Source organism: Patagioenas fasciata, chromosome 9 (assembly GCF_037038585.1).
Source record: "Patagioenas fasciata isolate bPatFas1 chromosome 9, bPatFas1.hap1, whole genome shotgun sequence".
Classification (NCBI taxonomy): Eukaryota; Metazoa; Chordata; class Aves; order Columbiformes; family Columbidae; genus Patagioenas; species Patagioenas fasciata.
This window is the reverse complement of record NC_092528.1, coordinates 13541911-13612299: the sequence shown is the minus strand read 5'-3', so window position 1 is coordinate 13612299 and position 70389 is coordinate 13541911. Positions and strand designations below refer to the sequence as shown.

The following is a 70389-nucleotide window of genomic DNA, read 5'->3' as shown; positions in this document are numbered from 1 at the left end:
CTCAACTAATATTAGTAGATTTGTGTTAAACAGCTGTAACTTTCTCTCCCAAACCTCTCCCAAACGCACGTATTAGAGCAGATGTAATTATTTTGAGATAACTGCTGAAAGTGTGAGAGGGGGAGGTGGGCAAGCCTACTGCAGTATATACTGCTTATCTGTGGAGTTTGAAAGAAGTTCATAACTTAAGATGGGCTTTATCGAGACTATTTTAAAGGCTCTTGACTTTTGATTTGGATACTGGTTAAACTCCATTATGCTGACCTATGTTTAAGCTAGAAAAGCTATTAAGGCTAGAAAGGAACAAGAGAAATAGTGCCAAGTTGAGACTGGTTTTAGGTTGGATATCTCTGGGTATCCTAACACCGGGTTTCTTTCTTATTTATGCTTGCAGAGTGTTTTTTAGAAGTTTAAATTTCTTAAGCATCTTAAATTCCATCAGTTGACTGAAGATGAACTCCCCTCCTGTTTGATATACCTCAGTAGTGGTGATAGTAGCACTTCACTGTTGGACAGTTTACTTCTTGTTACTGTCCTATAGTCAACTGATGCAACCAGTATTTTGATCGGTAGGTCATAGTCTGAAACTACTGTCTTAGTGAAATAGCTGCCAAGATTGACACAATTTGTGCAAAATAAGTGCAATACTACCAGTTTTCAAGCAATACAAGCTCAGTCAAGGCAGGTTGCATGGCCCTGGCAACGAGAGTAAATTTCTAATGAAGATGTTGACTTTCAGCTTGGGCTGACAAGCGCAGACTTACATAAAGAAAGGGGAAAGATAATAAGATCTTACTGCTATCCAAAAGCTTTCCCAGAAACCCTGTCTGTAGTTAAACTGACAAGTTTTCACTTGAAACTCCTGTAAAAATCATTTGCTTCCCGGTCACGTGCCAGAAATCCCACAGTAACCAAAGGGAACTTGGAGGAGAGGGTTGCTCAAAGACAGTGTTCCTGGCATTCGCCGTAACTCTCGGAGCGTTGCTATCTCGCTCCTTCTCATCTAGTTGGCCTCCTGCGCTGCCTCGGAGTGGCTGCTCTCCACTGCCTCGAAGGACTTAAGACTGATTCTTAATGAGATCCTTATTAAGCAAGAAAATTTAGTAAATGCAACAGACTACTTCAAACAAGAGCTCCTCCAATAACTCTTGGAGCAAAAAGAGCTTGTCTACAAGATCTCTTCAGTTTGGAAAGATAGTCTGTTGCTTTTCTTTGCTGCTTGTTTTTCCTTGCTCAGTCAGTTCTGGTACAGCTGAGATCTGAAGCAGAGATCCTGCTGATTCACAGACCTGGTGATTTTCAGCAGAGCTGGTTTATCACTCCAGGCTGATGAGGTTTGGAAAGCAGTATGCATATCAAATTCGAATGAGTGTTTGCTCCGTGGTATCATTCTATCTGTGGTTGGTTTGTTTTTGTCAAACTAGTATCTGTGCAGACCCCATGCCACTTTTGAAGGTTGCCTAGCAGGAAGCCTGGCAGTCCGTGACTCTTTAGAGTCACTTTTAAGATGGGGGCAAAGCTTTCCTGACAGACTCTGACAAGCAGTAGGTGTCTGAAGGTAAAACAGAGACTTAAGGCTGTAAGAATTATGGCTCATTAACTTTGCTTATTTTTTAGGCACTACAAGTACTCCAAATGAGCTGTGGTATAATATTATTGAATTGCCATACCATGGTGAAATGATAAGCATGTTGATTGCTCTGCCTACGGAAAACAAAACGCCACTCTCTGCTATCATTCCTCACATCAGCACAAAAACAATAGGAAGCTGGATGACAACCATGGTAGCAAAAAGAGTGCAGGTTATTTTACCTAAGTAAGTACTACTAATCCATTTCTCTTTCAGGGAATGTTTTGGGAGTTATATATGTATTCCTTCTCCAGTACAGGAGGAACAGAGCATTTAAGGCAACTTCCCTGCATAATACTGATGCCTTCTTTTTTTCATTTGTTCCAACTAGATTTACAGCAGTAGCAGAAACAGACTTAAAGGACCCTCTGAAAGCTCTTGGCATTACAGATATGTTTGACCAATCAAAGGCAAACTTTGCAAAAATAACAAGTAAGTTATTTTTGTGGAAGCCATGGTGGTCTTTATTAATAGTTTTTGGCACTGAATAAAGCACTGTTTTACCGATACTGTTGTCTGTTTTGTCTTGGATAGGTGTTACCATGACATTGGAGCAAAGTTCTATTTTGTAGCCAGCCAAGCATGGCTGTTTGCTTCCATTGAATGCTGCAGTGGCTTTTTTCCACTTGTCTCGCATTACAGCAGTAAATCATGTTAGTCTGCGTCTTAAGATTTGATATTACAACTGGAGGGTCTCAAGTGTTGTCTAAAATCTATGGAAGGACTTCTAAAGATACCATACCTTAGCCTGCACCAAATGCTGCAACTGCAGTATTTAACTTTTCCCTGAAGTATGTCTTCAATGACTTAAATTTTCTTGAGCTGTAGGAATGCTCAAGGACTAAATTCCCAGTTAAGGGACTGGACCACACCAGAGCTGTAAATATTAGTATTTGAAAGTGGGGTGTAGACATTTTTGAACTTATAGCTCTAAAATGTCATCTTATTTCTGTTCTCTGATTCCGTTAAACTCCTGATTAGCTTCTACAGAGAGGTCTAACAGAAAGGCCTGCATTGTGCTGGCTTAATTTGAAAATAAATTTGTATTTTGCACTGAAAGTAAAGTGTCTTGCTAAGTGTTTTTTTTTTTCCCTGTTGAGATAAATAGGAGTGTTACAAATTCAGATATATTTTTAATTTTAAATAAACAAATGACTGGAAAAAAAAAAGCTAAGTTAGCCCTTCTAACATAAACCATCAAATAAGAAAGCCTAGTAAATGGGGAGGAGGGAGGAGTAAGATAGGTTATTCCCTATTTTTTTGTAATTACAAACGTAGTGACTGTATTCAAAGTTATTACCAATAATGTTCTTCACTGCAGCTTTATGATTTCAGCAGGATTGTAGCAGCTTGTATTTTTACCCATGCTAGCGTAGCTGCCAGAAACAAGGTGCTTCAGGGCTCTTGCAGTTGGTTTTACTGAAAACACTGTTCTCCTTGGGTTTTTCAGGAACAGAAGGTCTTCATGTATCTCATGTTCTGCAAAAGACAAAAATCGAAGTTAGTGAAGATGGAACCAAAGCTTCTGCAGCAACAAGTAAGCAAGTGTACCGATAACTATCAGACTTGGGAAAACTACATTACAAGGCTGTACCACTAGGCAGTGATAGAGCCGACTTTGAGACCAGTGCAGGAATGTGCCCTGGCTTCAGATCACATCAGTTGATGGGTTTTATGTAATTTCTCAGGAAAATCCCAATTTGCCAATATTCATCGGAGCATTGGTACACTCTAAGAAATATAAACAGGTTTACTTGTAGAGATGTCTTCTAATAGCTAACGCTTTGGCCACCAGCACAGTATTGTTGGCTATCCAGATGGCAAAGAGGACTTAAGCTGCTACATCCTTTGTGTGACAACCCAAGACTTCCTTCCAGTTTTCTGTGGGTCTTGTGTTTTGTCTTTTTACTATGGTTCCTACAAGAATAACGTGACCTCTGCAGCTTTAAACATCCAAATTGTTAGGTTTTAGGTATTTCTCTCTACCTGTGCAAGCTTCTAGTATGTGCTAGGAAACTTCACTTTAATAGAGTATATAATGTGTTGTGGTACTTGCTTTGTCTAACTTGAAACCTTATTTTTCTTGCAAGCTGCAATTTTAATAGCCAGGTCATCCCCTCCCTGGTTCATAGTAGACAGGCCGTTTGTATTTTTCATCCGGCACAATCCTACAGGTAAGTAACATTTATATGTACTTTTTTGCCCAAAAGTTGAATATTAGCTATGCAGTAGAAACAAAAGAAATCTGGAACTACTGAGTAACTATCGCTTTAAAAAAAAATCCTGCAAATATATTTTATGCCTTTATATTAGATTATCTTATTTGGAGTACAACTCAAAACAGGAAAAAATATAAGTATTGGCTGCCAAGTTAACAGAAACCAGCATGACAGGTTCATGGGTACAAAAGAACAGCCTTTAATGATCATAGTTCCCCTGAGTGGAGAGCAAATAACTGTGTTAGGGACAGTGAATTGGTGAATAGGACTCATCTTTCTGATGGGCAATGAAACTCAGAGTGCTAGGGCAAAGGCTAGAATAGGGGCTTTGAGTGTTGCCCCAGCCTGCCATGAACAGAAGTGAGTGTTCCAACATAGCGATCGTGGTTTCTTGGCAGCATGGGTTGGGTCTGCTAGAACAGAGCTGCCCCAGTGACTGTGAATAACTCAATCTACTCCTTGCAGTGACATGCATATGATGGATGTGCTAGTTAGTAGGGAACAAGATGCAGCTGCCAGCAGCATGGCAGAGTCTGCCCCTGGCAGCAGTCCCCATCCCGAGGCTCCACAGAGCATCAACAGAACTGTGTGTCTCTAGAAACATGAGCTGGCCACCAATCCAAACATAGGCCTCTCTGGGCTCACAGACTTGAGGGACGCTAGACAAGCCTGTGACGAGGTGGCTTGGTTGTGCTCTGTGGACTTTGTGCTTTCATGGAAAAGTTTAACTGTTTTTACAGACTGTGGTAATCCTTGTTTTCATTTCATCCCTCAGGTACAATCTTGTTTATGGGACAAATAAACAAACCTTGAATGTGGAAAATACTTTCTTCAAGAAGTACACAGACTCGTGACACACCCCTGTTCTGTTAAATATTTTGTACACTACTCTTTGACTTCACTCAAGCTAGTTTTAACCACTGACCAGGTTTTGAAACGGGAGTCGACATAGTTCTGGCTTTGTTGGGAAAAATACAGATTGAAAACTACAGTATCTCTTCAAAATGTCTAAAAGATTCTCTAAACTACTGAATGGTTACCTATGCTAACAAACTTTTGAGCTTTTTCTGTAGCTACTAAGAGTTTTATGTATGGCTTTTGTGAGAGGATTTTAACAAGGAACGATAAACGTTTCTATTAATGTTGGTTTCTTCTTGTGTATGGAAAAGATCTAATTTTGTAGATACCACCTATCAAGATTGCTTCTGGTTCTTGAGTATCTTGGTACCTGGATATTCTTGGCAGAAATAGATTAAAAGTTTAGCAATTTTTATTTTATATAGTGCATGTATCACTGAGAGTTTTAAAACTAATGTGGTGTTAGATACACATCGCATTGTCCTGTCTTATTGTAATGTAAACTTGTCATTGCTAGTATACACTTTCTATTGGATTTAAATTTTATATTTGTTTTTGTACAAAGGAAAAAATAAAACTGCATTATGAACAGTCAGTGTTGTGGATCATGGATGTGCTGATGGGTATTTAGGTCCAGAGCCCTGTGAAATACTTTATTGAGATTTCTTTCTAAGAAAGGTGAAAGAAGGGTGGTTTTGTGATAACTTTTTTTTGTTTGTGGTGGTGTGTGTGTGTTACTGTTTTTGTTTTGTTTTATTTTTCTTAACTGCTTTCTGCTGACTACTTTTTCTGCTGAAGTCATTCTACTGTGGATGAATTATCCATTGGTTCAGTATCTGAAGAGAAAACTCTCTGTATTTGCTGTACTCAAGTTACTGCTAAAACTGCTATGTGAGGTTATCTCAGTGCACCTTTGCAACCTTTTCTTCCTGCTCCACATGCTGTAGGTTATATGCACATTTGCGTGTCTTCAGTCCCTTGCAGCAGTCTCATGAGTGCAAAGCTCTTCAAAAGATAAGCAGTAAATCTCTTTGGTTTGTAACAGATAGTTCTTTGTTTGCAAGCATGTTGTACTGCTCCTGTGGCAACCGAGGGATTTGGATAGGGAAGGTAAATCTTTGATATTAGCTGCTTCTCATCAGGGCACACCTGCAGTGAGAGGAGGCTGGCTGATGGTGGTCTATGGGGAGAAATCTCTGCAGCGTTTGACAGACTCAGTGCTGGTGTAAGTAGATGACTATTGTATGTATCCCCAAGCTGGAGGATGAGCCTCTTTGACAGGTGAAGTGAAAATGGTTCCAACAGAAAATACCTGAACGTGTCATGGGTGGCTGGTCCTAACCCAGTACAAAACCCAGGATGAGAGCTCATAAAATACTGTTGCAGGTAATGCACAGGTACCAACTTGGTAAGGGGGTCAGGAGTAACAGAACACAGGAAGGACGTCTGGCTCCCGTTGTTGCCTTCTCTTTTCCTGCTTGAGTTGATGACTCCAAATGTCAAGAATAAATCTGGCTGGCTGTTTTATGGTATGTATTAGCTGCCTACCACCAAATAATCCTTCAAGACCAGGCTGGACAGGGCTCTGAGCAACCTGATCTAGTTGAAGGTGTCCCTGCTCATTGCAGGGGAGTTGGACTAGATGAGCTTTGAAGATCCCTTCCAACCAAAAGTATTCTATGATTAGCTTGTCTCCCAACAAGTGCCCCTGCTGTGTTTTGAGGGCCAGGTCTCCTGTACTCAGCTCCAAAGAGGTGAATGGAGAAACAAGGATAAGTGAGAATGGAGAAACTCTGCCTGTCTCATTAAAGAGAAAATGAATAATGCAAGCAGAAAAGAAAAATCAACCCATTAAAACAAACAAAAAAACCCCACCACACACAAAAGATTCTCCAAGTATGTGACTGTAATTAAAGATTGTGGCACTGAGCAGGAAAACTAGTGGCTGGTCTAGCCAGGCTTGCCTTTGACTCCTCGCATCTCATTGGAGATAAGGAGCAAAAGTAACGGGATTGTTTCTGACTTTTGTACAACTGAAGTGATGCTTGTGTTGGTTGGTCTTGCATCTAGCTTGGGTATGGATTCTGCAAAAATCGATAAATGTTGCCTCACAGAAACTATATAGCTAGGACTTGAACTGGACTTCAGAAGGCATATGATGTGTGTGAGAAGTGACTACTGGGGTGCAAGGTGCTGCCTAACAGCTCTGGAGTAGTATAGGATTGTATTTTAGAGTAACAGTATTGCTATTTTACATCAAAATAAAATATAGAAACTACTGGAAAATTAACTCTTATATGATGTTCCTGGTAAGAATTCAAATATTAAGGGGTTGGCACTCAAACTGAACTCCCATAGAGCTTGTACACAGCAGCAGTGTGTATTCTGTGCAGCAGCCAGGCCTGGGATCAGATTTGGGCAAGAAAAAAAAATGCAGTGACATAAGTTTTCAGGTTTGCCTTAGCACAGTTTCTCTATAAACAACTGTTTGGTCCCTTCTATTAGTCCTGAAATTATTTGCAAAATAAGGTGATTGCTTAGAGCACTGACGAAAGTAACTGGGTGTTTTCTTTTTCCCCAGCCAGACCAAAGCTGGACAACGAAGAGCGTGGCTTGGCAAATGTGAACGGGCTTATTCAGCCTGATGGGGCCAGGACTACCTGCCCAAGCTGAGCTCTGAGCAAACTGCTAGGGAATTTCACACGTAGCAGCTACTTGGGAGCTCCAGGGTTCTGCAGTACATGGGTGAAATACGTCACCGCTCAGAATAAGGGTTTTTCAACTCTGCCACTTCTGACACTTCTAAGCAGTATTTTTTTCAGAGTTGGGAAATAAAAGTTTAACAAAAGCAGATGTGAACTAAGATGCTGATGGTATTTGGCTATAAACTGGGTGAAGGAGATCTGGATGAAGGGAAATGAGATAAAAGCCAGGGAAGGGAGAGGGTTAGGTTAGCTGCTAAAAACTTCCTTTTCAGTAAAGCTGTAAAAACACTGTCTGTGCTTCAGTCCTGGGAGTTGATTCATATCAAATTTCCAGTCCTGCTCAACAGAGTAACTAGAGTTCAGCATGGTGTTTAGTGTTAGGCCGGCACTTACTATAGTCTTCTTAACCCTTACTGTTGCAGTCTGTTAGCTGCTCTTGAAAGGCTTTGGGGAATCTGCCTGCGATCTGCAGAGGTTATCGTTTTGTTTGGTTGCTTGGTTTTTAATATTTTTCTTCATTAATACCAAACATAAGGTGAATGGGTCTGCTTCGATCTGTTCCTTCTTTACTCCCAGCTGCTTCACAGTTGAACTTTGCCTTCACGGAAAAGCCGAGGTGGTTTTGGGCTGCTGTGCCGCCGGCAGCCTGCACCCTGCTTGAGGGCAGGAGGAGGGCTGCAGAGGAATTGTCCTTGAGGAGGAACAGACACAGTGAGACTCAATGTGTAAAGCTCATAACTTAGCGATGGATTGGTAACCTCAAGCAGGAGTGTAACTCTATGCAGAATTGCAGCTCAGACAATCTCTTATCTGCTATTGGTGGCTGCTTTCCCTAGGTATGCCTCAGTTTCTTCAGTTTTAAAAATGGAAGTAATGCCTCCTTTGTAAACTTTTCTGAGATGGAAACCCCAGAGAGACTCTTGGCTCTTCAGTAATATGAGACTGAATCCCTGGGAAGGTAATGCTTGTGGAAAATGCTTGTGGTTACAATTGATTTAGCCTAGAGACTAAGTAGGGAGGAAGAGTTTGGTAAAACTCACGATATGTTTCCTGAGCCAGATCAGTAATGAAGAAAGTGCTTATTCATTAATTAATGGGAAAAATAGCAGTCTATTAATCTGATAAACTGTATCAACTTTGTTTTCATAACTCTTAAAAAGCTGATATTCTTTTACAACTTCCACATTTCATTAACACTTTGTAGTCTTCAAATCTTGTTTGACTGGATGGAGTGGGGAGGCTAGGGAGAGGCCTCTGCCCATGTGAGGGGTTAACTGCTGTTCTTCCCTCATCCCTTAGCATCACACTGAATTCCCTGCCACAGCCCTCTTCTGACAGTAACTTCTTCTTTAAAAACATGGCTGCATTGCCTCCCTGCAGCAGAGCAGGTTAAGAAGGATGAAAAAGAGAAAGAAATTCAAATATGTCTTTGTCCTTGTGCTTCAAAGAAAGAGAAAGCCTTTTAGCTTAGCACCATCAATTTAAACTGCATGTGTTTATTAGTAATGCTTCTACTACCTGTAGTGGTTGAAACCGGTCTAACACTAATAATTTCCCTTGTTAGTGTGGTGCCAGGAGGCTGTGATAGTCTCATGCGCTGGATGTGACACCCTGGAGGAGACAAACCCCTAACAAAGACAGGAGGGGAACCTGAAGGCAGGAACTCCGCAGGGTGGTGCCATGTGTGCTCCTCCCCAGGGGGCTGGTGCTGAGGCTGGTGACAGACTCTGCAGTTCTCCTTGCTCTCAGTTTGCTGGGCTTGCTGCTATGGCTAAGTGGGCACTCTTTGCTTACCAGAAGACAATTTTCTGTGAGTGCTCGACTAATGATGCTTTTTGTGTGCCGCAGGGGCATGGAGTCATGCTGGGTGGATGCTGCTAGCTCACTGTAACACAGCCATCTCCTGCTGCACTGCCTCCAGCCCCCTCTGTCCTTCAGATCATGCTGAAGTTCCCAGGGATGCTGTTGTGGCTTTCCAGGGTATTGTGGGGATAACTGTTAACAATCTGGAAGACTGGACCCTGTCTGGGATGTATGTAACATGTACATGCATTAGCATGCTGACACTTCCATAACAACATACGTCCGAAGCATGATTAGCCCTGAGCCAAGCACCATCTTCCTTGAGCCTTTCCTGGCTACTAAGCCTGCGGTATCTCCCTTGAATATTGGATCTGGGCTCCTAATGCACCAAGTTCCCTGTAATTAAGTGTACCGTCTCCTGAAGGTGTTTGTGCAATAGGGGGAGTGAACCAGATGCTTTTCCTTCAGGGCCCTGAACACCTGGAGCTTGTGGCCACCAGTTAATTATACTGGCTGTGAGCCACCCTGCCCTAGACCGAAGGGCTGGGTATGTCTCCTTGGTTCACAGGCAGCATCTGTTTCACTTCCAGACTAATCTGTGGTGGCTGGTTTGGGATCTGAACGGGTGGTTGAGAGTGAGGAAGGCAGCAATGGTTGGTGTGTGACCATGGGATGCACAGACTAGTGTCACCTCTGTCCCTTCTTGCAAAATGCCCCGTGTCCTCGCCCAGGCTGGCTGCTGGGGCTTCTGGTGGACCAGGGGCAGCATGTGTCCCTTTGAGAAGTAGTGCCACCCTCAGTGCTCCTCTTTGTACATCAAAACAATGAACAAACCAAAAGAATTCTGAGGGGAAATGGTGGAGTTTGAATAGTTTTGGTTTGATTTTCTTTTTTCTGTTACATTTCTTCTGTTGGGAGGTCTTAGGGATGCCTTCTAAGAACGAGGGTCACATAGAGGGGCCGAACGTGTGCATTTCCTGCATTGCTGGCATTTCAGCAGGAGCTGCCATATGTCACATTCCCTCTCATCAACACCTCTGCGGGGTGACCCGGCTGCTGTCCCCGCTGTCCCGTCCCCTCGGTCCCGGCGCGCCCTCGGCTGCCGTTCCCCGAGTGAACACGGCGGGGCCGCAGGACCCTCTTGCGGCCAAGGCGCGAACACATACTCGCATCTCTCCTTAATAACAGGCTGCCTGCTTAAACCAGGCTTACCGACCCTTGCGGAGCCTGAGCAGCCCCTCCGAGCTCCCCCAGGGAGCCTGCCTGCGGGAGGGGGAGGCAATGCTCCGAGGTGTTCCTTCAGCTCTCCCCAGGCCAAGAGGTTGCTTTCCCAGCGATTTTGGGAGGGCCTCTTCCTCCTCTCCACCAGCTCAGAGCAGGGCTCTGTCATCCCAAGGCAGAGAGGTTGAGCAAGCAGCCCCGCAGCAGGGTGCCCATGGCCAGGATCCCCCTGAGCGCCTTCATCTACTCGCTCTCCCTGTTCCTGCACACAGATGCACTGGGCAGCGTCGCCCTTCCCAGGTGTTCGTGGTCCCTGCTACTGCCTTTCCACCCTTGTTGGTCCCCTGCGTGGTTCCAGTGTGATGTGGCACGTGGGGGAAAAGGGGCAGTTGATTTTATAGGCTTTTTTTACTTTCCCATCTCATTTTTGGGTCTGACAGTGTGCTAATTATGCCTGATTTAACTAGGAGAGCTGTGGAGTTGTAACCTGGCTGATGGCTCTTTGCCTGTTAAAATGGGCTGGAAAGTAAAGCCTTCTCTTCTCCACAGCAGAGGCTGGTACGGAGGGTACACTGGCAAAGAATTTCCTGGGTAAAATGTGACCCTGCTAAAGGCAAAAGAGGCAAAATGTGCTGTGCTGCGTTCCTCTGGAGAGCCAGAAGCAGGAGGAGGAGCAAAGGCCAGCACAGGTAAGGAGTAGTACAAATGTGACCTGCTTAGGGAATGGCTGTTTGTTTGTTTTTGATAAAAGAACAGCTTTTGCTGGATTTCTGCTGTGGGAGAAGAGCTGACACAATCCAGCCTAAGAAACAGGGTTGCATAGTAGCTTTCTAAGTGCTGTGAACACAAATGGGAATCTTGCTGCTTCAGTGTAAGGTGCCACATGGCTGTGGCCATTACTTATCTGGAACAATATGCCTTAAAACTAGACTGACCACCATGGCATGCTATGGCATGAGTTATTTGTGGGAGCACAGGAGAAAGGGGAGAAATGACAGTGCTGTATTTTTTGCCTGTATGGGAGGCAATAAAAGGCAAGACAGAGAAAAGGAGGAGGAGAAGGAGGAAGGGCTTACCAAGGAGGATTGTGATTGTGAGTAGGTTGTGATTCTGGTGGTGGAAAACACAAGGTATTTTCCTAACCCCTGTTCCTGTAAAGGAGCTCAGAAGGAGATGGAAGAGCTGGTAGAAGGATGTACTTCTGAGCCAAATGTTTTTCCACCCCAATCCCAAGTCAAGGTCAGCAGGATGATGAGTACCAGATGATGAGGCCAGAGGAAATGTCTTGCACGATAAGAAAGGAAGGTTTAAAAAAAAAAAAAAAAGCTTATAACCACTAGTCATCAAATAAAGTCTTCAGATAGTTCTTCCTGTGAACTCTCCCTGTGAAGCCCGTATGAAGGCTTGCACCACCCTGGAATAAGCGAACATGGTCGGCCTCTTGTTACAGGGACTGTTATCTTGCCACTTCATCTTATAGCTGAGCCTCTTCAAAACTGTGGGAGATGTGACATAGTGCAGGGCTGGATTGACTTGCTGCTTGGTTTGATTGTGGTGGTGCAAATAGGGTGATGGGAAAAACAGGTTTAGAAAGGATGAGAAACTAAGAGAGAAAGTAAGTTATAAGTTTAGGTAACTGGACCAAAAGAGGCATGCTGCAGAAAGAAAAGCAGATGGCACAGGCATGAGCTGAATGAGTGGGGAGCAGGCAGAATTTAGGAGGTAAGAAGGGTGGAAGAAAGGTTGACTTTGGAAATGCAGAAGAAAGATTAGGAAACAAGCAAAAGCTGAAGGCAAATCAAAGTGTATTTACCACAGGTATTTTAAAAACTTCAAGCTGGACACATTCTTCTTAAGCGGCCCCTCCATCGGAAAGCGCTGCTGTGCTGTGTGTGCCTGCAGGCCCTGCGAACGAGATTGAAACGTGCTGCTCATTTGTGTGCGTACAAGGGCCCTGCAGCAGTGATGGGCAGAACCGAAAAAGTGAAAACGCGTTTTCCCCTGCCTGCTGTCTAGTGAACAGCTGGGAAACCCAGTGCAGCAGATAAAATTTCTCTCCTGGGGCAGGTTGGGACACATAATTGCTGTTTGCTGCCCTCCTCCAAGAGCCTAGGGAAGCCTTGTTCCGCCTGCCTGGCTGCAGGTGTGTGACACAGTCTGTGATGGTTTATGAACTGCTGCAGTCCCCACCGCTGTGCTCCAGGTAGTTTGTCCTTACCTCGTCTTGCAGCTCATATCTTTGGGCACAGTTCTGTCTGGGATGACCTGAGCAGAAATAGCTTCGTATTGTTCACAGTTAGGATTTTCAGGTAAGCTCAGTGTGTATGTTGGTGATATCCAGACACATATTTACATGTTTGCTTGACCTGGTATTAGAAACTACAGTTTGCTCACAGAGAAGGGTCCTGACCAGCTCCAGTAACCTCTCTGCCAGCCCCTGGCTAGTCCTGACAAGCAGGAGCTCTGGTTTAAGTTTGAATTCAAAGGTGGGAGCACAGCAGCTAACCAAAAAAAAAAGCAGTGAGGGAAGGAATTCTGCTGTCAATTAACCAACTATGTGGAAAATATTCCCATGCAGTGGACACAAAGACAATAACCAGCACAATCCAGCTGCTTAAGAACTTAAAGGATAAAGGCTTACAGCTGCTTCTAGTTTAGAAGACGTAAAGAAGCTAACTAATGTATTTCCTGTGACAACACATCCTTCCTCAGTCCATATCCCCCCATTAATTACTCCACTGGGAATATCCTTTTCTTTGCTGTCTTATCGTGGCCCCAGGCCAGCCGGGCATGGGCAGTGCACAGTGGGCTCCTCGGGGCTGTAGGGTAATGGCAATAACTGTGTTTTACAGCAGCACTTTTCCTGAGCAGAGCTCTGTGCTGTGTGTACAGGACAGCATAGCCAGCCCCACAGCCCAAGCCACAGAAACAGGTGCTTGAACCCAAGGCCACCTTGTCTTCCTTGGGAAGCCACATCCCTCCTGGAGATGACACTTCCCTCGCCGGGCTGGCTGCCAGAGACCCCACCAACAGCCCCGAAAAACTTTTAATTTCCCGCTCTTCTACGACATACGGCCTAACGGCTCCTCTATTCTAGAGCATACGCCTGGCGCCGGCCCCATACGTCAGAGATGACGTCAGCTTGTGGCTGGGAGTGCGCCGCTACACAGGGCACCTCGGCCCGGCGGGGCGGCGCCGCTACACGCAGCGTTACGGCGGCCGCCGGGCTTTCCCCGCGCCGTCAGCTGACGGGCGCCGGGCCGGTCCCGCGGCAACATGGCGGCCGAGATCCACTCGCGGCCGCAGAGCAGCCGGCCTGTCCTCCTCAGCAAGGTCGAGGGGCACCAGGACGTGGTGAGCGCCGCGCTCCTCATCCCCAAAGAGGACGGGGTCATCACGGCCAGCGAGGACAGGTGAGCGAAGGTCGTCGGCCACGGCCCGGCCGGCCGAGGCGCTTCACGGGGCGGTGAGGCCCCTCAGGACCCGCTCCCCGGCGGGGCTCAGCGAGGGGCTGGCGGGAGCAGGAGCGGGCGGGCAGGCAGGCAGGCCCGAGCGGCCCCTGGACGGGGGGAGGGTCTGCTCCCTGCGCTCGGCGGTCTGCTCCCTGCGCTCGGCGGTCTGCTCCCTGCGCTCGGCGGTCTGTTCTCCTGGCGAGGGGGATGAGCCCCCGGTCCGGAGTCCCCGGAGCCCAGTGGCGCGGGCCGGCCGGTCCCCGCGGAAGGTGGCGGGAGCGGCGGGAGCGGGCTGGGCCGGGGAGCGGAGAGCTGGGGCGGGGCGGGGGGAAAATGAGGGTTTAGGCTGTGAGATTGCCGGAGGCGCGGAGCAGTGGCTCTGCCTGCGGCCGTGAGGAAACAACCGAAGCTGAAGTTCGCTGGAGGAAAATAACGCGAACCGGGGGTAGTCTCGGGGGCAGCCTCGGGGCTGCGGCTCGGCCCGGCCGGCTGCGGGGAACGGACAGCGGCCCCTCCATCGGAAAGCGCTGCTGTGCTGTGTGTGCCTGCAGGCCCTGCGAACGAGATGGAAACGTGCTGCTCGTTTGTGTGCGTACAAGGGCTCTGCAGCGGTGATGGGCAGAATCGAAAAAGTGAGAACGCGTTTTCCTCTGCCTGCAGCTGTGCTGGCTAAATTGCTTGTAGGCATCTTACAGCTTCCCCTGTGTGTCCGGAGAGGTGGAGCTCCCCGAGCTGCTGCAGCCAAGACAAGCCCGTTCTGATGGTTCAAACCTGCTTCATTCTGGCTGAAACAGTTCAAGGGGTGAGGATCTGAGGTGGTGATGGGCTGCTGAGGACAATGGTTTCTGCTTGGAAGGGAAAATGTCTTCAGAGACTCATCCTGATCCTTGGCACTGGCTCACATAGCATGTGAAACATCTGTCACAGGAGTTGATAATGTCATTAAGCAGTTATTCAGAGTAAATGAAAGTGGAAATGAGGAAGCAGGTAGCACATAGGTCTATTGACTAGTAGAGAGGTGAGGGGTCTGCAGTGTGTTGGTGAGAGCTGGAAGTTCCCCCATGCCATGTGGAAATTGACTTTTAAATGTGGAGTAGGAGATGCTTCTTAAGAGGTCCCGTCCAGAAACGGCAGCAGTGTTTGAAAGGAGCATGTTAAAGTATGAAACGGTAGCTTGGTGGAGGGATAATTTTACTGTTGTAATATAAAACTTCTAAAACTTAATTTGGATTAATTTTTGCATGAATTCTGGTTTGAAAAGCCTGACCTTATGACACCTGGTAGGGTATGAGTGCTGGAAGTCAGAAGAACCTTAGTGTTAGCTGAACCAGTAAACTTTTTTTTTCCTTGCATTTATTAGTAGGTCAAAAAGAGCAAACAAACCAACTAGCAAAAGCATATGCTAACTTTATAAGCTTACTGTTAGCCAAGGCATTCAGGATTTGTAGGGGAGAGGGAACAAATCAAGTGCAAAGGATGTAAACTTATCCTGATTTAAGTGAAGTTTACCAGATATTGTTAGGTTTTAATCATCTGGCGTTAAAGCAACAAAATTTGTACAGGATGTGTAATGGAGCTCTTATGCAGATCAGGTAGAAACACTGCCAAATTTTTCAGACTTCTCAGTGACCTGGCAACTTAAATTCGATATTAAAAATGGGAAGCTATAGCTGCACTTATTGAAGGTTCTAAGAAGCGATAAGAATGTATTTTTCATTGGTATGCTAAGAATTGTTTTCAAGTGCCAGTTGAACTCTTCAGAAAATAGGCAGTAGAAGTAGTGGAATTTGTAGTAGTACTTCTTTAAAGTGGCTAATTGGATTCTGCCCTCCCACACACCTTTATTTTTTTTTTTTCCTGAAGATTAGTACACTTAATTCTTAGATGAGCTTTCAATTGTCAGGGCTGGAGTAAAAACTCATCACTAAATTCTAAAAGCCTGAAGTACACACACTATAAGTTTGGGGTAACTGAAGCCAAAGATTCCTTATGTTGTTTAAAGGCTATTCGAAAATATGTTTCTGAAGCACTTGCATTCAGGCTCCTATTCCTCAAAAATATTTTTTTCAGCCATCAGATTGAGTGCCTGTTGTAATGGACCATCAAAGTAGTGCTCTTAAGCACATTAAAATTAGTGTTTGGGTTATACTGTCAACTTCTAGCATGTGAAGATATCTTGGTCATTTTTCTCAAGCTTCCAGAATACTGGGGGTTGGGGTGCTGGAAGCATTCAGCACAGTGTTAACAGGATCAGAGGACAAATGGCATGTGTGCTTCTCAAACTGTACAGTTAGATATTGACATATTAAATGCTTTCATGCTCTTAGACTGTAGAGCATCATACTGTGCAATGTGTGCCCTGAAAGGTGACTGTTTAAGGGAAATTGAGTTTTGTGACTCCACAAAACAGTGGCTGCCTCTTCAGAACTTGATTTTACAGCTTAGTAGTACTTCTTATAGCTTAAAATGAAATTTCATGCCTGGTAAAGAGGTAGATGACTCCCTTCACTGAAGTAATGTTTATGTAAAAGCAGCAGGATTTAAATCTTGACCCTTTAAAGCGGTAGTACCTATTGCTTCTTGTTAAACCACAGCAGTAATTGTACCTAGCTGGCTGCAAGTGGTGACACTTGGATGTGTTAGGTGTGTTTTCTAGCTTTGATTGAAAGATGGTCTTTGTTGGTCTCTTCCCTTCCTGTGGAAGTGACTTTCTGTAGTACGTGTTGGATGACAAGTTGTGAATGGGTCTGAGCAGCTTCCTTTTTACTCCACTCTTACATGCAGTTCTTCTGGTGCCTTAGTACTGTGCAGGATGTAGTGGAATGCACCCGCCTTTCGGGTGCCAGTGTGGACTGAATCTTAACATGTTTGTGTTTGGTTTATTTTGATGTGCTTCTTGAAGGAGAGAAGAGGAAATAGCAGTTTTCAAGGGTTAAACCTGAGCAGAATTTCATGGGACAGGCTTGCAGAGGCTTCTCTGTAGCAGGCTATACCAACCTTTAAGTGTAAAGTTCTGACACTGGAGGTCGGCAGTCTGACCTGTGTTGATAGACTGTGTTGATAGGGGCCAAGGATGCAGATGCATCTTTATCTGGGCAAGTTTTGATGTCAGATAGAGACCTGTGCAAGGGGAGCAGAGGTGTTACCCACCTTTGATGTATGTACATTTCTAAGAGAAGCTTTGGGCCCCTGGCAGTTTAATTAGATCTTTAAACTTTCAGAAACAGTTGCACTGTATTATCTCTAATCTGGGATAATTCCTACATCAGATCAAAGCCTACTCACTCACATATCTGTCACCTAGAGTTTAACATGTTACCAAACTTCTTGCTCTCCTATTTGTTCACTAAAAATGGGGTGTAGGTGTTAATACTGCATAACTGATCATGCTGCCAGCAGCAGGCAAAGTACAGAGTTCAAGAAGCAAAAGAGCTACTGTGTGCCTTTTGAGTGGTGTACCAAAAGAGCAGAGCCAAAGTATTTTTGATTAGATCTTAATACAGCTGAGGCTGCAAAGTATTTCATAATAACCTGAGGAATGTGTGTACAAATTGAGTGAGGAAAACATTGGTGCACAGACATTCTCCAGGAATGTTGTAGGTTATCCTCTAGTTAGAGGAGTTGTAGTTCTTTCTATTTTAAATGATATTTCCTAGAATGAGAAGTAATGGTTCCAGGTTTTTTTGAGGGTACAAAAGATGCCATAGGAGATCTGTGAGTACCAATACAAATCTTTGAAGCCAAAAAGGGAAGCAAGAATATCTGCTGGAGTTAAATAGAAAAATTTCCCAATCTAATTTTTTGGCAGGAGACTTGCCATCTGTGACACTTTCTCAGAACTTAACCTAGAAAGGATGATTAACTCTGTGTCCCTACGGGCATCTTGCCTGACCATGGCTCCCAGACAATGTCTGGAATTGTTGCGGTGTGTCCCTCAGCCTGGGCAGGCAGCTCGGGTACCAGCTGTGAGTTGGATCCGCCTGCTCCAGGCTGGCGCCTGTTTTCTGGCAGCTGAGATAGTCCAGTGTGGGCTGCGCAGGTCTGTGATACCGTCACATCTCTGGACTTGGCCTTACTGTCCTTGTTCTCAGCAGACAGATAACTAAAGCAAGATGAGTGTTTCCCAGCTGAAGGTGGGGATGCTGAGGGATTGTAAAGCTAGTGTACAAGACCCTAAATGCAAAATGGTGGTATTATACTTACCACAGGCTGACAAGGTCTCTAGAGTCACTAGCACATCTGAATGCTGGTGTTCTGTGACCATCAGCAACTGCTGTTGCATTGAAACTGCTGCTTAAATTGCAGTATTATTTTTTTCAGTTATGGAACTTAACTATTGGTTAAAACTAATGCTTTTTATCAAATTTCTGTCACAAAAACATCAGCTGCAAGCTGTGTTCTTGAGCCTGCGTTGCACTGTGCTTAAACCAGATTCCTAATTCCATGTTTTGGGAACATGGTCAATAGCAGTATAAATACCTCTGCTTTATTTGACTACCAGAAAAATGCAGTCTGTTCTTGCTACAAAAGCAATTGTTTGTTAGTGGAATTTTGGCACAGGTTATTTGCAGACTACTGTGAAACAATCTCTTCAAATTTGCTCAATCAGAACTTTGTATAAAGCTGTCTTACACCTTATCTTTGCAAGCATGAGGCTAGCAAAGTCTAAATCTTAAACCAAAATAAGAAGCTTTTGGAAGTTAATTTTACTATCTCTTTCAGGTATTTGCTTAGACTTTCCACTTTAGTGGGGGACTGTATTGTTGATGATCAATGCACGAATTGTATTTCCAGGATGCTGTTTGCTTAGAAAAAGCAAATCCTTGCTTCCTTTGTATTAATTTCTGGTTTAGTATAATCAACCATAACACTGAGAGGAAACAAAGTCTACTTTGGGAAAATCAGCAATGCATGGCCACAATCACTGTGATAACTAGTAGTCTTTTTATATATAAAAAAAGTTACGTGTTTTTGGCTAGAAGTGAAAGTTGAATTAATAAGGGTGGAAGCTACCATCTGAGATGTTCAGAGTGGTTTGAGTATGACGTTGCTGCTTTAAAAAGCAGATTTAAAAACCATTAAAATGCACAGGTGCTAGCTCACACTACCACTGGCATTTGTGTAGTAAGAATGACTTGGAAGCATTGTTTCTTTTGCTTTCTTATGTTACTAAGAAATAGCAACTGCTCTTCTGAAGTCTTTACTTTCTGATCATGAGGCAGGGTGTGGGTTATTGTAAAGGGGAAGTGACAGCTTTTAAGATACAGTCTTGATGTTTAATGGACCGGAGTAATATGCGTTTGCCACTGAACTGGTGGAAAATTGACTTGATTCAAAGCTGAAAATTGTTGTTTTGAGGCAGTGTGTACTCAGCTGTATTGATTTAAAGGTTTAGAAAAAGGAAAGTACTACATTAAGGGTGGGCATTGTCGGCTTTATTTTTAAGTGGTCTTTTAAAGAAAAGCCCTTAAATGGATTACAAAATGAGAATGCTACCTGAAAAGTTCTAGTTCTGATGCAAGATACCAGTCTTCTCCTGTGCTCTTTTTGTTAAATTCTTAGCAGCAATCCTATATCATGTTTAGAAAACCTATCCTTTAGTTTTTTTCTAAAAAAAATCAAATACCAGGTCTTTTTTAGCTTAAAGTAAACAGAACAACTCATCTTAATGAAGTCTCTTGACAGTGTTTCCAGGTAAACATATTTACAGATTGTTTAGCTTTCTGTTTAGGAATAAGGAAGTTGGATTTAAACAGTAGCAAGGAGGCAAACAATTATTTGGAGAGGAAATTTCAAGAAGGCTTAAAATAACCTTAATGGTGTTGTCTACATGTATGCTCTTAACTTCTTGACGTAGATTCCCTTGAAATGTGCCTATTGTGGAAATGTTTTTAAATGACAATAACTTTCCACTTCCTTGCTGATTCTCTTATATTCCTTCTGCCAGTCGTGAGAGTGGTATAATGCTAAATGTTTTTCCTCTCCCCCCTGATTCTGGATGGTTACGAACTGAAATCAATTTTATAAAGAGCCTTAATATGCTATCCAAGTCATCTTGTCAACTACTTTCAATTCCCACTTGACTGGCTAATCAGTCCTGTTCATATTTAGACCAGAGGAGCAGTGGCAGTAACATTGCTTGTCCTTTGTGTTTCTACATGAGGGAGCAGAGGCATGGCTTAGGGGAAATAATACTGAACTGGATATGATGTCCACTATGGATCCATACATCAATATTTGGGGATGGAGATGTCAGTAATATGCTGATCTGGAGGATGAGGTGCTTCTGCTACTAATATTCAGTATGTGGCTTGCTGAAGGATGAGTTGCACAGAGAAGCTGTAGAAGTTCAGACTTCCATAATGGAATGACTTGTGATTCTTTATTTTTTTTAAAACATATCAAACACTTAACTTGCTATAAAACAAGCTGTGGCTTGCTCTGCCAAAGCTGGAAAGTTCCTGCAACTTGAATTTGACTTAAATCAGCTGGAGCCAAGGAGAAGGAATTAAAGGGGTCCAATATGTACAAATATCTGAGGTCAGCTGAAATAGTAGTTCCATTTCATACTTACTGAAACTCCCATCTATTAAGAGTTTTGTAGAATCCAAGGGTGGCTATGCTTAGTACTGTTATTCTTGTTATGTTAGCGTACTATTATTTCTATTATGTTTTTCCTCTAATTATTATGTTTGAGTAGCACAGAAGCTAAGAGGCTTGGAGCTGCTATACAAGTAATGAACTGATTCAGATGCAAGGGATGATGCACTTACTTAAAACTGTCTTCTTCCTGTTCTTCCCATGATGCAGAACAATACGAGTATGGCTGAAGAGAGACAGTGGACAATATTGGCCCAGCATCTATCACACCATGTCATGTAAGTACAGTGCTGGAGATGGTAAGTGATGGCCAAGCATAGCCGGGATTTTGTACCAGTGCTCTGTGTGGGAATCCCTCTCTCCCATTTCCCCATGTGCTGGATTCACTTGATCTTGAATTCAGGAACTTTGCAGCGACTCTAGCTCAGACTTTAATTTGAAACTAGCTGCCTGTTGGGTGAGATCTAAGGCGGTATTCTGTCAGAACCAGATCCTTCACTAGGTAAATCACTGTGTGGATCTGCAGTGGAAGGTGTCTCAAATGCTGGCAAATAACTCACTATGTGTATCCTAATACCTCTGTTTCAATAACTGTAATGTACTTGCCTTTTTTTTGACAGCACCATGTTCAGCCATGGCTTATCATCATGACAGCAGACGAATATTTGTAGGCCAGGATAACGGGGCTATCATGGTATGTTGCTGTGACTTTTCTTCCAAATGCAAATTAGAATTGGTTAGATTGTCTGTGAGCATCAGGTGTTGCTTGCAGCTGATGATTGGTTTTCTTTCCCTGTTTGGAATGCAGCTACTACTAAATGGCTGAACTTCTTGGCAGTTCACCTGAGATGTACATGGGAGGGCTGCAAATAAACAAGGGTTCTTCTGGCTAGATGTGAGCCAGCTCGCATCAAGAAGTCATTGAGCCATTAGTGTAGCAGCGGACCCAAGCAATTATACTTCATCAAGGAATTATTTTGAGGAGTACGTTAAGCTGGGCAGAGCACCATGGCAGGGTGCTAACAGGGGTTGTGAACTGCAGCTAGCTTGCATCTGGCCAGGGACATGGATCTGCCTGTATCGCTGTGCACCTGTCTCTGGATTTTCTTGCTGCAAATCTTTTTATGATGTAAAAATTTCAACACTAGCTCTAAAATTCCAAGAGGCAGGATTGGTTTTGTTTCCTTCTGAGAAGTCTTCTTTCTGTCTTTCTGTACTTGTGCTGTAATGTTCTCCCTCTCCTGGAGAGCAGACACATATGGCAGAACAGAAAGTGGGTCTGTATTCTTTCCCGCTTTTCTTGGCAAAAGAGGGAATCTTGTGACTCTCAGGTGCTTTAATGCTTTCCTTTCTCTATGAAAATAAGGTCAAAATAACTGTTCTATAAAGAACCAGCATACTGCATGAGCATCATAAAGTGATTTTACTGATAACTGCTGTGAATGGCCTACTCAGAACTGCATAGAATAGTGATTCTAGTGATAACTACTTGAATTTGTAAGCTGGGACTTTTAAAATTTCAGTAAGCCTAATGGATCAAATAGTGAACACTTATTTAAAACTGTCCGGTATGAAGTCCCAGATAGTTAAATCCTAAGTACTGCAAGATACAATTTTGTTTGTTCTTGCTGGGGACAAATGAGATCTTATCTCTTCCTGTAATCTTCCTTCAGCAAATTTGGTTCTGAAAGGATGCTCCCTGTTGAAAATGTAGTTCAATAATAACCTTAATTTGTAGTTGGTGTGTCAGTGTGCTATACCCCAGCCTGAGAAACTGCTAGTTTTTAGTGAGATATATTGCTGCTATGCAAATCTTGGCTGGTGAGGTTACTGCTCTTTTTTGGGTATTAGTATTGCTGTGGTATCTTTTCTAATGGTTCCACTTTGCTTTTAGGAGTTTCATATTTCAGAGGACTTTAATAAGATGAACTTTGTGAAGACCTATCCAGGTAAACTGTTAACCAATGTCTACACTAACATTTATGTGAAGGGGAGGCATCTAAAATATTTGCAAAACTGGACACTGTCACAGATCACTCAAGTCCAAATATGCTTTAAATCTGACTGACTTTCTAACTGTAATTTAGTTGGGGATAACAGCCATAAGATAAATGTTCTGTTATTGAGTAATCCTCAGTCAGCTGACTCTGGGTTGCAGTCATTATCACTAAGTTCAGTACGTCATTAGCCTGCGAGTGTAATGAGTCAGAACTAGTGAGTTCAGATTTTGCTCTTCAAGTAATTATACTACATTAACATTAGGGTAAGAGCTTTCTAAAGGTGCACTGGGGTATTTGAAATTTCCATCCATACTTTCTGTAATCACTGAGCTTGGTTACTTCTAGCTGAAGACAGTCCTTGCTTTCTCTGTCGTCTTAGGAGGGCAATAGGGATGAAAAAGACCTTATTTTTTTGGTACATAGGGAACAGAGATTGTTCTCATGTTTATGGAAATGCAAATTTCAGCATTTTCCTGCACATCTTCAAAGGAAATACGAAACTCGATTAGTGGTTAAAATTGGAATATTAATGTGAAAGACCCGAAGGAGATTCTTAAAGACTGCAGATTATGTAGTGAGACAAAGTGCAGCTTGTGGTATGACTCCCTGCCTGACACTGATAGCAGCAGTGTTCTTGCTTCGGAGAAAGACACCTTGTTCTTAAAGCAACAAAACCTCCCTTTATCATAAGAAAGATGACTTGACAAGTCCCTCAAGGGAATTACTTGGGAGTCAGGGAAGTTTCTTTCTAATGTTCATGTAATTTCATGCTTAATGGCAGTGTTCTAAACAAAGCTGGGTGGGATTTGGTTGCTATCACAGGTACAAGTTTGAATGCTTTGGACTAGATACACTTTCAGGTGCTTGAAAGCATGAATCTGGGCATAGCTCCCCTGTGGTCAGGAAAAGAGGCACTTAAAGCAAGCAGTTAAGGTTTTTAGATGTGTTACGTTCTCCCCAGAAGTCCTGGCCTAACTAGAGGAAGCTGAGGGTTTGCTTGCTCTTTAACCAGAGCATCCTGGGTATCTGGGCTGAACACAGCTTCTCTCTGTGGGAGAAAGACTTAAATTAACTGGCTGGCATGCTTGGTTCACTTAAGCCATTCAGAAGGCAAATACCACACAGAACAATGCTAACCTTTTAATTCAGCCTAGAGGCAAGTATAATAATGATGGTAAAAACATCTCCATGGGACATTGCTTAGATATCATGTTCAACCTGTGTCTCTCTGAATTAGAACCTAAGAATGCATTGCTTTGATTTTTAGGAGAAAGTAAGAATCTTTTCCTTCTCACAGCTCATCAGAATCGAGTGTCTGCTATTACTTTCTGCCTGACATCAGAGTGGGTTATCAGCACCGGTCACGACAAGTGTATCAGCTGGATGTGCACCAGGAGTGGGACTATGCTGGGGAGACATTACTTCACCTCCTGGGCTTCATGTCTACAGTATCCTTTGAAAACTGATTGCTACCCTGAAACTGGAAGAATACTTGGTTCTTTTAGCTCAATTTATTCCCTCCTTTTCCTGGAAAAAGCTAGAGCGAGATCTCTTTCAAGTCTGAAAACCCTTATTCTGATTAGATGTTTAATACCTTTATTTCTGTTAACTGTTGTTAGATGGTAGAAGGGGATGTTGTGACCTTGCCTTACAGACATCGCAGTGTGTACTGCGAGATGTTTGAGATGTTTGTCTGTAGCATCTTGTGGAAGTGACTAGTAACTGTATCTACAACCTGACCTGCATACTTCCTAGGCAAGTCACTTTGTTCGACAGATGCCAGTGTGCATTTTTATTCTTCTAGAGCACAAAGCGTTAGGAAAACTCTTTGGACTGCTTTAATTTTTCTGTCATTGCTAATATAAATCTTTTCTATCTTCAAGCTACAAGGTATATTGAAACTTTATTCATTGCTGGTAGCAATTTGTTTCTGTGCAGCTGCTTTCCTGCAAATTAGTTTTAACTGCAGCATTTGTAGCTTAAGAACTCCATTTGTCTATTCAACTGTAAGTACTTCAGGGCATTCTTTATCCTACATAAAAGACTTACAAACTCAGTAGTCTAAAATGTAATAAAAAATTTGAAGATTAGTTAAGTACTTTAAATTCTAAAACCATTTTTTAGCACTTGTTAATGGTGGCAGTTTAGACGTGGCCTGACAGTAAGTGGAAGTACTGGTATGAGAGTTAGTGGCAGTGATGTAGAAGTGTCATGATTCAAAAGCTGAAAGAGGCCAACTACATCTCTTGGAAAAAAAAACAAAGACTTCTAAAATTGCTATATGCCTGTGTAGTGCTAAGAAACTAAGAGGAATGCCACCTGCTTGGTTGCCAGCAGCATGGCTGTTCTTTGAGGTCTCCCACCTGTACAGACCCTGCCTTACTGACTGAAGAGCCGACAGGTTTGTATTGTACTGTTGCTCTTTTTGCTGTCCTTGTTTAAGAGTTCAGGGACTTTGTGTCCTGTGAAAGATTTCACATGGAGCACAGAACTTGGGTTAATACTGTGCTCTGTGTGTGTGTGTGTGTTAGGAGACTAGCTCACAATAGTCTTGATGCTTCTAAGCCTCAGTATTTGAATTCAATGGGTTCTATAGCTAATGCTATTGCAAATAATTGAACAGTTTATTAAGAAAATGGAGAAAAAAAATTACCTTTTCTATTAAGTTAAAATTAAGTTTCTTTGCTAGAAAACTAGGAGTTCGTAGGAGCAGATAGTAGGTAGGACTGAATGCCACCCAATGTCCAGTGAGGTGTTCCTGATGGTAGCTCTGTACTGCAACAAGTAGCCTGAGGAGTTCTGGCATCTCTTGTAGAAGATCATGAGTGTGTTCTGTAAATGTCTGCTAGAAATGGTCTAGATATACTTGGCTTACCTTAAACTACAGCATGAATTATCTCATGGCTTCTCCAGTGGTTTCCTAAAACATTTCTCACTTATTTTCCATATTGTCTTACCTGCACATGTAGGCAAAGGTGAAGAGAAGAGAGGAGTGAAAAGGGTTTACTGTTATGATCTCCATCTCCTTTAGAAGTAGTTATGTAAATATTTATCTGACATATTAAGATGTTCTTTTCCAATTTGTTCAGACTCTGTAGCTGACAGCTAGGCTATCTGTTTCAGTCCCGTAAAATACTCTTAAGACCACCTTGACTGGTATTCAGATATGATTATGAAACTCAGCATGCATTTGTTGGTGATTATTCTGGGCAGATCACTCTCCTGAAGCTTGAGCAGAATACGTGCTCAGTTATCACAACACTCAAAGGGCATGAAGGTAAAATAACTCTTTCCTCTTAATTCTACTTGACCTAGATTATAGTACCTCTTTGTAAATTGGGATATGTTCAGTTGGATATCTACCTCTTAAGGATAGATATTGGATAAAAAACTAGTGCAGAGTGGTAGTTATCAAACTGTTCAAAGCTGTACATACAACGGTCTCTTAAAGAACAGACATGTTCTTGGTGAGGGGAAATCTTAGCCTTATAAATACTGACAGGTATTTGTATTATAGGTGAAAAGTAAAGGTAAACAAATGCATTAATTTAAACACAAGTTATCCACTAGATGGCCACCTTTTAAAGCTTTAGTGTCCTTAACATTGAAAAGAAAGGATGAGAATTTATTACTTTTTTTTTTTTTTTTGGGTGACCTTGTAGTACTATAATAATACCTAAAGCAGCTTTAGCAACTCCCAATCTAGATTCTAAAAAGCCACTTAATTCTTCCCAATACAGACTTTGTTCTGATGAGTCTTCATGAGGTTCTAGTTCAGTTTCCTATGTTTAGCTGAAACTAAGCTATATGCAAGAAATTTAGAGAGCCTTTTAGGATCAAAACTGTCTAGTCAAAGCCAGATTTCTCATCCTGTGTGGTATAGCTGAAGTCCTTAGATGAAGAACCAAATAGTCTGTAACATGATATGGAGCTACTGTCTGCTATAATGAGTAAGGCAAGAATGCAAATCACCCAAGAATATGTAATTTAATAATGTGCTGAGAAGAAGAGACAAGACTTAGTGCCTCTTCCATGTGGCACTGCCAACTTTCAAATCAGCTAAATAGTTTGGGTAAGTCTCTGACTCGCTGGAAAAGGCTGCCTTGTTTAGTAGTACAGAGTAGACTTTGTTGAAGCTGGGTAGACTCCTGATTTGCAGCTGACTGTAAAATGATAAAGCTGGCTTTGAATGAAGGAGGCAAGCTGAGATTTTTCAAGTGATAAATGCCTCTTCTGCTTTCAAGCAGCATTTCAGATTGTTTCAGTTAAGAGCAAAATAATTCTTCTGGCCCTACAGACTCCTTTACCTCTGTGTGCTTTGGCACTAGTCTGTGCTAAAATGCAGCTCCTTGATAACTGCTTTCAGACTAACAATAGCATCTATGTCTCGACATGGCACTACTAGTTGTGCATATATTGAGTTGCGCTGGGCTTCCAGGCACCAACTTCAGCAGTCCTGTCTGTTTAGCAGACAACTTTGGCTTATATATAAATTCCCTAAGGGGATTGTGGTATTCAAAACAATGATTGATTCAGTATAGAGTTTGGTTAAATTTGAGAGGCAGAAACGGGTTTTTCTTCAATTGGTGTAATAGTAACTCCTTCATTTTTTTCCTTCTCTGCCTTTTTTTTTTTTCAAACAAACAAACAAACAAAAAACCAAAAACACCACGACACAGATTGTGTAACCTTTTTTCCTCCACAATATTTGTGTAATATTCCCAAGGCCTGTTAACTCTAAACTTAAATGGCATTAAGTTCTTCTTTGAGTGCAACTAGGTTTGCCAGACTTCAAAAATCTGACTCCATCTTGTTTCCTTTCCAGCTCTTGCCTAACTGTGACTTCAGAAGCAAGCAGGGTTTGCTTTGCAGTGCAAAGGGTTTTAGAACTTGTCTTTCAAAAATCAACTTCCAGAATTCTCCATGTTTAACAGCCTACTCTGTGTAATGCTGAGATAATACTCAAACTGCCTTTTATGGTGAGGATGGTCACTGTTCTCTTGGAGACAGCAATTCTCAAATGGGTCAGTCTGAAAATGGTATAGCCCTAAAGGAGGCAAGAAAAAAATCTCTTCCTCAAAAGAGCTGGAAAGGACTGATATTGGCTGTAATTACTATTCATCTTGCTTTCAGGCTAACAGGGTTTTTGATGACCACTGAGCAACGCTTTAAAGGGAAGGATGTCTGCGACTTCGAAACTATAGGCAGCATGAGTGACAAAATTACTTCTTTAGTCTCCTGTCCACATTACCTGCATGTGGGTTTAGTATTAGACTGCTACTGTCAGATGACTCCTTTCTTTCTATGTCTCACTAATGAGATGCACAGCCAGGTCGGACCTTCTGAAATTTAGTTTTGTAATTTAATACATAGTGGCCAGATTTGCTAACTACAGTAAAATTGTCAGGTTCTTATTCCAGCTATTTTGAGGTTGTAAATGGTTATGTAAGGGTTTACCTGTGAATGCTGCGTGCTGCCCTGCAACCACTCACCAAGCGTTTCATTGTAGATGCCAGTCTCTGCTTGGCAAGTTTTAGTACGTTTCATCTTCAAAGATCACATAGCAGCCTGCCAGCTCTTAACAACTACCTAAATACTAGGGGCAGATAGTTTGTAATTTAAACTTTCTGGCTTATTCTTTGTATCTCATTTTCTTATTAGGGATATTTTGTTCTGTTTTCAAATGCTCTTTGCCTCTCTCGCAGGACTGTATTTTGCTGTTGCATGCTGTCCTTTGCCTTAAGGCTTTCAATGTCTCTTATTATAGTAAGAGAGTACCTCAGCTTTCACTTTAATAGCCCAGAAGAGCATCATTGTGTTGGGGAGTGACTCCCTTAGATCTAATCGCATAATGTTCTTTCCTAGGAAGTATTACTTCCCTGTGGTGGGATCCTGTTCAACGACTGCTCTTCTCCGGTGCCTCTGATCACAGCATTATCATGTGGGATATTGGTGGAAGGAAGGGACGGACTCTGCTGCTCCAGGGACATCAGTATGTAATGGTGTATTGTTTTTCCTATGTGTTCTATAATGACAACAGAGTCCCAGGAAGACTAAAGAGCATGGCAAGATATTTGAATCTTGGCGAATAGTGGAGAAAATAACTTTTGGCAGAACTCTGAAGGCTTTGAAGAGCAAGAAGGATAATCAGTACTAGGAAAGCGTTACTGATAAACCTCTTTTTTTTTTTTTTTTTTTTTTTATCCATGGTTTAGAAGTAGCAAACATGAGCAGTGAGAATATAACATAAAAGTAGGTTATAGAAAGAGGTGGATAAACATCCTAAATCATCTTGCTTAGACTTTATGTAAGAGTTGCATGCGTCTGTGTTGTAAATACTTCACAATGTTGCCTATGAGGGTGGGGCTAGAAAATTAATGCGTAAGAATGTTCATGTGCCCATGTAGAATAAGCTTCAATATATTCCTGTTCTCTGTCTCCTTCTATCAGTGAGGTGATAAACTGGCTAAATTACAGGGGTGGGTCTCTAGACTTCAGAAAAGCATGTCACATCTCCACTGTTCTGTGGATTAGATAGGTGGTTGTCTGTATTTAATCAGTTCTTTATAGAAACACAACACTAGCTGCCATTTTTAAATCTAGGGCCTTAATTCAGTCTGACAGGCAGTTCGCCACTGAAGATATATTCTACTTAGAAAGTAGAGATCTTGTTTGTGCTTAAAGATGTATTTGTATAGTGTGTTCTCCTTTTGTCTAATTCCTTAGATGCCTCCATCCACTTTTGATCAAGACTGACAACCTTAGCCCTAGAACTCCTGTTAAATCTGGAGGATTTAGTTTTATGGCTGAAGAACTAATAATAGAGTACTGGTTACAAAAAAGTAACTGAAGTCAGTGAGTGGAGGACTTTGTACTGCTGTTACTGCTGCATCATGTGTCCTGCTGAAGGCTTATAACACTGTTAATTTCTCTTCAAACATCACACTTAGCATTAAACTTCATACTGAATGGGACAGTAAGTTCTTCTCAGAAGTAGAATGGCTTTTAAAATTGAACGTGGATGTTGCAAAGCAGTCTAATACTATTGAGATCCTTTGTTTAGTTTCTTAGGATAGACTTATTTTGCCATGACTCTTTATTTAGGATTAATCTATTTTATTGGTGAGTGCCTGCTTTGCTTTGCAGCTACAGACTTACTGTGGTTTGTAGCAAGAATGGAAGCTCTATCTGCTTCCGAGCTGTATCTTGAAACAAATATATTTATTTTTATTTTTCCAGTTCTCTCTGTTTGGATAACTGTCTCTCCTTGCCAACACAGAAGAGTATTTGCATGCCCACTCTGAGCCAGTTGACACTCAGCTCACTGTCAGTACTTACTGCCAGCAAATGTTAACATGGAACTGTATCTCTGGTATTCTGGTCAAGCCTGTAAGAATACTGCTAGGCAACATCCTGACAATAGGGCAGTGCTTAGGTGACAGCATCTGTTCACTCATCTTCATAGCTCTACTTAGAAGACTTAGCAAAGTGTTTGGAAGTCAGTTTTGGCTTCCTAGGTAGCTTTACAAGGATAAATTGGGCTTTGCTGGGAAACTAAGCTTCATTTAAATACTTATGGGTAAATAGTGTCTATTTTGTTTGCAGTGACAAGGTGCAGGCTATCTGTTATATCCAGCTGACACGGCAGCTGGTATCTTGTTCAGCTGATGGGGGAATTGCTGTTTGGAACATGGATATCAGCCGAGAAGAGGTAAGATCATGTCCTAGGTCAAAGATTTCTTTTTCTTCACTTTTCAGGGGCTGATGTGGCTTTGCTTGGTCAGTTCTGCAGCCTGTTTTCTTCATATTGCCTGAAACTTAAAGGATGAATGTTATTATTAAAACCCGTTCTGTTCTAGTGGCTGTCCATACTGCATTGTACCAGATGGATTCCCAGGGCAGGAGAAATGCAGGACTGGCTTGGGTCTGCTTAGAGTCTTATTGCAGTGAGACAACATGATCACTGGAATAGCTAAAGCCCTTGCTGCTGGAACACTCTAAAGCAGACAAGCCATTGGAATATAAATGGACTGTGCTTCAGCAGTCTGGAAATAAGTTCTCAACTCATGTCAAAGCAGCTAAAGAAGTGAGATGCTGTTTTTGAGATGCAGTTCAAAATGTAGAGATTAAGTCCCTAGACAACTTTTTTTTTTTTTTTAAAGACCTCAGTATACATGAACTGAGCCTGCTGTGCACATTCTTTCTGCATCAGCTCATATCCATCATAAGAGTTGAAAAGGTGCATATTATTACTATCTTTATTTAAACCATAATTGAAGGATTTAGTGTTGGTTGCACTATGAAGTAGAATATGAGGCTCAGCCTTCCTTGCCCTGTTGCTTTTCCCTAAATCAAGTGTCGTGATTAAGAGGTGTTTCCTGTCATGTTAAGCTGTCACTGTAAACACACTGAATGCTGTCTGTGATGCTCCTAACGTTTTCAGCATGATGATCTATCTTCAAAACTTTTGTGATATTATGAAGCTTTGTAGTTGCAAGGAATTTACTTATAATACAATTGGTAAAACAAGATGTGGCCGTTTTGCTTCTGGATCTGCATGCAATAATTAAGGGATCTCCTGAGTAATAGACAGTTTTAGTACAATTAAAATAACATGGTTAGAGCAGCCATGATGTCTTGGAACTCACTGGAAGAACATAATCCAGTGCAGTCCAAAACCAAAGAAAATAAATGTTTGAAGAATTATGAACACACTGTCTCTGAAACATTAGCTAGTGAGTCATGTTATAGGGTACCTTCAAACATGCAATAGTGCATGTAAGACTAAAAGATGAACTTTTTTGATTAAAAGGAGTGGTAACTCCACTGACAGTCATGCTATTGATCTTGGGCATTTCCAACTGTATGTTGGTAATAGTGTTGACAGGTTTTCACGTGTTATTTAATGCCTGAAATTAAGATGAAGAGAACAGGAAAATACCATGTTTTTCTGCTAGAGGGAACCAGAGAATAGTTTGCCTTCTCAAAAATGCCATTAAGTGAAACATGCTATTAGAAGTAACTGAAAGAAGCAGCTTGTGGTGGAGAGGCCAATAATTTCCTCTACTCTCCTCCCCACCCCTCACGCTGGACTTCTTACTCCACTTTACAATATTTTCCACTAGCATGAGGGAAGGAGGGGGATGCAATCAAGGTTGCAGGAACTGGACATCTGGTATTAAAAAATTTTCATGGAGAAGTGGTGCAACTGACAATACTATTGCTTTATTTCTATCAACAATGGATGTAAGTGAATTGAGAAGAAAAGCTTCTTTGTTCCAGCCTTCCTTCTGTTGGGTTTCAGGGAGACTCCCACATCACATGTGTAAAGGATATAGAATATACATGTTCTAATTCAAGCCTGTGTACTAGAAATATTGTGTCTGCCTTTGTCCTTTGTAAGGATGCTCAGTTGAAATATCTGAGAGTGTTGAAATATGTGAAAGCTCTATTTTCATTTGGCCTCGTCCGTTTCTGGCAGGAAAAATATGTGGGTGGGAGAAGGGATGCTTAATGAAGATGTGGGCAGGATGGAAAATGCAGATGAGTTCTTAATTATTTCAAACTGCAATCCTAGGGAAGCAGAAGAGATATTTACTTCAGAGTTTACTTCTGGAATCTACCTCTTAAAGGGAATGACTGCCTCGTAGCTTCTACAACTGGGATTACACTGGCCCTTAAAAATCACGTAGGCAACCAGAGCAGCAGTCTTGGAAAGCCTGCAGCAAGTTTAATAATTTAAATGTTAGAATTAGTTTTCTTATTAAGGCAGTAACATAACATACTGCTGTGGGCTTAAAGAGTATAGGTGGTGTATAGGTAACAAATAACTGTAGCCTTGGGTTTGGAGTTTTTTTTGTTCTAAATTTCCTCTTCACTATACCATAGGCAATTGTTGACACAGGGCATCTTTCCAAGTAAAATTTTGCTTTGGTTCTTCAAACAAACTTACTTGGCTGTTGCATGAAGAAAAGTAATTCTGATGGCTTGCATCTCTTGCTTTTTTGTAGGCTCCTCAATGGCTAGAAAGTGATTCCTGTCAGAAGTGTGAACAACCTTTCTTCTGGAATATAAAGCAAATGTGGGACACAAAAACATTAGGATTGAGGCAGGTGAGATCATTTGTTTGAGTGTTTAGCTGTGCTTCAGCACTTAAACAAAATGCAAATAGAAAACCACTAAAGCTGTTAGATCTTTTAAACTGCTGGTATTTTTGCTGCTTTGAAGTGAGGGTTCATTGGGAGGTCACAATTTCTAGGCAGTGCTAAGACATTTCTGAATTCTATGGAAACAGTTATATCAAACAGGGCAAAGCAAGCTGTGCTGGGAGTGCTCTGTTGAATTTATCTGAATATTTGTATACACTGGAGCTAATCCTAAAGTGTTTTGTCAAGTGGCATACAATATGCCAAAACTGAGCAAATTGCAGTCTAACATGGTGTAATGATGACCCTGCTCTTACTGGGCTGCAATATGAAAGCTTTTCAGATAGCTTTCTTTTTGGAGGGACTGGACAGGCACCAAGACACCTGTCTACAGGGGGTTTAAAAAAGATGGACCCAGTTTGAAATCACTTTATCTCTGCAACCACAAACTGTCCATGAATGAAACTCTTACAGTCCATACAGCAGGTGGAGGGAACACAGAACATTTAAAAAAGGTTACTAAAACTTGGTAACTCATTAAACCATTTATAAATTTTTATGTAACATGTTGGGTCCATCTTTTTGAAACAGCCTGTATTTCTGGCTTTCTTAGACTGTTATTTCCTTGGTTGCTTTTTGAAGCCTGTTTTTCCCCTACTCTCACAGAAGGAGCTTGCAAAAGGAGAAGAGAATGTATAGGAAGAGTATGGAGGTAAACTCATGAATGACCAAGACAACTGTTCAGAATTCCAGAGTCCTTGGTCTTTGCTTGAAGTAACAGAGGGTTTCCTAACAGATTGCTTCCTAGCAGGCTACAAAACAGAAGCGTTCTTGTTTTTCGGTGAACACTGGAGAAGGTAGTCAATTGGCACAATATAGTGATGTGTTTTGTTTATTTGTTTTCTTCTTCCTTCGTGAAGCATCATTGCAGAAAATGTGGGCAAGCAGTGTGTGGCAAGTGCAGCACCAAACGGTCAAGTTACCCGATCATGGGATTTGAGTTCCAGGTCCGTGTCTGTGATTCCTGTTTTGAGTCAATCAAGGATGAAGAGTGAGTATTAAGGAGGAATAAATTAAAGTAATACTGTTGAGGTGCAGAAACACCTGTGCTTGCTCCGCATCCACACACAATGCCACACAAACATGCCAAGCTGACTCTCTCCTAACAGGCCACCTTTGCCTTGGGCACTCGAAGCACTACAGTGGCAGAGATCCCTCAGCTGGCTCTGCAGGCTGATTTGGATTGGATGTGGTATTACAACTTTTTTGTCCACTCTACTTCTTCTTTTCCATTAGCCCAGTTCTAGAGTTGAAACATTTGTCTCAAGACTTCTGTTCAGGTAAAAGGATGTTGATCGCACCTAAAATTGCTAAACAGGTGCCTGACAATGCATCACAGCTACCAGGATGTGTATGCGTTAGTTCATGTACACTTACTGAAAACCGTTTCTACGGGAATGCTCTTCACAGCCCTGTGCAGGCAACTTTGGTTAAACATCATTTGCTGTCTCATTAAACTCCTCTTAGCAAGGAATGAACCCCGGTTTTATCTTATGAACAGCGTTTTACTATTCACTGTCTTGTGATCTCCTTGGATACATGGAATGCTAAAGGACCAAAGTAATCAGATGCCAATTTTGGGGGTATTTGGGACTTTTTATTGTGGTGTTGTTTGTTGGGTTTTGGTGTTGTGATGGTTTTGGTTTGTGTTTGGTGGGGTTTTTTTGTTTGTTTGTATTTGGTTTTGGTTTGTTTTTTTTTGTTTGGCGGAGTTTTGTTTGTTTGCCTTTTTTGAAAAAGGGAGGTGCTGTACCATAGCTGACTCGCTATAGCCAGCAGGAAAAAATGTAGCTGAGCTTGACTTTATAACCAAGAGTGGAATTATTTACTAATGCAGTGTCCCACTTCTGCTCTAGTATTACTAGAAGTCAGGCTGCAGAAGGCCAGGAAATGTCACATACACCTATATAACTACACAAGCAGTGCCTGAGCATGACTTGCTAATTTAATTCTGTCTCCTTTAATATGGCACTGCAGTTCTCAGGACTGATTTATTAGTACTTGAGCAAGTTAATTTTCTTGTAAGTTTATTTTGCACTGCTGTAATGATACTATCAAGCTTCATCTGATGGCTGGCTTTCATTTGAATTGTTCTCTTGCAGCCGTACTTCCTTGGCAACCTTTCATGAAGGAAAACACAACATTTCACACATGTCCATGGACATCTCCAGAGGGCTAATGGTGACTTGTGGGAGCGACCGGATTGTGAAGGTATTAGTGTACCTCCTTCCTGCATTTATTAGAGATATTTAATAGTGAACTAATGTTTGTATATACTTTTTTCATTCTGACAACTGTTGCTAGAAAGCTGGCTGTGGCCAGCAAGAATTGTATTTCTTGCAGACTGTTGTTCCTGCAGCTGAATGAGGAAATAGTCTGTGACTCCACTGTGTGGAGTCTGTAGCTGTCAGAACTGGTTACTCGGTGTCCTCTGGACAAGCAAAGCAGGCATCAATAGTAGGAGAATCTGGCAATGGCTTTAAGGACACAGACGTGATGAAATGTGCAGGCTTTCTTTACTCTGAGCTCCCTGGCTTCTTGGGGCATGCCACTAAAAGCCAAGGTTATGTCAGTGACATGGAAAACAGGCTGCTGTAGAATCTTGCTGAGCTTAGGCTATACATCCTCCATGCATGTCAAGACTGAGACTGTTCCAGTCTGTCCCTGGTTTTCTGTAAGCATATTTATAACAACTGCGTAGCACTATTAAAAACAGACCTACAGAGAACTTCTGGAAGACTCTTGAGCCATAATTTGGCTTTTAGCTTGTAAGGCTGGTATAACTCTTCATGATATTTTTCTCAAGTACAGTTTAAACAGGATTTGTTACCTTGTGCCCAGGGAGGTCTTTGTTTGCTTCTGTGCCTCTTATAAAGGTAACTTCTAGTTCTTATAATAATGCTATATAATTCTCTACAATATTTTCTTCCAGATCTGGGACATGACGCCAGTAGTTGGCTGCAGCCTTGCAACTGGCTTCTCTTCACGCTGATCCCATACCTGACAGGTTTATGCACCTTATGTACAGCAATACGCACCGAATGAATGGAATCCTTCTTAAGAATATTATCGCAAACACGGTTGCTTGATTCTTCTCCTGCTGCTGTTCCAGGATGGACAGTCACCTATGTAGAGCACAGCGTTTCTGTTGGGCTCACCAGGAATCTCCTTGGTGCAGAAGTGCGGTTTTGCAGCCTCTCAGACTAATGTAAAAAGGCTTACCTGCAATATGACACCTTGATGAAAGGACCTGTTGTTTCTCAGTTTACATATGTAGTGTTAACAATATGCTATCTCTGCTGATATATCTTGTACAGATACCTTGTAGCTAAAACATTATTAGAGTAAAATGAGTGTAGTAAATTCACAATTTGTGCGAATAGTAAAATAACTTATTTTCTCTTCCAAAAAGCAGTTCTGTAGAAATACTTTTGAGCAGTCACTGTCTAAACTGCCTCCAAAAGGTATGTTGGTTATTCCTATGGAAGGAGGAGATACTTCAAAGTGACAGGTAGCTTCATTCAGATGAGATAGTAAAAGAACCTTTGATCACACAAGATTTCCTTTATTGGCTTTCTTGTAGTGTTTGTCTTCAAGTTCAGTTATTGGTTAAATCATTTTTGTGGAGCAGCTGTTCTGTTTAGGTAGCTGGTGAGTCTTCGAACAATTCTAGGCTCTTTAAGTGGTGTTTTAGCATAGCTAGTAAACTTCTGTAGTTGTTATGAAAATGTGCAGCCCAGCTAATCTACTTCAAAGACAGGCTGTAGCTATGAGCCATATACTTTGACAACTCTATAATATTGTTAGAATGGCCTTGTTAAATGTAATGGCTAAGAAAAAATGGCCAGCTAAATTTTAGAGACTTTTTCCTGTGGAAAGGCTGATGTTTCTTTAATGGTAGGGAACCTGTCTCTTCTTAAATGCAGCATAAATTCAAATACTGCTTCGGTGTTGCTTAAAACAGATAAATACCAAGCAATAATTACTGAGGTACAGAACAGCTGCTTTTTTGCCTGCACCTGGGTCTGTTAATCCTGAGATACCTATATTGATCCTTTCCTGTTTCAGAGCTGAGAAGTATGAAGAAGAGCTGAGAGGTTTTTATGACTGTGCAGTTGACACGTACAGGAAATAACTAGTGAGATATTGTCAATAAATTGGTCTGTCAGTTGTGTGAATTTCCTACATTTGAACATTGCAAGGAGAACTTGTTTTGAAACTCCGAAAGCTAAGGTAATATGTTATAGAGTTTAAGCTTGGAGCTCTTGAGATTTCTCTGAAAACAGATGCATATGTGTGAGGACAAAAAAATGTGGGTAGGTCTGCTGGCCCAGAGTAGGTGGTGTTGCACAACTATCAGAGGTAATAGGTTCTTTTTGGCAGAGGACTTTAGGGTTAGACTGTCTTTATTTACAGCAACAATCAAATGGTGCTATGAGTGTTAGTGAATTCAAGTCCTAGGTGTGTAACTTGACACTAATAATCTGCATTGGACCATGCTGTAAGCTGAAATAGATGAAGATCGTGGTATCGTTAATATATCATGATTTACTTGCATTTTAAGCCAAAAAGCTGATAGTCTCCAAAGGGCATTAGAATCCAGAATATGTTAGTTACTGTTATTTTGGATCTGGCTTTGTCCATGTTTCCATGGGCCTTCTCTGGAAGTTGGCTTATCGGGCCACTGAAGAATAAACAAATCTCTCATGTGGGAATCTCAAAATTTGTTGCCTTCAGTTTGGGATTTAGCACTTGTCACACTGATTTGATTCATCCCTAGCTACATGCTGTATAGCTTACATTTTTTTGTGAAGGCTTATTTCTGAGCTGTTGAGAGAAAATCAGCTCATACTGGGGAAGAAAAGTTGTGGCTTTTTGCTGTTAAATCCTTCACCCTTGTAAATTAGGAAGGAACCTGAGTGGTTGAAGGGGTGTCTAAGCCCTGGTAATGCTCTGCATTCACATTCAGGCTTCCTACCTGGCTCTGGAGGAGAATGGAAGCCTTCTTCCTCGCAGCATGTAAGGCAGAACATGAGTTACGTTGGTAGAACTTGCAAGATCCTCCTGTGCTGTGGTAAGGAGGATCTAGGGTCACAGGTTAAGCCCAGTGATTGATGTAGGTGTGGGATGAATAGCATAGTTTTCAAACCAGGCGTTCTTAAACTTACACCAATGATGCTGAGGTGTAACAGCTAGCACTCCTGAGCTTCAGCCTTTTTAGTTCTGAGTAGTTGACATGCCCCTGCTCAGCATGCAGCTTCCCTTTCCCTGTGAATACTTCCTCTGCTTCTTGACAGCCACTTACATTATGGTTTTGCAACTAGATAATAATATATCCTCTACTACATATCGTTAAACCTATAGGAATCTATTTTCTGTAATCAATATACCTAAAGATAGCATCAGTTCAGATATAACCAGACAATTATGGCTGCTAAGTCATTAGTCATTTAAGTATACTCTTGGTGTTGAATGAGTAATGCTTACAAACCACTAAAGAGTGATTTTGTTTATAAACAGCTATTTTGAAGGCACATACTCTCTCATGAAACTGAACACACTTTATCAGCTCAAGCGTGCAAATACTGAGAAGGCTTGATTTGAAGCATTACTAATCTCACTTGTATAATCTCCTTCGTTGGGGCAGGGAAGGGGAGCAGAGGGTACTAATATGTGCTAATTCTTTTCTAGTTGTATTTCTGTACCCTGCATAGTTAAGAGATACTGGATAAATCTGGCCCTTGCTCCTTCTTGTCTGTTTTTTAAACTTTGATTACATGTACAATAAAATATTTCTTGATATTCACTTGGTCTATTTGGATGATCCATCTTTTCTTCCATTCTCTGAATGCACAACCCCCATTGTAGGCTCTGTCTCCTCCTTTACAGGACCTGTGTCCAAATTCTAGGTTGGAGGGAGAACTTGTCAGTGTGTTGCACTGGAGCTGAATAAGCTGGAGCAGTGGGGTTAATGGCCCATGATGAACCAGTGAGCTGAGAGACTACTGTTGCATGTTCCCAGCTAGGGATATATAGCCCTATCCTGTGTCCTGTTTGCCAGCTCATGCAGACCTCTTATCTGGTTCCCCTTCAGAGGTCTGCAAAGAGTATCAGAGGATCAAGCCCTTCCCTGAGATCCCTTGGACTTGTCTGAGGTATTAGAGAAATACTGGATGGGATGAGTAGCGTCTACAAGCTAATGGGCACAGAGGACACGAACTGCAGCCACAGAAGGTGTTTACACTTGTCTCATGATACTTTCTCACAGAGAAAGGGTGGTGACATGCTGGGAAGCATCCTCATCCTTTGCAGTCACCCACTGCTGTCACAGACTCAAATGCTCACACGTGGCACTGGCTGGCTTGCTGGCGCTGGGAATGCCACAATGTTGGCCTGTGAACATGTGGCGTAGCTCACTGCTCTCTGGGGTATTGAGGAGCAATAGAAGGAATCTGAAAGGGTTTCACAAACTCTTTCCACCTCTGAAGGGTGGCTGAGTAACCTTTGTGGTATATAGTATTTTTTGTTTTGTTTTTACAAGATGTATTTTAATCAGCTTAAACTTCTCACCCTGTTTTATAGTTTGAACCAAAACTAACTGGAAACAATGAAGCTGTTACTGATCTGTAGTCAGAAAAGCTTGCATAGACATCTGTGTAGATCATCTTATTATGATGTTTTAAATAAGGCATATGAACTCTAGATTAGTTAAGTCCAAAAATGCTTGAGAACTGCAAATGGTGTCCTCTTAGTGAAAGCACTAAAATACATGTATTGGTTTTCTAAATGAGAATGCTTTCTGCTTCTATAGCGTGAGCCTTTTTCTCCCCAACACAGAGGCAGCTCTGAGGTGCTGTAACTAATTGCCCTCCAACTCACTTGTGTACCCAGGGCCTCTTTCCAGTTTTACTATATAACCTGTGCTCACACAAAGAAGTTGAACCATGTTCTTTGACTTACTCTTGATGTTTTCTGCACTCTTGATGTTTTCTGCTAATTCAGGTGGGACTGACTGTCCTGTCTGCAGACTATTTGGTATGTTTGTTCCTAATTTGCTTTTTGTCACAAAGATATGTTGCCTTACATCTAGCTGTTATAACTGAGTTACTAAGTCAGTCCTGTCTATTCTGTTTGCAAAGGCCCCTGTATGCTATGAATCATATGTGGTGTGAGACACCCAGAGGCTTCAGTATCTCTTAGAATTTATCCAGCTCAAAGCCAATATAAATTTATGTAGAAATACAGGCTGACTGTAGGATTTCCCATCTGTATGTTTATGTGTGGTCTTTCCATTTTTCCTTTGAAATGTTTCATATAACCCCGTTCTTCAGGAAACTGGTGTGCAATAGCAAATGTTGTGGAGGTACATGCTTTCTTCTCCTTTACCTTGTTTATCAGGAAAGACACAGAATAGGGTTTAACTTGCTCCTAGCTTTGCTACTATAGCTGCCCTTCAAATTAAGAAAATACCGTGACTCTCACTATCTATATTGATTTTTATTTGTAAAGTCTGTTTTCCTTATGGTTTCAGCTGCTCTCAAAATCTATATGCATGTATTTGTCAAAACTCTTTTAAGTTTTCATTAACTGAAGTGCAGACCTGTGTTGCTGATCCAGAGTGTGGGCACTGCTTACTAATATACCTTGGTGTGGTTGCTGCTAAGCCATAGCTATTTTTCTGTTCTAGTCCTAGCCTTTATCCTTTCCTTGTTCTCATTCCTCCTTTTTTCTCTCTTAGTTTATGGCTCCTTCTCCAGTTTTCCTCTGCAGCAGCACATCCGTGTTGGAGTTTGGCTCCTTGACACAGGTGATAGCAACTCTTGAAGCACAACTGAACTGCTTGCCTGAGCCTGCAGCTCCGCAAGCGTGAGCTGGTCTTGCAGTGGCTGAATTAAGGATGACTGAGGCAGCAGATGGGGCAGGTGAGTGTCTTTTTAGGAAAAAAGACTCCATCTATTAAGCACCCATAGCAATGTAACTGTAACTTGCTCTTCTGTTTGCTGCAGCCTTTACAGGCTGGAAAAGAATCTTGTAAAAGCTGCTAGTACTTATAACCCTGACTGTGGAGTGTCCAAGCTAAGTGGTGGATGCCAGAGTTTTTAATCTTGGTGATTGGTAGGGAAGGCCTGGGATCAACAACGGTGTCAGCAGCACTTAGAGGTTTTGGAGAATGTCCGGGTGTTTTTTGTTAAGGGTAGAGAAACGCTGTGCATGTCTAAATGGTGTCTGTGGGACACAATTTAAAACTTAATCTCCTAGACATTGTCTAAAAGAAGGAAAGCAGACTGCAAATTGCGTTCATTACAAACCTTTAAATGAGAAGTGTTGCTGGGAATATAAGAGTGCTTACAGACAATGAGAGACATTTTAGTCCTCTTACTCCAAAACAGCAGTTCTCTTGTTTTACAATGTGAATACACCAGCTGAGCATTCTGCTGTTTAATGGTCTAAATATGCTTAGATCTTATAACCAGGATGGAAAGAGGAAAAACACGAGAGAACTTGAGGGAAGGTGGAGAGGGCAAAGAACTGGATGTTAGTGCAGTTGAAGCATGCAGTCTTGTTTGAAGGGATTGTCAGGAAGGACGCTATGGATCTAATAGCTGTTAATCCAACTGAACACAAGAGGGCTACAATAACACGTTTTCTCTTGATAGAAGGAGAATTCTGGATGGAGTTTTATTAATGTCTGTCTACCCTTTGGCCTGCTCTTTTATACAGCTGGGGAATGAAATAAAATGCTACTTGACACCGTTTAAGTGCTTGTGTACACCTATCACTTCAGTACAGGCTCTAAGGATTTGAGACTGCTATTTTTAAGACTTTTCTAGTACTTTAAACTGCTTAAGTGTTGGGACTACTTGCTGAACATGGTATTGCTGCTGATAAGGTACCAAAATCTGTGATACAGATACGTAATTCAGTATGTTCTCTAGTGATATGAATGCTTTGCTCTGCACTTAAATTGTGGAGAATCCAAGTTGTGTGAGAGTAAATAAGGAAAAGGGTACATAAGAAAAGCAGGTGAAAATTGTCTGGAAAAATACAAACCCCTGCCTAGTAACCAAGAGCAAGTGTTAGATTGCTTCTCTATTGATCCACAGTGCAATTAAAAGCTGCCTCCTGCGGCTGAATTTAGATTGGGCTTTTAAAGTTTTCTCTTTCCTCTACCGACCTAGTGTCAAGTGGAAAAAAACCTGCACAGCAGGTCTCCTGCACAATCAGCCAGTGGAGTGTGCATCAGCCCCAGCGCCTTGGGTCACACGGGGCTCCGTACCTGGAGCAGCCTGGTTCTGTGCGCCTGGCAGCAGCTCTGTTTGGGTGATGAAACACGACAACCACAGGCCTGTGCTGGCCAGAATCGGTGTAAATGGTCAGTGTGCTGCTTCATTTGTTGTGATACTCCATATCAGTAAAAAGGCTTCTTTCTGCAATAAGAAGGTGAGGGTTTTTTTCAGAAGGAAGATTTTGCAGTTTTTCAGAAAGAAGTAAGAATATTAGATTTTGTTCTCTCCTTGCTGTTCTTCAGACAATGGTTTGTCTCTCTTAGGTCGAGCTGTCAGGATTTGCTCATTTCCCTGAAAATGGACGTGAATATAACTTCCCAATCAATTGTAAACCATTAGTGAGTGTATAGCTTTACTTACATGGTCTGGGATTAGCTTCTGCAGTCCATAAAATTGCAGAGATTAGGAGGGCCTGATATAAGTTTTGTTGCAGGTTTGGGACTCCACCAGTCAGTGGCATCTGACATTTTAGCAATGACTTTGTAGGAAACAATTATTTTGCAAATATAATAGGCCCAGGCATGATCTCTTGGTAAAGCATATTTTAATAACGATTTTGCAAGACGAGGTGTTCTACCTAAAGGTAGGCACACCTAATAGGGCAAAAAGCCCCTGCTTATATTTCCCCAAAATCTCAGCCACAATTTCCCTCCCCTGTTCCCCGCTGGTTGGGTACTTCAGGGTTTACAGACTATCCCAACGCACACAATACCCTTCCCCTTATCAATCTATTTAAGATATGGATTCCTGTTACTTTGGCTACACTTCCCCCTAAATTAACTTATCAATACAGGTATCAGTACGTATACAGGTGTCAGTACATATTCCAGGAAGAGACTGTGTATTAGATTAAGAATTCATAGTCCTATGTCTCTCAGTCCTTCCCCCCTGAATTAGCTTGTAAATATAGGTATCAGTATGTATACAGGTGTCAGTACATATTCCGGGAAGAGACTGTGTATTACATTATGAATTCATAGTCTGATGTCTCTCAGTCCTTCCCCCCTGCTGTGGTCAGGCACCAGGTCCTCAGTTATGTAAAAACAACAGTTCTTCATTAAATGTTTCTTACAACTTCTTTTCAAATGATGTCCAAACTTACCAAAACTTATACCTAGGAGCCAGAGAACCTCTTACCAGGAGCCGTAGGCACACAAGGCTCACTGTAACTCTTGGTGTGAACATTTTCTACTTCTGAATGCAATACACTGCTAGAACAGTGGAATACAAGCAAAAAGGATACAATATCCAGTAGCAGTAGAAAGCTGCTTGCCTCACTTAAAAGCCTTTCCAAAGGGGCCTTAAGAAAGAAGTATGAGCCTTTTCCTCCAGGCAGAGAAAGAAGCCAAAAGAGGGGAGCTCTCAAAGCCTTTTGCAGCCCATTTGGAGTTAGAGGAATAAATTTGCATTACTTTGCAAGCTTTTCTGTCCTGACTCAAAGGACACAAAGGACTGGGTAAGATCAACCCACCTGTTCACCTGGCAGCATCATGGCAGGCTCCCCCACTCCCATTGCTGTGACACTGATAACCATCAGTAGTTCCTACCCAGGAAGTCTGAGCCATCTTCTGCATCACATTACGCAGGCATTGTGATAGTGGAGAGACAGGGGTGGTGGGGAATTCCAACTCCTTACTGCTTCTAGTTAGCCAGCCAGCCTGGCTTTCTGTGCTGGAAAGCATTGAATTCAGGCATGATCCTGCAGCCTTGTTTCTGTCAGGCTGAAAAATTCTCTCCACTGCCCTGCAAGATTGGCCATAATGGGTGATGTTGGTCACCACTGTTAATGTGCACTGTATGTATCATATGTTGCTGCTGCTTTTTTTTTCCTGATTTACTTGCAAAAACAGAAAAGCAGCAGGCTAGTTCTCTTGAGTTGATGGGCCTAATTAATGTCTTTGCATAGAAAAGTAAGATTATTGGGAAAAGATTGTTAAGCAAAAAAATATTGTCTATGATCAGAATATGTAACCGGGTAAGATGCAGGCTGATTAAGAGAGTTATTTTTTGTGAAAACTGTTTTTAAAATTAATTTTGGAGATGAAAGTGTTAATACTCTGCATCTCCAGTACAACTGCACTTTGGCATCCACATTCTTGCATGTTAGGCAAATCCAGTTCCAAGTGTACACAGAGACAGTCCCAATGCTACAGTGGTAACTATGGACACTCCCCATTCACTGACAGGAACGTTTGGGGTTCAAGGGCAGAGCCAGCTCTGTTGTTCTGCATAGGCCACAGCAGGTAGAGCTGGGGGCTGCAAGGGACGGGACCGTGACTGTGGTTGTGGGGAAGCCAGATGTTTACCTCCTGGAGAAGGCAGCATGGGTCCTGTGGCACTTTGTGTGGCCTATTTACTCATCACAGCTATCTTTTGGAGAATCTAGCAAAAGTTTTTGCTCTACTTTACCAGATGCTGATAGCAGTAAGTGCAAATTTGTCAGGTTTGCTGAAAGGCAAGATGGTGCCCCAGCAAAACCAGCGAGGCCAGCGCTGCCTGGCAGCCTGACGCAGTGTGTGCTGCACCACAGCTGTGGGATACAGGCTGAGCGTGTTCCTACAGTCTGACATAGTGCTGCTTTATGGGCCTGGGATGTGTACTCAGGAAGTGACAGAGCCAAGCGAGCAGATGAAGTATCAGTGAGGTCTGTGGCAGCTGGGACTTGTATTTCTTGTGTCGTACGCTCCAGAAGTGAAACCAGAGCGTTTGGCAGCCAGCAGCATCACAGCACAGTGCACATCAACCTGCTTGGTGATAGGAGGTTGGAACATACAGAAATGAAACTGAGCAAGAAGCAGTGAAGGGCTCTGTGAACAGCATGTCTATGTAGATGAAAACAAAGCTTAAGGAGGGCAGAGAGGAGTAGAGTCATGTGTGCTTAGGGAAATGTGGAAATTACCTCTGTGCTGTTAAATGATCGTAAGGAGAACACTCCTGCATGCGTTCTCTGTTCTTGAAAACAAGCACTTCCAACTGGGAACGGATTTCAGCCCAGTTGCCCTCTCAGTCATGCGTGCACAATTGCCTTTGACTGAGGGACCTCTCCTGCTTTGCTGAAGCCAGAGGCTGAATAGGGGTTCCACTGCTGTTGGCCTTTGACACCACAGTGTCCCCTGGAGTCTCTGTGCTGCTTTGGATTTCCCTTTCTCACTGATAACTCAGATGCATCTAGCAGCGCATGAAAAAGCAGGGCATGGCTCTGCCCAGACCAGATGGGAACCATATCCTGAATCCAGACACACTGTGCTGGGGCTAGATGCCTGCTGTGCACTGGGCAACATCTCTTCTTAAAACTACAAACATGGGACTTAAACTTCCACGGTTTTCTCATTTTATGCTCCTGTGGTAGTTTGCATCTGGATCAGACTCTTGGTAGGAGCCTGAAAAGCCTTAGGCCTGAATTTAGAGCTTTTGGTTCAAGTGCTGAGTCTGTGGATGCTGCACATTCTTTTGGCACCAGCTACTTATCAGTAAATCCCTGCCAGAGGTTGCAGGGATTTGCAAGTCTATGGGTAGAGCTTCTCATGTCTTGGCTCTCTCATCCAGCACCATCAAAAACCACAGGTTGGCAAAGCCCAGCCATTCAAGGTATCTAAACTATCCCAGTTTCATTTTGATGGAGATGGGCTGCAATCATGGCTGTAGCTCCACCAGAGTGTCCTTAGGGCATGAATGCTTGGAAGGGGAGTAGCTAGAGCTAGTGGAGGACATGAACCGCGTTTTTATTAAACTCAGCCCTCTGAGGCGTTCCCGCACGCACAGGGTGACAGCTGGAGTCACCCCGTGTGCGGACAGCGTCCCTGCAGCCCACGCCTGCCACCAGCACTCTTGCTTCCCAGACGCGAGTGGTCCGTGGGGCAGCCGTGCCGGGGAGCCCACGCTGCCGCGGACGTGCGGCTGGACCGCGCCCCTGTCCCGACGCTGCCCCGCTCCCCGGAGGCGGTGGCAGGTGGTCCCGGCGGGACAGCGCGGGCAGCCCGCCCCGTCTCCCGGTCCCGCTCCCTACCGCTGCCCCGCGGCCTCGCCGGGAGCCCCGGGAGGAGGCAGCAGGGCCGTTCCCCTTCGGGGCATTGTGGGAAGGCTCGGAGCGGCCCGGCCTCACCTGCGCGGGGCGGGGAGGGGCGCGGGGCGGGAGGGAGGCGGCCGGCAGCCAGCCGGGCTGGGCCGGGCCGGGCCGGCTTCCAGCCTGCAGCCGCCGTCACACCATGGTAAGTGGGCCGCCGGGCTTGGTCCGAGCCGGGAAGGGAGCAGCCACCCCCGCCCCGCCGCAACCACCTTCCGCTACCCCGGGGCCGCGGCCGGGCCGGCAGTGGAGCCCCCTCGACGGGCGCTTTCTGTGGCTTCCTGGCGGGGCTGGCTGGAGCAGGGAGAAGTGGAGCTGCCCCCGGTCCCCTGAGACCTGTGAGTTTCTTCGCCCGGAGCCGAGACCCGCGGACTTGTCCCCCTGCCGCGGCCGGGACAGAATCTCCGCGCGAACGGCCGGGACCTCGGTGCCCGGGAGCCCAAAGCAAACAGAAATGTTTGTGTGCTGCCTGGAAAAGCAAAGTCCCCGCGGAGGTGGGCTCAGCCTGGCAAGAGGGCAGATCACGCAATGGTGCTCCAGCGGCTTGTTTGTGTTTGGAAACAATATACTCCTGTATTTTAAAAAAAATCGTTCTGCTGGAATAATCCGAATTGGCTTTAAATAGAGGTGAGATGGGTTCTTTAGAAAGTGCATGGCAGCCTGCGGGCTAGGGCTGTGCCGCCTGGTCCTAGAAACAGAAATGTTTCCAAGTTGGCTTGAACAAGGTTTGCACCTGTTTTGAGGAAATGAAAGTTTTATTCTTTTCCTTTCTGTTTTCCCACCATTGGGGTGAGCTTGGGTCATGCTGACAGCCTTTCATAGCCAACCAGGAAAACAAGGCTGTTACAGAGAGAGGTTTCATAAAGTCTTCCTGTAACTTGAGGAGCTGAGTTTCGAGTCTGCTCCAGTGCCTGGAGAAGGATCGAGTGTGGTTTCATATGGATGTGTCTCGGCTGGCTCTGGTGTTGAAGCAGTGCAGGTTTGGGCAGAGGGTTTTTATGTGAGAGCAGCATTGACAAGAGCTATTCCCCAAGTGCCGGGTGAGTGGAGGGCTCGTGCGGCAGCATTGCCTCCAGCTCGGCTGCCTCTGCCCAGCTGCCTGGTCTCACGGAGTTGTAGGGACTCTCCACCAAGTAATGTGACTGAGAGAGCGCATGGGTCTTGTTCTGTTTCTTGTGCTTTGGGTATTGGCAACCAGTCTACATGTGTGACCTGGCTCCACAGCTGGACAGAGGTGACAGCAATGGCTGGATTTAGCATGGAAGGGAACAGGAGCCCTTCAGGCTAAAGGGCTGGCAGGATCCTGCGAGGGAGGCACTTTAGCTCTCCAGTGATGGTCTCGGTGGTTTACTGAGACCAGAAAAGTTGCTGTGGTGGATCTCTTTTGTTAAGGGCCATGACCACCATCCTCAGAATAATGGCTAAATCTTCCCCAAGGAGAACTGTGGGCTCTCAAGCAGTAAGATGGTCAGTGATGCCTCTTAGTTGAGAAGGCATCTCACTGTTTGATAATTCAGAATTGAGGCAGGTTCTGCAAGCGTTTCCTAAGCTGTGTCTTGTACAGTTTGCCTTTTGTGTGCATCTGTAGTATCAGTTACCAGCAGAGCAGCTGAACAGAAATCTCTCAACTCCCTTCATCAGAGGCCAAATTTTGTTGTTTGTCTCTGTCCTCAAAGGCAGAGCCATGTTGTTTCTTTTCAGTGGTTTAGCCAGAATGCTAAATATGTGTTAGTAGCATGCATTTAGAAAGGTGTTATTACATTGGCAAATAGAATATGCACAGTGATGCATTTACAGATGGCAAAGCAGTCTCCACACCTTAAGTCCCTATATAGACATAGCCTTTCTGGTTACACCCTGAGACAGCCCTACATATCCACTTCCCTTGGGTAAAGCTTATGTAAACAATTGGAGTTTCTATTTTGCCTTTGAAGGTCAGTAAATATGGGAGCTGATTTCAGGGAAGCTGATCTCAGAACTCTCCCTGATGCATGCACTTCACAAACGCCAGTTTTCAAAGCACTCACCATGGTCCCAGGGGAGCGCTGCTTACAATAGCGCTGCTTATTGACAGTTTGGAGACTGTCTGCTGTATTGATTGTTATAATTTTATAAGGTGAGTGTGCATTCTTACAATTATTAATTTTTTTGCTCATTTTCTGAGGTCACAGTACAAACACTTTCTGGCATTACTGCATTAACTAGTGCTGTCAGCCTCACCTTGTCCTGCTGTTGCAGAACCAGTACTGATGAAAAGGTGCTTTTGTCAGGGTACTCTTTCACTTAAAATTCTTATGTCTGTCATCTCGTCACCACTGAAGGGGTTGTTACACTGGGTTACATGTCAAGAAATAAGGGTTGCTTGGTTACAAACCAAGACTAAGCCTTATTCAGACTCACAAGCAAAGAACTGGGAACAGGTCATTTAAAATCCCCGCAGATTGGTTCCTCTGGTTTGGAATGACATAGTTGTTTGTGCTTGCCACGGTTATTCTGTGTTTCGAGATCTGTACTTAAGCAAATGGTACCATGTCTTAGCAAGAGGGTTGTTTCAATTGCTCGCTCTGTTGCAGATTTCCAGGGAAGTTTCAGGAAATAGTCTGTTAGCAAAGCCAACTTCACATCCTACTGAGAAAGACAGCGTTTTCTCCCTGGCTGCTGCATGTGACATGTAAAAAATGGAAAAAAGACATTTTAGGAAACAGAATAAATTCTGCTCCCTGACAGATACAGGTTCAGCAGAGAAACATCCTGGAGGATTGCTGTCTCAACAAAGTTGAAGAGCGAGGAGAGAACAGAGAGGAGAGAATGGTTAGTTTCCCCAAGGGCACGTGTTGCTGTAGTGTTTGGTGCTTGTAAATGCTGCAACAGCCTGATCCCACTGCCGCCTCAGTGTTAGCAGTGTTACTGTCAGACAGCACAGGGCTCTGCTCGCATGCCTCTGAGTGCAGAATTGGTGCCTACAAAGTAAAGTACCTGCTTCCCTCCTACCTGTGCTGCTCATCAGTACAGTGAGAAAAATCAGTACTTGTGGGTATCATCTGAAACCCTGGGGAAAGATCAAAAGGATCCCATTGAGCACATGGGCTCTAAAAATGTACATGGCCCAAACAGAGGAGGAGTTGACAAGCACTGTTTAGTTGAAGTGACTGCAGCTGCTGACACCTGCCTGGTGTTTGGAAATGAACTCTCAGCTATTCTGAATATTGACTTCACTAGCAGTGTCAATGCCCTTCATTGTTAAAATAGACACAGATTTAAAAAAGATGTTTTCAGTGCTGCACAGAATTTACTGTCTATGGTTTGGAGAACAAGTGCTTTTTTCCACTCGCACAGCTGTATATTGGCCTAGCAAAGACCATGAACTTTGCCTCTAGGCATTTACTTCTGAAAGGCACGAAGGGCAGCAGATTAGAAGAGATGAGGGAAGGTGAGAGGATTACAAATAAATGGTTCTTGTTGTTTGGGGCAGCGTTATAAATTTAAAAAAAAAAAAAATTTAGTCCATGTGGTATTTCTTTGGTTATCTATCTTGTAGTGAACTCTGAGTGTGGGAGTAGGTAACGGTAATGGAATGGCTTCCATTTTAGAAGATCCTGAGTAGAAAGACTTTTTAGCTTGGGCTGCTTCAGCCCGCTACAGGGGAAGTGATAGAAATGCATTAAATCATGAGTGCTATGAAGAATAGTTGCTACAAGAAGAATCAGGGTACATCCTGTTAACTTTTTAGGCACTAAATGTAAAGAAAACAAAAGGGAATACTTTTTTTCTGCAGTGTAGATGCATGTTTTTCAATCCACTGCTGAGGGTGCTGTGGGTATCCTAGTGGTTAGACAGTTCACAGAAGATGAGTCCACAGGTGGTTTGTCTGGATCCAGTTTCTGACCCTGAATCCTTAACCTGGTGATTCTTGAGGGTGGGACTACCAGAAGGATTTTACACATCCCCTGGTACTTATACTCTCTCCTTCTGGAAGCTGCTCAGATCAGAGTACTGCTCAGAGGTGATCCATAGTCTGGTATTCAGTTATTCCCTGCTATTCAGTTGAATTTTAGAATACCATTTTGTGGGATTTCCTAGGAAAAATGTTTTTTAGGGTCCTTCTTAGGGTGTCTGTATTCTCTGGCTGTTGATATGATGCTGTTCCAGTTTTGGATGTTCTCTCGAGTGCTCACTATCACTACAGAGTGTCACTGTTACATAAAGACCACTCTGGACTGGCTATGCAATAATTGCGATGCACACTTCTCTGTCTCTGGGTAATAAGCTCACTTCTGAAAAGCAAAAGAAATATTATGATAGATCGTCTGCTGATTCTTTGCTTAAGTCATTTTTTCTACCTTTTCACTCACAAATAGGGAGATTGGAGGCATGTCTCACAAGCCAGGAGTTACTAGCACATGGAGTGCCTGAAGGGCTGTGGGGAAGGCTACAGCATCTGGGGTGGGCAAATGCAGGGAGAGGGCCAGGGGGTAATGGCCAGCTGGGGCTATGAGGAGGCAGGAAAATGCTGGACCATGTGAAATGCTTGCTGCTTTTCTGTACCATTACTCTAATTACTTCAAAATCCCGTGCTTTATAAACCATGTGAAATGTTTGCTGCTTTTCTGTATCATTAATCTAATTACTTCAAGATCCCGTGCTCTGTAAACCATCCCGTAGACCTGCTTTCTGAAGGCATCGGTTATGTGTAGGAGCAGCGAAGGGACAAAATGATGAAAGTACTCGGGAAACTGATGGGTCAGAGAAAAGTACTGAAGTACTTACCAGATTTATGCTTCAGCATATACCTCAGGCATTTATGTGAGCCAGTTGTAGTCTTGGCAGTGATGCCTAAATTTAAACTGTACTGCTCCTGTAAAAATAATTCCCTCTGTATCACATATGCACAGCTCCTAATTACCCTCTCTGCCCATTCATTTCCCTACTGTCCTGTTCCTGCAGGCTGTCATCTGCATTACCTGGCGGCCTTGGGTGGATGCTTTCTTGAGCAGCCACTCCTGAGCCTTGGCATTTTTGCAGATGTTGCAGTTTAGAGAGGTGCAAGATGCAGTCACGCACAAATTATGTATCATTCGTGAGTAGGAATGTAGCATGTAGAGTCAGCAGGCTAGGATGCAGAAAGAAAATTTACATTACAGTGTTTGAAGACAAGTGTGATGTGCCTTTCTGGCCAGACATGTCTTCCTGGCCTGATACGTCTTGGATTTATGTTGCTCAATATCACAGATGTAACCCCAGGTGCTCTATGCACCAGTCTTTTTTCTTCTCTAACTTGCTGAATTTGTGTAAGATGTCCATCTGATATCCTCTCTTCAGATCTGAGAAGAGAGGGCATTAAAATCCCTCTTCACCAGCCACTAATTGCCTGTTGTTGCCTTGCTGCTTGCCCTTAGAGCTTTAAGGAAGTTTTGCTGGGACACTTGCAGTTCTCAATGGCTGGTTAACCAGTGCAGGAACTCCCGTATGGTCATCACCCTCTGCTTAGTCCCCCGAGGCGACCAGTTGAGGCAAACTCCAAAGGAATGACAAACAGATCATTTTGTTTGATGAAAATGCAGAATTTTCTCACGTTGTGCCCTTGTCTTGTAACGCTGTGTGCTGGAAGGGGAACACGCGAAGTGCTTGGGGCTCTAGAAGACCATGGGAATCGCTACATGAAGCTGTCACAACTCAGCAGGCTCAGGAGATGAGGAAGGGGCAGTACCTCAGGCATTTCCTTTCCTTCAAGTCTCATGACCCAGATGAATAGCAGAATTAATTTTTTGTCCACATTTTCATTCTGGAGGCTAAATTTTAAGCCAGCATAGTGTTCTTGTGCTCTGGCCCTTCCTTTCATAAGCAATAGTTGCTTCTTTTATATTTATTAAATATATGTCCTTTTTTTTTTACCTTAATTAAAAGGTGTCATTTTAAAATCAAGAATTTATCTATTGAAAGTGCCTGAACTAAATGCTTTAATGTTTAAAAAAACTTACTTCCGTGCTCTTTCAAAGTCATTCACAAATGTGATCCTAACTCATATTTATCTTCTGTCCTCCCAGTGCACAGGTTTTCTGTGCGTGTCTCTGCCGGTTGCTGGAGGGATGGATGTGAGGGTGTCCCGGCTGCAGCGCTGGCTGTCTTCTGGCTGCTGTCACCTGCTGGTGTGCCCGCCCCATCCCAGGGCAAACCTTTTTAACTTTGCTCCTTGAAAGGTCAGAGGCAAGGGGAGGGCACTGCCGTATTTTCACCTAGCTGATAAGACAAACTGGAAATGAGGATAAAAGAGGCTGCACCTTTTGTTGGAGTCCACTGGGCTGGATTTTAGCCCTGCTTCTTCACCAGGTGTTCAAGGAACTGACTGGGAAAATGTCTTCTTGTGACTGGAAAGTGCACTGGGGCTGCAGTGAACTGGGGGTAGCTCTTGGCAGCTTGTTCAGCTTCTCCCCTGCTCTCCTCTCCTATAGTAACATAGCGAAGATTTCCACTGCCTTCCAAAAATGTATAGACAAATAAAAACACCTCTGAGAGGATGTGATTACCTAGTTAATAATTGTTCTGACTGTCTTCACATTGTGGTGCTTTCTGTCAGCAGCTGCCATCCCTGCAGGTGTCTGTCCCCCGAGCTGATGGCAGCTGAGATGGTGTCTCTGGTTCCCCCAGCTGCGGTGCAGTCACTGACCTGCTCGTACTCTGCAGGGCTTGGGGCAGGTTTTATGCAAACCCCCTGCCTGGATCTGTTCTTGCTTATTGCCTAGAAGCTGGAGTGATTCCACTTGCAGGAGTCAAAAAGCACTGATTTAAGAAAACTGAGAACAGTTATCCTCTGGATGTCATTGCTTGCGTCTCCATTTTGGGAGCTATCTTGGTAAGGCGTGCTGTCTCTCCTCTGCTGGAAACTCGGTGTCGCTCTTGGTGGGACACCTGCAGCCTGCGAGGAGTCCGCAGAGGACGCCCGTGCCGTGGGAGGATGTTGCTGGAGGAATTCTGTGGCTTCTGAGGAACGCATCGGGTGGGAGGACTGGACCTGCCTGGGGTGGCCGTAAGCAGGGGCAGAGCCCAGGGAGCGTGGGACACACTTAGAGCTTCCTTGAGCTTTGTTTTCTCATCATTCAGCAGGAATCAGAAGTGAGGAGCTTCCAGGTGTTTTTGGCTCAGAACTTGAGCTCAGCTATGCTGTTCTGATTACAGTTTTATTTAACTCAAGTGAGGCTATCAAGGGGGTTGTTGGCTGGATCAATACTATATGGTGTAAATATCCTTTAAATGCTCGTATACCAGTCAATTTAAAATCTTCAGTAATAAGATAAGGGTGACTTCTGCATCACAAAAAACATAAAATCGATGCGTAACTATAGTCATGTGTACCTGCAATGATTTGGCACAGCTTTTATTGCATGGACTTTGGATGTATTGTTTAGGGGAAATTGTTCAGAAATGTGCCTAATGGAGATTAAGTGAGAAAGAATTCTGTGCCAGTTAGGCAGCGATCTGCTGCTTCGTTGCTGTTTTTTCACTTTCTTTTTTCTTATTTGCTTACATCATACAGACTAAAGAAGTGTTTTAAATTTTAAAGCTGATTTTCTGCCGTATTTCAAAAACATATCTGTCAGCTTCTGTGCTGCTATGAATGAAAGTTTTAGTGACAGAGTAAACAACTAAGGAAATTAATCAAGTAGCCTGTTTCTTGGATTTTACACAGTTGCTTTAGAAGACCCTAAAATCCCCAAAGGTGTGTATTAAATGTCAGTGACCAGCTGGGGACTTTGCGCAGCAGCAGAATACCGAAGTACCTATACTTTAGTGTGTTGTTATTCTGCCTCTTCCTAGTATGGCTAGATTGTTAATATGTTAGGTCAATAGTTGTACGTTTGGTACGTCTTTCTCATTTCACCTCAAATGCCTGGCATTCCAAACCATCTATGTGCTCACAGTAGCTATTCATTTTTCTTGGGAATATTTCAATATTTACTCTTCTCCCTTCAAAAAAAATTCTAAACAAAGTAAAAACCAAGAGGAATTTTTTATTCTTCAAATGTTTTGGATCAAAAAAAAAATCAGCTAATGACTGGAATAATTTGGATGTCTGTACTTTTTAAAAGAAACATTTAAATGATAGTAAGTTTTGTTCATTTTCAGATGTGATGTAGAAATAAGTACTAATAAAAAGCTTCTGGACAGCTGTTGAGGTTGGGAGGGTCATTCTTTCATATCAGAGGAAAGCATGACAAATAGTGAAAGATAAGCAGAATATGAAGTCAACTAGACTGAAATAATGCCAGAAGATCAAGCAGAGTTCAAGGAAGTCAGAATAAGTTAAAAGAGAACTTTATGGTAAAATGTTGCTTCCTCTTGACCAGGTACAGCCAGTCAGTCTGGTTTTCCCCGGGCTTCTGTAAGCAGCTGTTGTCATGTCAGCAGCCGAAGGTGTGGCTTTTTCATCACATTTCCTTTTTTATGTGGTTCATGAGTTTTTCTTTACTAGCATGGCATACAGTGCCTGTTGCTGCACTGGCAGCAGCAGGCTTAAATGGAAAGCCTTTAAGGAAAACTTAGAGTTTCCAAGTTCTGCCAAGTTGTCTGGTTTAGGTTAGTAATTCCTAATTTGCAAATTTTAGTTAACTTGTGAATTTCAGGAGTCTTTCTGTTTTATAAAGGTGACTTTGATTCGGGAGGGCACTTAGCTGAATTCAGAATGGTCAGAGCTGGAACAGAGTCTAAACCCAGTGCTGCTGGGGTGACAGAGCTGCCTAGACCAGTGAATCCTTGCACGAACCAGTCACCCAGCACCGAGTAGGACACTTGTTGCTTTGCGCAGTCTTGCACCCATTGTGTTCTTCTGCCTTTGCCCCCTTGGGCTCATTGCAGTCCCCTCGTTTCCCTGTCCTCCTCTCCCACCGAGGGGCCTGGAGCAGCCAGGTGCCACAGAACAGGTTTGAAATCAGTCAGCAAGTGTTGTACAGGCTGAATTACAGGAGGAGGAGAAGCATTTCCAGTGCAGCTTTTTCTCACAGAGGGGTGAGGACCCACCTTGCTGCAATGACCCCTGGAGTTCACCTTGCAGGAGGAAATGTGGCATCTTTTGCATGTTCATGGCGTTGGACAGCAAACTGAAGAAACGACCCTGGTGGTCAGGAAAGCTGCTTTGACTTCCCGTGTGATTGTTGTTATTTCATATCCCAACAGGTGGTCTGTTCTGTATATAATATAATGGAACCTGGAGTCCTTTAGACAGTCATGGTAAATGTTGCAGTACAGATGAGTTTAACTTTTAAAACCTCTGCAAAAGCTACAAATGATCCGAGTTTACAACCAGTGCGCCAACTGTAAAGTGTTTGATCGGTCTGGAGTGTGAAAATGCCAAACTCTGGGGAAGGCTGCAGGAGAGGGGATCCCCAGTCTTGGCAGGGAGCAGTCCAGGAGACCAGCTTGGGTGAGCTGCTTATCAGATCATGACAGCCCGTTAGCAAAGGAGAGAAAGGTCTCCCAGGGAAGGTGGAAAAAAAATCACAGTGTGTGTTTTACATATTTCACTTAGATTTGCTGTGTTTGAACATGTAAACCTTCTGTATTTTGTATGTTCAGTGTCTGTTTTATTTACTGTTGAATTACCTATGTCAAAGTCTTCCATTTGATTTTTTTATAGCCCTGAAACTCAGGGTGAAGTTTGTTATCCTGGTACAGTTTTGCAGCTCTTGATAAAACAGAAGACCCCACAACTCTCCAACCTGTTCTGTAACTTACAGCTCAAGTTGATTCAGAGATGCACGAGAAGGGGTCAGAGTTCAGGTTTAGAAATCTGGTTTAAATGCTTGATCTAAAAAAAACCCTGATTTTCAAACTAGAAAATAATGGCCTACAAATGCAAAATGCAGTCATTTAGGCTGCTTACAGACATTTATGGAGATAATTTTGCACAGTGCTGTAGGTGGTTTGGTATGATTCAGTAAAACAAGCTAATAAAATTACACTGCGCTCCCGGAGCAAAGCTCGTCTCCTACAGACTCAGCCTGCGAGGGCAGCTGATGCTCTCCTAGGAACTGCTCTCCTCATCCCCACCCACTCAGGCTGGGACCTAAAAATTCCTGATGGCATTGCCCCTGGTCCTGTGATTGTTGTGGCAGCCGACAGCCCTGGAATGGTAGGAGAGGAAAACAAGCACCATGCTTCAAAGGTATTTTGCTTGAAGCGAGTAATTTGCCTTTGTTTTCCTCTGGAATTACAACTTTTAAAGATGAGTAAAACATTGTAGCATGATCTACCTCTATTTGTAGTTTGGCTGCTGAAAACCACCCAAAAATTCCTTCATAGCATCCATCTTGTCATTAGCGCTACAGGAAAGCAAATATGTTTTCACAGTCAAGGAGCAAGGAACAGATGAGCTGTTAGATTTGTGTTTGTGCAGTACTTCAACATTTCCAGGTTTATTGGTGCATCAAAATCTTTCCAGTGAGCTGTAATGAATGGAGCTATGAGCATACGGAATGTTTTGTATCATGTTGGTGTGGCTGGGCAGGCCCATAGCAGTTGGATGATTACAGGAATTAAGCCATTTAACCTCTTGAGAATGTAGAATTACTTACTTCCTAGAGACTTTCCCAGATTGAATGGACTTTAGAAATTAAAAGAAGGAAGAAGAGTCAAGAGAAAAAAAAGACACAATATTTTCTAAGTGTCTGCAACTTTCTAATATGTTGTTTTATTACAGGAACTCTGAGCAGGCCAGTAATATGTTCGTAGGCTTGAGTGTACACTAATTTGCTGCAGACTGTAAAATTAGGAATGGACTACAGTAGAGCCTCTTATCTGTTTTTCAGCTGTATATATTTCTATAGTAGTAAAATTGCCTCATGAGGTATATAGTTACATTCTGCATATGAAACAGTGTGGGATGGGAGACCCAAAAGGTAGGATTTTTTGAATCTTGTGCACTAATCTTGGTGTGTTTAAGAGGTTTAATGGATATTTTCTGATTGCCAAGAATGTTGCCTCTGCTCCAGAAAGTGATGGGAAATCATCAACTGCATCTTTATAACAAACAGTGGAGTTTTCAAAGCAATTTTAGATGGAGAGCAGCTCACTTTCCTATGGGTGAAACATAACATCCTGAAGTAAACTAACTGGCAGAAAATGGTGGTAATATTTACAGTAATTCCCTGGCTTGTTGGCGTTTAACCTTTAAGAGGCATAAGGTCGCTCTCCTGGAGATAGATGTATTACTTGCAGGCACTCAGATTTAAGGTCTGTTGGGTCCAACAGCTGAACCTAAAGCAGAATACTCTTTCATTGTCTTTCCCTATTGAGGCACTGCAGGCAAATATATTTCTTCCTGAGAATCTCTCAAACAACACGATCTTGTTATGCTGAACACGCTGTCAGCTTTTGATTTGGTTTCATTGACTAATTCCCTGCATTTTCAGTCGAATCTGACCATCCTCTCCTATCTGATTCACCATACTTTTAGAAATTTGTTTATCGAATAGCTGCTGCCTGGCCCTGATTGCCTTTAAATGGACACCAGCTGACCTGCTGCAGAGCCTACGCTCGCTCTGCTTTTTGAAATGCGCTTGTCTTTACAAAGGCTTCAGAGTTAATGTGCTGTGCAGTGAGAAAAACACTCCTTCATTCATCCAGCTCCTCTCAATGGACAAGTGTATGGACAGTAAGTACTGTCGCTTCATCCACTGGGAAGGGGTAACCCTGACAGTGGGAATATTAATATTACCATGTCAAAACCCAGTTGTAATCCGAACAGAGAAAGGCAAGAACATGGTGCTTTGATCTTCACTGTAATCAGGCCATGTCTACTGCCAGCAGCGTAATTGTTTTTATTTAGCAAGCTCATCTGGAGCATATTACAGGACTCAACACAAGGCAGCTACAAAATCCTTGTAATTTTATCAAGTACATTAGAGTAATCATGGCAAGAGCCATATTTCCAGCAGTAGTTCCTGCCACAGGCAGATATGAATAAAATAGTCTACCTTTCCCCAAAATGATCCTACATTTGAAGCCTTTCTCAATATAGGCAGAGCTCTTATCTCTGGATTACTCAACAACTATAATAGCTAGAGAATAGTCCTGAATTATGAATGAATGCTTTGTTTAAAATCCAGTAGCATTGCTTTTTTTTCTTTTATGTAGAAGCTTCCGTGGTGCATTTCTCTGCTTGGACTTTACCAGAGCATAGAATGATTTTTGTCTTTACAGAAATATGCATTGTAATCTTGATGGTAATTATGAACATTAATCCTCACGGGGGAGATGGAATGATGGGGAAGTACAGGTACAGCAATAAACTGGAATAGAAAACAAGAGGGAGAAGGGATGAGGGTGTAGATTGAGAAGGGTAAGTCAAGGCCAATGGAATGGAGATGTGCAAGGAGCCTGCCAGCTCTTCTGTTGGAAGTTTGCATGGATTGGGAGCAAGTGAAGAAAATGAGGCTGTTCCTCCCAGCATCGGGGGAAGCCTGGTCTCTGCACGGGCAAGTGTCAGCATGGCTGTCACCATGCACACGGCTGTGACCATGGTTAAGAGTCCCTCCTGCAGCCCCTGGCCTCCCAGCATCTGTACTGGTGAGAAAAGCGATGGGGATGCCTGTCAATAACAGGGTTGTTCACCATGTCTTCAGTCGTTGCAAGCATCTCTATCCCCACTAGGGGTTTTGTTTGTTTGTTTTTCATTTCTGTTTTCCCCTCGTTTACCAGAGCCGTCCTGTTGACATGGGTATCATCCTCAGATAGATTTTCTGCGTTCTTAAAGCCATTTCCGTGCTGTGTGTAGATGACTTACTGTACTGCTTAAAGACTTAGTATGGTCAGTTATTTTAATATGCTGATAAAACTATTTGTATAAATGTGAATTGATAGTTTTCTCTCACAGACCCACTGGCATTTAAAAGCTCGCACTGCTGTATTTCAAGAGTAGTGCTAATGCTAAGCATAAAAACAAAAAAAAAAAGGTCAAACCATGTAAAATTATGACTAGCTTTAAAATTGAAATTTTAGAACAGTGTATATATATATATGTATATATTGTGCTTTATTTAATGTAATCTCCTTGGTCACTGAGGTCTGTCCTTTGTCATCGCAGTCATCTGTGTTTCATAATTGGTGATTTTTTTAGCAAAACTTGTCAAGGTTCCTTTCCAAAGCAGTTGGTTTCTTCTTCTCCATTTAGCTTCTCCTAGGAACGTGCTGCTTTGTTTGTGACCTGAAATAGTACAATACTAGAAATGTTAGTGATTATGATTACTGTCTGGGTATTCATACATCTAGTCATGTGCCACGCTGCATCCAGAGCCCTGTTGTGTGTGTGTCTATGCCCTTCACTAAGGTGTCTTATGGTGCTGGAGGAGGGGCTGGGGGCCTCTTCTCACCTCTGCGAAGTGATGGATGCTCCTCCTGCTCCCCAGGGATGGGGCAGAATAGGGACCAAAGCTGCTGCTTGCACAGGGTGAGGGAGAGTGGGTGCAAAGGGGATGCCGAGGGGAGGGCTGTGGGGGAAGGAGCAGGAGAGGGAGGGATCTCTGCTCCCAGACCTCACTGACACCGCGTCCAAACGCCGCGCCAGGGCTGGAGATGCCTTCCTGAAGATCTCACAGATTTCCAGTGTCAGGCAGAGGAATGCTCTTCCCTGGCCATGGCTGTGGCGTTAATTAACCGTGTTGCTTTGTTTGCTCCAGATACACTTCATACTGCTGTTCAGTCGGCAGGGGAAATTAAGGCTTCAGAAATGGTACACGACGCTGCCTGATAAAGAGAAGAAAAAGATCGTTCGAGAAATTGTTCAGATTATTTTGTCTCGCAATCAAAAAACAAGTAGTTTTGTTGACTGGAAAGACCTCAAGCTTGTTTACAAAAGGTGTGAGTAATTTTATGAGAACACATAATTACTATTCATATAAATAACATGTGCTAGAAGATGAAAAATAAAGACTCACTTTAAGAAAAACAGCAAACAAAACCCTAAGCGCTAGACTAAGCTAGTGGGAGCCTGCCATCGGCAGTCAAACACACTGTGACAGCACAGTGTCCCTGGATAAATCGGCAGGGCAAATTGTGGGGTGAAAAATACTTGTATAATCTGTCAAATGAAAAAAATGGGAGCAACTCTAATAAGAATTAGTGGTTGAAATTCTGTTAGAAGGCTTTTAGGCTTCACTGCTCCTTCTAATTCCCTATGGTAGCCTGCTGAGACATGTGCTGGGCTTTATCAGGCTCTTCAGGAGGCTCAGGAACTGTTCTGAGGCACTTTCAACATTTTGTCAAATTTTGTCTTTGAAATACTTGTCGCTCTGGAGAGCGTTAATTCCTATTTCCTTTTCCAAACAAATCACCGGTCCCCAGTTACACAATGTTTAGCATTAACTGCTTTTTAATTCCTGTGAAGTTGTGGCAAACAAAACTAGCCTTCAGGTATAGCACACTGTACGTTTAGCAAAAGTTGAGTTCCATGCTGTGCAGTGATGGATGAAAACATCTGACTGGATGCTGTGGCAAGTCGAGCCTCCCGCCACAACACCAGGGAGTTGAGGAAGATCAGTGGTCCCATCTTGGATTGATTTAAATACAAAGTTTTGCTGCATATTAGTGATGAAGATTGTTTGGTCCAAGCAGTTTCGTGCTTTCTGGCCCTGTGTGAAGCACTGGCAGTCATTTGATAGCCAGCAGGCCTGCTGAGATGTAACGCCTTCCACCTTTATTTTTATTTTTTAATAAAGACTAGTGACTCATTCTACAGTTTAATTAACCCCACCTTCTGTAGTGCTATTACAGCAGGTGAGGGAGACCTTAAAGTACTACTGATTTAATGTGGTGAGGGTTTTGTTTGCTTTTTTATGGGTTTTTTCTTTTTTATTTTTTTATTTATTAAGACCAGTGTTAGAGGTGTCTCACTTTGCCAGGAGTGAAGTTTGTTTTTCTAAGTAAATTAATGATTTGTTTAAATTATCTGATCTTTTAAAGTATTCTCTGGAACACTATAAGAATGAAAGAAAATTATTATTTTAGAGGGCAGCTAGACATTGACTGTCATGTGCATAATTCTGAGAGATCCATCTGTTTGCTCTCACGTTTCTGCCTTTCTTTCCCTAGGTACGCTAGTTTGTATTTCTGCTGTGCAATAGAAGACCAGGATAATGAGCTCCTGACACTAGAGGTCGTTCACCGATACGTGGAGCTTCTGGACAGATACTTTGGAAACGTAGGTTTCACTTTCTCCCACGAGCCGCATTCCTGGCTGCCTGGTAAACTAAGTTATCTGGAGCTGGTTTGCTTCATGTTTTCGTCTGCACTATTTGCCCCATAGATTCTCTCGATCTAGAGGGAAACTCATTATTAGAATGTTTCGTAAAACAGTGCTGAAACTATCATAAGATTGTTTTTCTGTCCTTTCTTCCCCTCAAAAATTAATCTTGATGCTTTGTATATCTGTCATGGAATAGAATTTGAGGGGAAAGCTTGAGGAAAATAAAAAACCCCTGGGTGACAGTACTTTAATTCTCTCTCCTGACATCTTCTGATATACTGGTTTTGTTTGTTTCATGGTGCTGTGTAACGACAACATATAAAGAGGAAGAAGGTAAAGTGGGACTTTTTTAAAGAAAAGATCTGTAAAAGGTCCAAATAAGCCCATCAATAAGTGTCTAGAAGACTACAAGAAACCCATCTCTTCTATGAAAATTTTTGAAATTATTCCCGCTACCTTAATTCATCTCTTATTTAAATCACTGTGTCATGACTCACGTTTGTAGCACCTCAAAACAAAAACGCAGTTGGTGACTATAAGGTCACTACGACAGGGAGTTTGTCTTGCTCTGTGAAACTGTGCATGAATATATGTAATCCATATGACAAGTGCTATAGAAGACCTCTTATAAAGTTACTAGGCTAGGAAGTCAGCTTTGTTATCTGAAAACCAGTATGAATGTAGTGTTTTATATAAAATATAAGTGGAATATTCTTGCTGTAAGTCTAGGCTATATATGGGAGAAGAATATGTGCAGAAGCTGCAATATTATGTAATATGCAGTATCTGTCTTCACCCTGCTACCTATCACTAGAGTGCATATGTTGAATACATTTGATCATCTTAACTTTTGGCCCAGTAGTGCTTATAATGCTGCAAAAGTGATTTAAACGTGGGGTGTGTCCTTTTGTTTTGGCAGGTGTGCGAGCTGGATATTATCTTTAATTTTGAAAAAGCATATTTTATTCTTGATGAGTTTATAATTGGTGGAGAAGTACAAGAAACTTCAAAGAGGTCTGCAGTGAAAGCCATAGAAGACTCTGACATGTTGCAGGAGGTAAGGAAGAAGGAGACAAAAACCAAACACTTAATTTTTCTACATGTTCCTTGTTTGACAGGAGCTTAAAATACAGCTAAGCACTTCTGGTACTTGATTATCCAGATGTGTCTTATGTTCAGTTTCAATAGGTAAAACTATGCAGTGAAGGCAGCAGTCACATAACGCTTCAGTCCAGCCTGCTTGCATCTTGCAGAATTGTCTGGCGGGTCTTTATATACCACTGTTGCTCTCTTGCAGTTTAACTGCTAGAGTTTCTCAGATATTATATTAAGAAATAGTTTAATATATATCTAAGATATTTATAAGGACATAATCTAAGATTATCTTTTATGTATACATATGTATATATAAATGCAGAAAAATCCATTCTGTTTCACTAATACATTGAAACAGATGACCTACTATTATTGTTTAAAATTGGAAAGGGTGTGTGCTGGTAAACTCCACTTTCGTTCATAAACACCTCTGTAGTTTCTCTGCAGGGCACTGATACGTAATCTTTATTCAGAACCCTGCAGGAATTCTCTTCTGTAACTTGTACTGTTGAGCCAGCAATGGCAAAAGCAGTTGAATGTGATGGATTTACTTCGTTTTTTTCCTAGGTAGTGAAGGATCCGTTGTAATACTGAAGGAAGCAGCAGCTGATAGAACTAGCCAGGGTCACGCTATGTGAGTGGAACAGTTTTTCACAGTGATCTGGCATTAGCATGTGGAAATAAGCCAGCGATGCAGCAAGGACAGCGAGGCATGATGAGTTTAGCCACAACTGTGGTATATTGTGATTTGAAGATCAGATTCTGAAACACTGTTAAGGGTTTTTAAAACAGAATTATTTCTGCATTTTAATTAATTTGATCTAAATCCACGCAAAACTGCAACTATCTTCAGAGAGGAGAGAGGGTTTGTTTGAATATTATTGTAAAGCTCCATAATGCATCAGTTGTTTCTTGTTTGTTTGTTTTTCCCAGACAGTGGAAGAGTACATGAACAAGCCTGCATTTTAATGTTAAAACTACCTGGAGACAGAACTGCTGTGCATGCACCTGTAAAATGCACTTCCCGAAATTGTTTCCCAATGTGCCAGGTCCTCAGAGCGATACCAAAAGCCATTAACTAAAGGGGTTTGTTTGTATAATGGTGAAGATGAAGGTCAGCTAATGTAGCATGGGGTTTAACGATTCTGTACTTGCATTACTCTGCAGAGTTGTTATTATCCTTGATCTAGTTTCTCCTCTCCTTGCTGGACTGAACACTTGTTTTGTACCGTGTCTTTTAGCTACTTTTGTCATCACAAAATGTTACTCTGCCAGTACTTTGAAGAGGTATTTTTACTCGTTTTGGTCCACTGCTGACCGTATGACTCTACTTTTGTACAAATGTCCATTATTTTGAATGTAATGATTATTCTGCTCTAATAATAATTTTGTTTTCTAAAAGCCAAACTGTTGTGGGCCCTGATTTCACAAGCTTGTTTTGAAGAGATTAACCCATCTAGTGTAAGAAGAAACAAGTTTCTCTTTGGGCCAGCCCTTTTCACTATTTTCCTTCTATTTTCTGCTATAGTCTGCTAGTAAGACTGTTCCAGCTGCTACTAGAGCTCACTCCACACCTCCATTCACTCTGGAAAACTGTTCTGACTCGAGGTAAGCTGCTCCCAGCTTTAATGAATCCTTTTTGCTGCTGCATGTGGATGGTCTGTTTCTGTCTCCTCGTTTTCCTGTCCCCTTCCTGGATCCCCTGATGAAGGCTGCAACCTTTGCAAGTGTGGAGCTTGAGAGCAGGAGATAACCCAAAGAGAATAAATTATTTTTGGAGATTTTATGGTGAAGATCATCTCATTTATCTTTTGGTATCCACCAATAATCATTTTTTCCTAGTATAGTTTTCCACTCCCAAATTCACACATCTATTGGGATGATCAGCTTTGTAGTAGTTGAACGTGGCCCATTTTTGTAATGGTTGGACAATTCAATCAACCTTTTATAAGTTTGCAAGCTGCACAAAGGCAAAAAGAGTAAAATAGTAGAGAGAAGAATCATCTGGGCTGTGCATCTTGCTGTATGTTATAGGACATTGCAGCTTGTGGGGTGTGTTAACTTGCCTGTCTTTCTGTCACTGCAATTTGGACTTTTATCAACTGATTGAACTGTCTTTCTTAGAGAGATGATTTCCTTCATTGACAGAATTCAAAACTCAGAGAAATTCTGTTTATCTCTGTCAAATCATGAAATTATCCAATATAAAAACTAGGTAAGTTATCAGATAAATATACCAAAATTATCTGAGGATTGATTCACATTTCCCTTCAACATATAATTTCTTTGATTTCTAGGATGTACAGTCAGTATTTTTCTAATATATAAATGTCCCCCACACTTAATTTTTCTGTTTCTCTTTGCTTCCCAGTCTGTTTGTATCTTTCTGGGAGGGGTCCTGGGGTTTTGTTTGGAGGGTGGGGGCACTTTGACACAAAGTGACAACTTTGCTGATTGTCAGCCCACTTTCCTACCTGGGTTATCTGGTCTGTTAGTCAAGCTGTGTCAAGCTGGTTCACCACATCATGCTGCTCTTTTTATAATTACTTTATCCATCTGTTTTCTTTGTATTGATGTCAAAAGCATACTTTCAGCATTAAAAAAACCAGTGAAATTGCTGAAGGGCTTTAAATAGCTCCAAAGACATTCAATTTAATAGTAAATTTATGAAATTTTATGTGTTGTATATTATTTTCTCAGGGTTTGAAATGAAGATTTTTAAAGTAGACTGTTTAATTGATTAAGGAGCCACTTCAGAGTGTGCAAAGAGGCTCTTTCCACTTTTTACTTTCATAAGTGACTGCTTTTCAGCAAAATCATCAGTAGTTTCATTTGCTTTTACCTTTTTTTTTTTTTGGAGCCATGCTGTTGTGCTCTGACTCTTGTAACCAACATGTTGCATGAATTCTGGAGTATATCAAAATAGGAGTTCCAGAAAGATTTCTTGGTGTGAAAAAGGATGTCATTCTAAGAAGAGCTGTAAGACTTCTTTCTCATTTCAAGTGAAGAATTCCTTATGGAAAAAAAACAATGCATTAGCTAGAGGTACTTACACCAGCCCTATCAATATAGCATCTGAAGTGAATAGCATTGCCAAATTGATGTATCCAGTGTCAATTTGAGAAGTGTGATTTCCTTGCCCTCGTGCAAAAGATCATTGCCAAATGGCGTGCCTGTTGTGCCAACTGCTTTTGTGCTGCAAAGTTGGATTAGGAAAGTATGTGTTAAGCACTCTAAAGAACTGCTAAATTATATTTGTGTTCTAAGAAACATCTACAGATTCCTGTTGCTTTTGCCTGTAGATGGGCTACACAAACTAGGCAGGTGAGCATTATTGAATGAGTTTTAGCAGTGTCAGTCTGTATGTACAGCACACTTAAGAACGGATTGGTTTGAAACACGAGACTCGTATTTGGCCCTGGCTGGATACCAGGTGCCCAGCAAAGCTGATCTGTCAAGGAAAGGCTCATTGGTCAAGAGCAGGACATGGAGATCACTCAGCAAATACCATCACAGGCAAAACAGACTCGACTTGGGGAAATTAACTTAATTTATTACCAATCAAATCAGAGTAGGATGATGAGAAATGAAAGCCAAATCTTAAAACACCTTGCCCCGACTCCTCCCTTCTTCCTGGGCTTAACTTCACTCCTGAATTCGCTACTGCCTCGCTCTGGCACAGGGGGACAGGACATGGGGTTTGTGGTCAGTTCATCACACGCTGTCTCTGCCGCTCCTTCCTCCTCAGTAGAGGACTCCTAATGCTCTTCTCCTGCTCCAGCATCAGGTCCCTCCCACAGGACACAGTTCTCCATGAACTTCTCTAATGTGCGTCCTTGCCGCGGGCTGCAGTTCTTCACAAACTGCTCCAGTGTGGGTCCCTCCCATGGGGTGCAGCCCTTCAGGAACAGGTGGCTCCAGCCTGGGCTCCTGTCCCCATAGGGTCACATGTCCTGTCAGTAAACTTGCTCCAGTGTGGGCTTCCCACAGGGTCACAGCCTCCTTCAGACATCCCCCTGCTCTGACGTGGGGTCCTCCATGGGCTGCGGGTCAAGATTTGCTCCACCATGGACCTCCATGGGTGCAGTGGGACAGCCGGCCTCACCGTGGGCTACATCAGGGGCTGCAGGGGAATCTCTGCTCCAGCACCTGGAGCACCTCCTGCCCTCCCTCTTCACCAACCTTGGTGTCTGCAGGGTTGTTGCTCTCACATGTTCTCACTCCACTCTGGGTACAGATGCCTGGGTTTCTTCCCCTTCTTGACTGTGTTACCCCAGAGGTGCTACCGCTGTCACTGAGGGGCCCGGACTCAGCCTGTGGCAGGTCCTTGGAGCTGACTGGCACTGGCTCTGTCTGTCAAGGGGGAAGCTTCTAGCAGCTTCTCACAGAAGTCATCCCTATAGCCCTCCTGCTACCAAAACCTTGCCACACAAACCCAATATATATGCTTTTTACAACCATCAGTGAGAAGGGGGTTGAGACGAACAAACAACAGGGGTTGCTGACTTGAATGGTCTTCTCGTGTCATTCAGCTCAACCCAACTCTTTCTTCAAAGGGAAAAAGCCCAAATGAAACCCAGTTATTGTCAGGTGACCTTCAGGTCACAGTGTCAAAACACCTGTGCAAGTCCTTGTGAAACTCCATTGCCATCAACAGGACTCTACATAGATCAGTGCACTGTGGAGTACAGCTCACCAGAAAATATATGTCTCTTCTGATACCTTAGTTCTTTGATTTTTCTTAAAGCAGGAGATACATATATCTTTGTTTATATTCACAAGTCTCTCTCAAGCATTGCCAATTTCATTTGTGTTTGCTGTTGATGTTTCTCTTTCCAGCCAACCTGACTATTCTAGGAAATGCTCAATGTAAAGTTTTCTGAGATTAGTTTATAAAATTATTATTAAAAAAACCTGAAGTATTGGAAACCAGTTCCCTAAGAGTTTTCTCAGTCTCACTAACATATTTTACAGTTATCTAAACTCTTACCTTGCTGACAAGTTTCAAGCGGGTATGTCCTAGTTTGCAAAATTGCATTTACTAAAGTAACCATTAATCATGGTGGTGTTGCTAGCCTAGATTCCCTTCCTTGCTTTCACCAGCTGCATCTCACAAAAAGCTTCTTGATTTTCTAATTATTAATAGCATCTCTGCCTGGAGGATTCTGACTGGGATCATATTGCTTACCAGTTGTGGTGACGTGGCTGCCTCTGTCGTGTGACTATTTGCAACTCATGAGTTGTGACATCTTTGAACATATCATTGCAATTAAAAAGAGAGAGACAGACATTAGACTGGGATAAAAATAAGTGTAATAATGTCAAAAGGAATATTAAAATTACAACAAATCATCAGGAGTGAGAGGCAAGAGTGGCAGGATCTTGCAGGCTTCATGGATTCTTATCATTTCTGTTTCTTTTTTCATTATGCATTTCTGAGTGTTGTGGCTCATTAGAAGGTTTCAACTCTTATAAATAACTGGCATTTAGGTTATCTCCTATCAGCCTTTGTTCAACAAAAAGCCACTGAATCTTCAACACCTCCCCCAGGCTGCTCCCACAAACCCCCCCTGTGCTTTTAGAAACCCAGGTGAGAAAGTTATTGTAAAGTTTAGGTATGGTTCTGTGTCTGAATTTATGTTGGACAGAGTAATTCTGCACTTGTGAGAGGATGAATTACTATTTTTTCATTTATTCTGCAGTCTGTCCAACAGGTAACACATTTTTTTTTATCCTCTGTTTAGCACTGTTCTACCTTGAAGTAAAACGACATGCAGCAGTGGTACATTAGGGGTCAGGAGGGATTGGTTTACAAAGAAAGATTAGAAGAGATTGACAGTGTGAGTGAAGCTTTCAGAAGTACCCAGAGGCGTTCAGTCAACAGTTCCACCAAAATAACAAGGCTCAATACAGTTCATGAAGAGAGAAAACTCCTATCCATGCCTGTTTGTGACGTTCTACTCCACTGAAAATGCGTTAGAAAATACTTCTGTTAGCTCAGCTCCTGGGTGAGGGGGATGTGCTCTCACCCTGCGTGGAATGACTAAACCCAAAGGCCTCAGTTCTGCAGTTAATCCCTGCGGAGGGATTTTCATTGACTTTATCTGATGCCTTTATGAGCATGGAGCCTGCATCATCACTTACGTCATTATATTTTTGTTTTAGACAGTTGCCAAGAACTTGTGAGCTCAGATCAGGCCATAGCATCCTTCTGAGGAATTTGACGACATTCTTACTGAATTCAATAGCATGTGTGTTCCTCAGCGAGATCATAGTACAAATAAAATATAGCTGTTGATGTGCATGTCTGTTAGGATTTTTCAGGGAATTTTTTTCATGAAGATAGCAGGTCTAGGTTGCAGTATAGTAGTGAAAGCTTAGTGTCTGTAGCAGAAATAACAGGCTGTGCTGCAAGAGACTTAATGTTTGCTGTCATGGAAACCTGTTGCCTTGGAACATGACTAATGAGACCCAGGCTAAGGGAAAGTAAGAAGCTATTCTTGAAATTATTGTTCTGCAAACCCTAAGGAAGACCAGCAACATACATTATAATAAATTACAGTTATTTTGAGTTCCATTGCTTAGTCCACTTAACCATATCTTTTTATTTACTTATTTAACAATACTTGTAACCAGGTCTTTTAATTCAAAGAATGCTATAAAATATTTCAATGCTAATCTCTTTGCCATCTAGAAATAAATATAATCTTATTTGCGTTCCTCTTTCCCAATACACTACAATATTTGTATAACTTTTGTGGACAGGACAGACTGAAGTCAGACTTGTGGCTGGTCTGGAATGCCCCAGTAAGCCAGAGGACGGTTAACAGTTTAGCTGAGGATTTTTGCCTTTGGTTGTAGTTATTCATTTTGAAGACACTCCAGGTACATGGAGGGGGGGAACGTTTCTTTGTGCATATCCATATGGAAAAATACCCCTGTGTATCAGTGTGATAAGATTGATGGTCTCTAATGCTGGAAGGAAACTTGGCAGGGGGAATGTATAGAAGGTATCTTAAGGCTTACTTTACCTTTCTGTCATCTCCTTTTAAAATTCCCACTGATAATTCTTCCTTCTTCTGGAGCTTCTTTCTCCAAACAATACGTATCATTACACACCAGATTCTGCAATGGAGAATAGAGTTCTGGCATTTTTTTTTTCCTGCAAAGGTGAATGTTGTGTCTGTTGTAAAACTAATACCAAATGTAGAATCCCTAGTTACACAGGATGATGAATTAATTGGAGCTGCTCTCTGGACCAGGATCTTGCATGAATCACTTGCCAGCAGCTGTGTGAGTCTCCCTGCCCTGTGGAGATCAGGTTCAGGGTCCTTCTGGAAGCTCCCAGGGAGGAATCAGCCTTCACTGAATGGAGCCAACAGTGACAAATCACAGAGGAACAGCTTCATAGAAGTTTCAGGTGAAATAATATGTTCCTTTTTATTTCTCGAGAGGGTTTGGGACGTGGTCTTACGTAAGTATTATGGTGGATAACAGCTCTGAAAGAATGATCTGACAATGTGGCAAGAAAGGAATGTTCTGGGAAAAAGAACAAAGAACCGTCTGGGTTTGTAAGCTGACAGCTGCATTTGGGGCAAAGGAGGATTTTTTCTGCTGACAAGGTGGTCCTTGTTCTCAGAGGGAAAACTGGCTTGGGCAATCAGCTGTTGTTTGACAGGGACTGAAACAGTGTTATGTTGGCAGTGATAAGAAAGTTCTGCTGGAAAAAAGAGTACCTCAGAGGGCAAGAAAATGTTATGAATTATTTTTAAATATTATAACAAAACAGTGATTCATTCTGGTTGGGTTAATATGAGGAAAACCACAACATTTAGCATCACAGTTCTCTCTGAATTATGATGAAAATAATTAGTATATCAAAAATGTTATGTATATTCTAACATTGATGTTTAAACCTGGCGTAAAAGTGGAAAGAGTAGGACCTCGAGAAATCAAATTGTTCATCCTTCAGTCCCAGGCCGGGTCAGCTGCTCTTAGATCACATCTGAGTGATGTTTT

At 42.6% G+C, this 70389-nt stretch overlaps 3 protein-coding genes across 8 annotated transcripts in view; all 3 read left to right on the top strand.

Moving 5' to 3' along the window:
- Nucleotides 1–5302, top strand: part of SERPINE2 (serpin family E member 2) — a 24209-nt gene extending 18907 nt beyond the window's left edge. For all 3 annotated transcript variants that reach the window (XM_065844855.2, XM_065844853.2, XM_065844854.2), the window contains 5 exons: nt 1618–1816; nt 1962–2062; nt 3081–3167; nt 3721–3804; nt 4625–5302. In XM_065844855.2, the coding sequence (XP_065700927.1) occupies nt 1618–1816; nt 1962–2062; nt 3081–3167; nt 3721–3804; nt 4625–4662 (509 nt within the window). In that variant the 3' untranslated portion in view covers nt 4663–5302. The remainder of the gene's footprint in view (nt 1–1617; nt 1817–1961; nt 2063–3080; nt 3168–3720; nt 3805–4624) is intronic.
- An 8323-nt stretch (nt 5303–13625) lies between these two features.
- Nucleotides 13626–38499, top strand: WDFY1 (WD repeat and FYVE domain containing 1). The gene is made up of 12 exons (XM_065844626.2): nt 13626–13849; nt 20699–20766; nt 21109–21182; nt 22383–22437; nt 23786–23936; nt 25653–25765; nt 28354–28480; nt 30094–30199; nt 32499–32600; nt 33554–33684; nt 34796–34904; nt 35626–38499. The coding sequence occupies exons 1-12, from the start codon at nt 13713–13715 to the stop codon at nt 35683–35685; spliced, it is 1233 nt and encodes a 410-aa protein (XP_065700698.1). The 5' UTR covers nt 13626–13712; the 3' UTR covers nt 35686–38499.
- Nucleotides 38500–40186: 1687 nt separating this feature from the next.
- On the top strand, nt 40187–63777 carry AP1S3 (adaptor related protein complex 1 subunit sigma 3). 4 transcript variants are annotated; one of them, XM_071812456.1, is made up of 5 exons: nt 40187–40615; nt 59711–59889; nt 61122–61230; nt 62195–62332; nt 62938–63283. In XM_071812456.1, the coding sequence occupies exons 1-5, from the start codon at nt 40607–40609 to the stop codon at nt 62956–62958; spliced, it is 456 nt and encodes a 151-aa protein (XP_071668557.1). In that variant the 5' UTR covers nt 40187–40606; the 3' UTR covers nt 62959–63283. The 4 variants fall into 4 exon arrangements, with proteins under 4 accessions (XP_071668557.1, XP_071668556.1, XP_065700966.1 ...); XM_071812455.1 differs by lacking the exon at nt 62938–63283 and adding an exon at nt 63304–63777 and having other exon boundaries at nt 40422–40615; XM_065844894.2 differs by lacking the exons at nt 40187–40615; nt 62938–63283 and adding exons at nt 45845–46188; nt 63304–63777.
- Nucleotides 63778–70389: the final 6612 nt, after the last annotated feature.

Coding starts and splice junctions, on each gene's coding strand:
- WDFY1 (XM_065844626.2), top strand. CDS start 13,713: ATGGCGGCCGAGATCCACTCGCGGCCGCAGAGCAGCCGGCCTGTCCTC. Junction 32,601..33,553: donor AAACATTAGGATTGAGGCAG/GTGAGATCATTT, acceptor TCCTTCGTGAAG/CATCATTGCAGAAAATGTGG. Junction 34,905..35,625: donor GGAGCGACCGGATTGTGAAG/GTATTAGTGTAC, acceptor ATTTTCTTCCAG/ATCTGGGACATGACGCCAGT.
- AP1S3 (XM_071812457.1), top strand. CDS start 57,619: ATGTGCTGTGCAGTGAGAAAAACACTCCTTCATTCATCCAGCTCCTCT. Junction 57,688..59,710: donor AATGGACAAGTGTATGGACA/GTAAGTACTGTC, acceptor TGTTTGCTCCAG/ATACACTTCATACTGCTGTT. Junction 59,890..61,121: donor CTCAAGCTTGTTTACAAAAG/GTGTGAGTAATT, acceptor TTCTTTCCCTAG/GTACGCTAGTTTGTATTTCT.